At 35.8% G+C, this 72,089-nt stretch overlaps 5 protein-coding genes and 2 pseudogenes across 5 annotated transcripts; all 7 read left to right on the forward strand.

Annotated features, from left to right (window-relative positions):
- LOC140157878 (ATP-dependent translocase ABCB1 pseudogene) overlaps nt 1–1,095 on the forward strand; it is a 2,172-nt pseudogene extending 1,077 nt beyond the window's left edge.
- A 129-nt stretch (nt 1,096–1,224) lies between these two features.
- LOC140156378 (ATP-dependent translocase ABCB1 pseudogene) lies at nt 1,225–2,072 on the forward strand (annotated as a pseudogene).
- Nucleotides 2,073–11,423: 9,351 nt separating this feature from the next.
- LOC140157879 (ATP-dependent translocase ABCB1-like) lies at nt 11,424–16,337 on the forward strand. The gene is made up of 2 exons (XM_072181128.1): nt 11,424–12,328; nt 13,254–16,337. The coding sequence occupies exons 1-2, from the start codon at nt 11,424–11,426 to the stop codon at nt 16,237–16,239; spliced, it is 3,891 nt and encodes a 1,296-aa protein (XP_072037229.1). The 3' UTR covers nt 16,240–16,337.
- Nucleotides 16,338–22,943: 6,606 nt separating this feature from the next.
- On the forward strand, nt 22,944–29,277 carry LOC140157880 (ATP-dependent translocase ABCB1-like). Its single transcript, XM_072181129.1, is given in 3 exon segments — nt 22,944–23,848; nt 26,097–27,358; nt 27,361–29,277. Coding segments are annotated over 3 exon segments (3,888 nt in total). The 3' UTR covers nt 29,082–29,277.
- Nucleotides 29,278–33,996: 4,719 nt separating this feature from the next.
- Nucleotides 33,997–39,692, forward strand: LOC140157882 (ATP-dependent translocase ABCB1-like). The gene is made up of 3 exons (XM_072181130.1): nt 33,997–34,011; nt 34,848–35,536; nt 36,446–39,692. The coding sequence occupies exons 1-3, from the start codon at nt 33,997–33,999 to the stop codon at nt 39,429–39,431; spliced, it is 3,690 nt and encodes a 1,229-aa protein (XP_072037231.1). The 3' UTR covers nt 39,432–39,692.
- Nucleotides 39,693–42,699: 3,007 nt separating this feature from the next.
- Nucleotides 42,700–51,557, forward strand: LOC140157883 (ATP-dependent translocase ABCB1-like). Its single transcript, XM_072181131.1, has 2 exons — nt 42,700–43,680; nt 48,575–51,557. Exons 1-2 carry the CDS (start codon nt 42,752–42,754, stop codon nt 51,555–51,557), a joined length of 3,912 nt encoding a protein of 1,303 aa, XP_072037232.1. The 5' UTR covers nt 42,700–42,751.
- A 6,256-nt stretch (nt 51,558–57,813) lies between these two features.
- Nucleotides 57,814–60,456, forward strand: LOC140157197 (uncharacterized). The gene has a single exon (XM_072180312.1). It carries the CDS (start codon nt 57,927–57,929, stop codon nt 59,196–59,198), a length of 1,272 nt encoding a protein of 423 aa, XP_072036413.1. The 5' UTR covers nt 57,814–57,926; the 3' UTR covers nt 59,199–60,456.
- Nucleotides 60,457–72,089: the final 11,633 nt, after the last annotated feature.

Raw genomic sequence — 72,089 nt, forward strand, 5'->3', positions numbered from 1 at the left:
CTCAATATAAGAAAAACACTGGAAGACATCGGAGATGTGGCGAAATATGTGAATGAATCTGATGTTAAAGTCGTTGATAAAGAAGATGAAAAGGAAAAGGCAGCTAAGCTGAAGAAACAAGATGAACTTGACGTGAAAAAGTATTTCAGCGTCGGCAAAATTATGAAAATGAACTCCCCTGAATCATTGTACATCATAATTGGGATCATTGCATCAGCTATTGCCGGCGCAGTGTCACCAGTATATGCTTATCTATTCAGCAGAATCATTGCAACATTTGCAATTCAAGACATAGATGAGCTAAAGGAACAAATTGCGTTTCTATGCGGTATGTTTATTGTGTTAGCAACAGCTGCGCTTATCTCCAATGTAATTCAAACCGCTGCTTTTGGTAAATCTGGCGAAGAATTGACTCTACGATTGAGGCATTTGAGTTTTAAGGCAATGCTAAGACAAAATATTGCATGGTTTGATGATGACCAAAACAGCGTAGGTATCCTTACCACGAGGCTTTCAACAGAAGCATCAGAAGTTAAAGGTATCACTGGAGTCAGGATTGGCTTTATTTTGCAAGTGTTCTGCGATATGGGAGTAGCCATTATCATCTCTCTATATTTTGGATGGCAGTTGACTCTTTTGCTCTTAGGGTTTATTCCTTTAATAGCACTAGCGGTTAGTATTAATTTTACAATCTTGACAGGAAACAATGTGGCCAGAAAAAAGGAGCAGGAAAAAGCTGGTAAATTAGTCCTGGAATCAATAGAAAACATTCGCACAGTTGTATCACTGACAAGGGAGAAAGATATATATGGTAACTTCAGATCAATACTAATGGGTCCGTACATGAAAAGTCAAAGGAACTCCATCTTTACTGGGGTAACATTTGCCTTCACCCAGCTTACCATCTATTTTGCATTTGCATCTGTATTCCGTTTAGGTGGTTATTTAGTAGCGAACGGACTTTTGGAATTCGAGAATATGTTTTTGGTTCTTGCGGCAATTGTCTTCGGAAGCATAGGCCTTGGGCGTATAATTACTGGCATACCTGATTATGGCAGAGCAAAATTTCCGCATGCCATATACTCAAAATACTAGATAGGGTACCACCAATTGACAGTTATAGTACAGATGGTTCCAAACCGGATTCGTTTAAATCAATAGTTCACTTCAAAGACTTATATTTCAAATACCCAACGCGCCCAAACGTCCAAGTACTTAGAGGACTATCGATGTCTGTAACGCCAGGAGAAACCTTGGCATTGGTGGGAAGTAGCGGGTGTGGAAAGAGCACAATATTCAATCTAACGGAACGATTATATGATCCACATCAAGGAAATGTGTACCTGGATCAGTTTGATATTAAGGATCTGAATATTCAGTGGTTAAGATCTCAAATTGGCTTGGTGTCTCAAGAACCAGTTTTGTTTGACGGGACAATCGCGTATAATATAGCGTACGGTGATAATGCCCGCCATGTACCGCTTACTGAAATCATCGAGTGCGCCAAGAATGCTAACATCCACAGCTTTATCGAGAAACTACCACTTGGGTATGACACAAACGTAGGTGAAAGAGGTACGCAGCTTTCAGGTGGGCAGAAACAAAGAATTGCGATCGCAAGAGCCTTGGTTCGAAACCCAAAACTACTTCTTCTAGATGAAGCTACATCCGCCTTAGATTCGGAAAACGAAAAGGCTGTACAAGATGCCCTTGATGAAGCTAAGAAAGGCCGCACGTGTATTACTATTGCTCATCGGTTGTCTACTATCCATGATGTTGATAAGATTGCTGTCATTCACGGAGGAGAAGCTGAACTTGGTACACACGATGAATTGATGGAACGCAAAGGGCAGTATTATAGTTTGTATACTGCCCAAGAACTAAAAACTTAATTACTGCTCTTTTCATGCACACAAATTGCATTGCCTTTACATTCAATACTGGAACTGCATTTGTATCAATGCGTACGATTTTTGTAGTTTTAAAGTTGATACGGATATTGTATGTTTGGATTTGTGAAATTCAACTATGGAGCATAGTTGGAAGAGTGGACGATTTTAGAACAACCTCATGAAAAGGATTATTTCATTGATGGAATGATAAAGTGAATGAATGAATGAATGAATGAATGAATGAATGAATGAATGAATGAATGAATGAATGAATTAGTTATGGGCTACTACATCACTCAGTAGGCCCACTAAATGTATGTCATCACAAGGCAGAATATCCAGAACTAAATGCGATAAGGTTTTGTCTTCAAAGTTTTTTGTAAATCTGGCTTTGGATGATAATCTTGTTCGTTTTATATTCAAATCACGCCTACAACTTTTAGAGTATAATTCTCTCCTGCACAAATACTATCCCAACACGTACCCAAAAACATGTCGCATTTGTAATAACTATACTGTATCCAACATCATGAATGGTTGTATGCTAGACACGACCGTATTCATACTGCAGTTACTGTCCGTTTTCCTATACACAATACACAGTGCTCTTTCCCATTGACGCGTGGCCTTTACAAATAGCCCTACGTTAACAGTATGGGGATATGACTAGTTAACGTCGCTGTGTGAAAAATAACCGGCCAATATTAAACGTACTCTTCTAAAGTTCTAGAAAATATAGTTTTTTAACATGTCCTACATTTTAAGCTAATTTAGATGTTTGGAAATATTCGTACTTTGGTGTTTTAGTTAATGTTATAGGTAATAGTACATTGCCTAGTTAACGTCGCTGTGTGATAAATAACCGGCCAATATTAAAAGTACTCTTCTAAAATTCTAGACAATATAGTTTTGTAACATGTCCTAAATTTTTAGCTAATTTAGGTGTTTGGAGAGGGTCGTACTTTTGTGTTTTAGGAAGGACATGTAAACGACAGATAACACCAAAAATATGAAGAAATTATTTCCAAACCGTGTTAAGTCAAAAATCATTATGTTGCTCATTTTCAAGAATGCTGGTTTACAAAAAGCACGCCATTGTCTGATTTCGTGAACAAAGCCACACATAACATTGTTTCCTTTCGTTTCCTTTATAATCGGTTACCCAACTGAAGCTATGAATACCAGCTTTATTGCGATATCGCACATGAAAACAGTCACTTGTGCACAACCAGAGAAGATCCGATTTAATCAGTTGAGCTGTTTCAATGAGTGTTATCTTGGTTTAATAGCTTTTAATGGGGTTAAGTCCTGCAAAGGTCGAGATGAATTCTACTGTAGACATGACTGCATCATGTGTGGCTCTTATTAGGGAGGAAACCATGAAACTACACCTCCAGTTTGATATTTTCAGCGACCATAACAAGCGACTTTCGTGGTACTCAATCTGATTTCCAATCACAGAAAAGCCGATCTCCTTATTTGTGATCGTCAGAACATGCAAGCTTTTATTGTTGATATGAATTGTCCAATTGATGCTTAACACATGTTATAACACCATATTAAATATTTACCGACCACTTAAAGGGCATATATATTGCAAAAACAAGTTTAATTCCATTCGAAGAGAAATTATTACTACATTACAAGTTGACACTCGTTGCAATTTTGTTAAAGCTCTTTTGATGATCAATGATGTATGTAATGCGCGACCTTGTACACGAGAAATAGGGAAGACACAACAAATTCTTAGGCCAAAATGGTTTTTTTTATTAATTTTTAAAAAGTAGATCAAAATATCTAGGACCCGTTTTTTAATTTTTTTTGAATTTTGACCAATTTTACCAAAAATATTAAAAATTTGGGCCCAAATCGGTGTTTTTTATGATTTTTTTGAAAATTCAGCATTTTTGACCATTTTTGGTGCAAATTTCTGAATGTTGGTCGAAATTAAACAAAAATGAAAAAACGCGTCGTAGATATTTTGATCTAGTTTTTAAAAATTAATAAAAAAAAATTGGTACGGTGCACGAAAAAGAAGTGGGTCAAAAACCGTTATTTTGGGCCAAAAATGGCATTTTGGCCCAAATTTGACCTCACAGATGAACTTATCAAGTCTTTGCCATTCTAAATATGTATACTTTTATATACTTTAGACCAACAATTTAGAAGTTATGAGGCCCGAAAGTTTCCATAATTCCAGGGTTCAGACCAACCTTAAGTTATTATCATAATTATTAGGATATAGTAGGATTTATTTATATTTATAACATTCGGCCAAAGCCGGGCAAAATCCACTAGTAGTGCTTAGAGACTACTAATTTCAAAGGATGTCAACCGAATATGAGAAGAGGTTCGATTACAGATGTAGGAGGAAAATTGGAGTGCCCGGAGAAAAACCTGCTTGGACGAGCAAGGGTCGGCAACAAAACTCACATGTGAAACGCGGGAATGAAACCCGGGCCACAGTAATAAGAAGCGAGTGAGAAGACTACTACAATAACACTTTCTACACAGACATGTAAGACTATTGTTAAAAATGTCATTTTCCAACAAATACTTTAAAATCGTTTTGTACGCAAAGTCATGTCATAAAACGTACTCACAAAGTCGTCTGAATAGATTGTTGGATTGATGCGAAACTCGGTGGATGTGATTTAAGTATAAATTAAATGTAGACCTATTTGAGACACATTTTTAGCTTATAGTATGTCATTGGTGGTATTCGTGGTAACAACATTTCCAACCCGGTTAGTTGTGCATGTGCTACACACACAAAATTACTAGCATTCCAAGTACTTGTCAATGTAAAATTATGAAACATGAATTCCATCCATGGTGTTGTCTTTTTAAAGACATTTCTTGTTAACTGGTAATGTTTTGATTTAGTTTTTATAAAAACGTTTTAATAACAAAAACATTAAACGTCATGTTTTATAATGGTCATGACAACGTTTTGAAAACGTTTTGTATGAAAACATAATATAACAACATTTTTGAAATGTTGTCAAAATGTTATTGTAAATTATTTTTGTAAATATTTAAACAACATTATGTTAGAATATTTTACAGTAAGTTTAAAAAAAATGTTTTGCATGTTATGAAAACGCTTAATGTCTTTTATATACCCTTATCTAACCCGTATAATATAATATGTACAATGATGGAAGGAGTTGCTGCATGTTCATGTTTAGGTATTTCAATAAATTGAATAAAATTAAAAGCTGATTTTAGCTTAGAGGCTATTTCTTTCTGTTATCATTTCTGCTATACACGCTCGCCGTGATTGATACCAGTTTTTTAAACACAAATGAGTACATGTTGCTTTTCTAAAATAAATATAACTAAATTTTGGATTTATATAGCGCCTTTTTCCAAATCTGAGAGGACTCAAAGCGTTGTAATTTTGCTGCCATGACGAATCATCACAATCAGATCGCATCAACTAGGCCGCGGCAGGGTGCAGCTGAAACCTTAGCACTTAGATTGTAACATTCTCTAATTAACTGTGCAGCTCCCCAAATTAAATTGGGTGAAGGAAGTTTTTAATAACCTAACAACTAATTACCGATTTTTGGAAGCATGAGGAAACCCGAGATCCCGGAGAAAACCTGCGAGAGCGAGCAAAGAATCGGAATAAACCAAGTGCTCATTATAGTCCTTGGGCACAGCTGGGGCTTGAACCCGGGAACTCGCTCTCCCTCTTCCTCTTAGGTGATCGTGCATTTAAAAAGGTTTGATTTGATTACATTTCCCATTATCTTTATTAAAAGATTATGTTTATTTGAGTATATTAATATTTTTTAATGATATCTTTGATTCTGGTAGGTTATTTTTCTGAATCAATGTCTCCTGTGTGTGTCCAGTGTGTCGCAAGCATTAAAAAATCATATGAAACTATCTTGTACACGAATTAAAGTTTTAACTTCAACAATACACTATTTTTCGCTCACCTGGAACGTTTTCACTAGTCCGACTAGCGTCTTCAGCAGATGGTGATGCTGTGTTGATATCTGGGACTAGAAATAGATCCTATTTGGGATAACTTGCTGATGCCCAGGGGGGGGGGGGTTGGTGGGGGGCGCTACATCGTAACATCCTATGACGTCATTCTGTCAATCATATGACGTCATCAGTGAGAGATATCACGATTGTAGACAAGATATCAACACAGCATCACCATCTGCTGAAGAAGCTAGTCGGACTAGTGAAAACGTTCCAGGTGAGCGAAAAATAGTGTAGTGTTGAAGTTAAAACTTTAATTCATTTTATCTACCACTACGTATGAATATCCACTCGTATATCTTGTACACGTTATAGTAACCTAACGGGCAAAGAATTATACAAGTATTTCTGGCATTTTAAGTCATGCAGTAATGACATTACGTTGCCGTTTAATCACAATACTGATGACAATGCATTTTTATTTGAATTTTTTAAGACTTTCGAAGATACTATAAATTTCGAAAAAACGGTGGATAATTTAATAAGGTTTAAAGATGATGAATAATATAATTATTTCAAACTCGTTGGTTTATAGGCTTGTACAATGTGTTTTTTGTGTAAAAGTATTATACTATTATAAAACAATTATAATAACAAATAATGATATCAGTGAAAGTATACAGATAAAATCATGAAAATAACATTCACTTGCCCCACCAAATATTTTTCTTGTCCCCCCTCCATTTTTTTGCGGTCACGGTAATATGCACAAAATTTGTTGATTTTGCCACCCTGAAATTCACTTTGCCCACCCCCTCCCCGAAACAAATTACTGGTGCTGCCACTGATGCCCATACGAAATTCAAAATGTTTGTTAAAAAGTTAATTATTATTTCATTATTATATTATTTAAGGCACATTCTCCGATAAAGTGGTCAAAAAGCCAAATATGTGTCGCCCATAGTTTCAAGTCGTATTCAAACTTGTTTCGTCAGAAAGAAATGACTTTTATTAATATAACTAATACTTAGGAGTTGCTTTCTAAAGTGTGTGGGGCTAGAGGTTGTAACATATGTGACGTGTCATGTCAAAAGGAGACACTTTTGGGCAGGATCGCAAATGGAGAAATAGCCAAAAATCTACCCAGTGGAAATTTTTTCACAATTTGGGTTTGTTGCGAATTTGTGATGTTATTAATGTTAAAAATATTGTCTGATAGTTTCAGACCGGAATATAACAGGCATCTTGTATTTTTTGAAACATTTTTCAAGGTAATTCCTACTGTCAACATTGTCAATAATATTTTTAAAGGCCGATATCTCAATTTCCAATTTTATAATACCATAACTTACGAACTCAATATCTTCGCTTAGGAATGTCCGATTTCATTGGGGTAACCGGCGTTGTGGAGCAAAATATCTCTATATTTAAGATATGTAAAAATCTCAAAATTGATAACCTGCCCAAAAGTGTCTCCTTTAGACATGACACGTCAAACAATAAAGCTGATTATGCATATCGATTGTTTTCCTCCATGACGCCAGCCAATGTGCGTTCCGTATAATGTCTCCCTGTTCGCTATACATGCGCGCATAATAATGGATTATAGGTATATACTTTTCATTAGCTGGTATCATGCCCTAATTATAAAGTATAAAACATCACAACTAACTATTTCCAACATGTCTTTGAGACTATGTCGCCAATATTGTTCACAGATACGTTACCATATTTCTAATGGATAGCAATCTGTCAAAATAACTAGCTATATGAATGTTCTCATATGTGATGGATCAAACAGGCTCCATAGTTATATTTAATATATATGTGGTACATAACACAATGGTTTCAAAGTAAAAAAAAATCAGGTCTATTAATGGCAAAAAATCCTAATGTTTCATGTCGTCACAGATACGTTACCTAAATTCTACTCGCTATGATAAATGAAGCCATAAATACCATACTAGACTTTAGTACATTGGGTGATGACTGATCAAGTATGAGTATTAAGTCGGTAAGTTTTTACACTTGCACGATTAAGACAAAAGTGTGAAAGGGCTTCACAGATACGTTACCACCAATGCGCAAGTAATATTGCTCAAAAATAAAGAATTGTTGAAAAATCACCCATGCATTGTTTTGTGCTCTGAAACTATTTAAATTTTACGATTCTGAATGATTTTTACGAATTCTTTGTGGTTGGAATTTTGCAATTACCGAGCCCAAACTTGAACGCTTTATCGGAGAATGAGAATTAAGCTTTCTTTATACAGGGTACAACATTCAGGGTCTAGCACTGCTTTACAAAATACACTTAAGCAAATATAAAATTACAATTTAATATAAGAACTAGCTAATAGTACATATAATTTTAATACATAATACAGAAAAGAAAGAGCTAATACTCTAAAGGTATTGAAACTAAAATAATTATACATTTACCTTTAAATGGTTAATTTTGGTTAATTAAATGGTTAAAAGATCAAAATTTAGGCGAACATTTTATGGAAGTTTATTCCAAGTAATTGCAGACCTTGTTCTAAATGTAGGCTCAGAAGCATTGGGTTTTGAATGATGAGCAACAAGTGTATTCGAAAGCTGATGCCTGGTTGGATATGAGTGAACTGAGTTTGTAAGAATTAATTGAGAACTTAAATAATTTGGTGCAAATTGCCTTTGAGACATTTAAACACAATAATGAGGTTGATTATGAGTTGATTAGTCCAACGGTCGTGAACTTTACACCAATGCAATGTTTCCATCATATCGTTATAATGTATGTAAATATTATAATATTTTGGAGTACGTTCTTTATTATGTGCATGTTAATGTGGGAAAATTATGATATAAAAGTGTGCAATATTGTAAGTCTTTTACCATTGGGTTTTTTGTTATTATTATTGTTATTATTATTGTATTTTTATGTTTTTATAATGGAAATAAAATAAATTTATATAATTTGTAACAACAAAAACAACTTTTCTTATGATACAAATGTATAGACTGAAATGTATTGAATAAATATATTGAAGGAAGTTCTAAATTTGTGCATAGATATTCAATTATCCACGACACTGAAATAAAGAAACCCTCACACCAATTTTGGACCTCTTGTCAGTCATTCAGAAAGAACGCATAATTTATTCGTGCAATGCTTTGAGAAAATTCATTGGAATCAGCCAGCTAATATTTATTGATTTATGGTCAACTTTTTCGCTCGCGGTAATTACCCGACCGAGCCTCCCAAACAATTACTTCGAAAGCCAGTTGCGCCTATAAACCAAAAGTTCCCTTAACCGGGAATGCACTATCTAACGATAGAGAAAATATAAAGACTCCATCTAACAATGGATAGAATATAAGACTGCATCTAACGATGACAATATAAAAAGCCGCGGACTTACATATATCAAAAGAAATTAAATGGCTGACCCCTTTCTCATTTTCATATTATATTCATATTTAGATTACATGGTGGGCATCAGTAGAAACCAACGCCAAATCTTCTAGTAGGCAAATACCCCCGAAGATTGGAAAGACTAAATGGAATTTATTAATGTAATATATGTATAATTATGTACATTAAATTGATCATTTTAGAAAAATGATCCAAAAAACTGCCCCAGATTCCTTGACACACATTGTCATGCTTTGAAAGCTTATGATATCGTATACATCACTCGGTTATGATGCCTACTCTAAATACAATAGGACAGCCTACCCTAGAATTCAACGCGATAACTAGCCGGCTGCGCAACCTCATAAAAACTTGATTACAATATTTCCTTTTTATATTTTGTTGAACAAGAAAAATCTGAGGGCATAGTAATTGGCCCCTGTCTAGCTACCCCATGCCAACCTGGTGTTGATTCCTTCCTTCCCGCTATACACAACATTCCTCAACCAAAATACCGCCCAAGACAGAAATGGCATAAATTTTAACAATTTTACTAATGCTTCTGAAGAAGAAGCAACTTAACCACTATTTTACAACGATATTTGAACATTTATAACTGCGCCACAGCATAAAAACGTGTTGCTGAATAAGAACTGAACCTGAAATGATCTATTTGCGCACTCTCACACCTTAGTCATATTATTACGCACGGAAAGAACATCAGTATATTCTAACCCGAGGGCTCTCAACCAATTATGTTTTCCTTTCTCCTTCCAGACTCAAAATGGTACAATTTAAAATTAATTTTACTAGTGCTTCTGAGGCAGAAGCAAACTTCACCACACTATTTCACTGAGAATAATATTACAGCTGCGCAACAGAATAGAACATGTTGCTGAGATAGAAACTGAAGCTGAAGTGAACTACTCACACACGTACATCCATATAGTCACACTATTATGCAACACAAAGACCCGTGACATCCAACATATTCTGATTTCATTTCATTCTTAATTACATTTTGACTTAACGATGAAACCTTTGTGATTTTTCTCACTCTTGCGATACTTATTTATGACGCCCAGTCCACTATTTTGATCAATTTTAATCCGATCAACCCTGACATAAAGGGAGTGGTGGGTGGGAAAAATGTTACGCCCGCTCTGAATGCTTGACCGACAAAGAATGAATCCAAATAGCGACAACCCGTGCTGAAGTCCTGCCCGCGAAACTATCACGTGACTTCACTACGGAAGGCGATTCCAGCCACCGGGAAAATAGTGAAACTATCACGACTTCACTACGGAAGGCGATTTCAGCCGCATGGATAACTGTGTTTTCATTCGACAAGCGAATTAAACTGCATTTTTGTGTATCATGTATTCTACACAACAAATAATATCAAGTTTCTACTCCGTTTAGTTTTAAAGAAATACCTACTTAAAATCCATCGATTATCATAATTTTGTGCAATATTTATTTGTATAAATATCAAATAGTGCAATAGTATTGTTATGAACTAGTTTGCAGTGATGTTTTCACGAAAATCGCATCTACTAACGATCATGACTAAAACCAATGTAAGTGTATTAAAAGAAAACCCCAGAAAACACGGACATGCATGGAAAATATCAATTAGTCTTATTTGACAAATTAAACATTTGTCATAATAAATGGCAGGCGTGTCATTGACGAAATATTCTGCAATTCTGGAAATTTATTTGTAATTCTGGACGAACAACTTTTAGTATTTCAAATTTATTTTTCGCATAACAAATGATAAATTAAATGAATTATATAAATATTTCAAAATAATATATAGATGCGTTTCAAGAAACAAAAGTCGCAAACCAATATAAGCCAAAATAGACTCATTTCCAAATGGCTTAGTTCAATAACCTTTATTTAATCAATTTAACAAAATGGTGCATAATTAAGGGTAAGTACAGACTGTGTCCTTGAGATCCTAGTGAAAAGAATTTCAAAGTTCACAGCACAAGTGCCTTGTTGCGTTGCATTGTTGTGTGCCTTGATCTTATATTCATTTGTTATATATATTATTATTTGTGATTGTAGTGATTTAATTTCTGTTGCTTGCTGCTTGCACAGCCTTTTAGTACTGCTATCGAGGACTGAGAAATCCCACGAAAGATATTAAAGGGTGCTCATCAAGACAAACCAAAACCAGCAAAATGGAAATAGAGGCTACAGTTGATGCAGCAGCGGGTCCTCATGTTGATCACTCACAAGCCAATGATGATTCGACAACAGATTGTGGTGATATCAAAATATCAGAAACTGATGGCGACCTTTATGATATACAGTCCGATGCTAACAATGGTCAAACGGATGTTATATCGCAAGATAGTGTCAAAAGTGATCAATTAAAACCGGTTGGATTTTTTCAACTATTTCGCTTCTGTACTGGACTCGATGTTTTGCTGATAATTTTAGCAACTTTAGGATCGATCGCCCACGGTGCAGCTTTACCGATTGTCATACTATACTTAGGGAAAATAACGGATTCATTCATTGCACTTGGGTCAATAAAAAATATGACCACCACCGACATTGACCTCGATTTTTCATCAGAAGAAATTATTGAATTTTCTATCACGTATGTTTACATTGGACTATGTGTAGGAGCTGTTGCTTTCCTACAAGTTGGATTCTGGACTTTAACCGCTGAACGTCAGATTCACAACATCCAACTAAAATTCTTCCATTCGATCCTTCACCAAGATATTGCATGGTTTGACACTCAGAACTCAGGCGATCTTGCCAATCGTTTTTCAGATGACATAGCTCAGATCCAAAAGGGAATTGGAGAAAAACTAGCAACTATATTACAATACACGACATCCTGTATTGGTGGATTGATCTTGGGATTTGTGAAAAGTTGGGAATTGGCCTTAGTGATTCTTTCTTTCGTAGGTCTGATTATTTTTCCCGCTATCACGACCACTACAAGATTTACACGTAGACTTACGCAACGTGAGCTGGGAGGTTACGGAAAGGCGGGAAGCATTGCAGAGGAGGTCTTATCAGCTATACGTACTGTGGTGGCTTTTAGTGGAGAAAAGAAAGAAAGTAAACGGCAAGGATTATGTTTTGTTTTCTTCCTCTCTTCTTCTCCTTCTTCTTCTTCTTAAACATGTATCCGGCTGCTTAAACATTCCGGGATAAATAAAAGCAGTATGACTAATAGTAGATTGAATCCGCTACTTCTTCAACAGCCACGCATGGCGATTTTGTTCCGCCGTGTTTAACATGTTTAATAGACTTAGGCTAAGTATGTAAGCTTACCGTAGTCTTTCAACACACATGTTCTTGTACACGTCAAAGAAAAGGTTTATAATGAGACCAACAATGAAGCGATATTTTCATACTTTAGTTTTCTACCCAGAGTCGAAATGTAGGCATCAAAGGTGTAAATTTTGTACATCAGAGTCAATTTCGATGAGGTCACTGGCAACCAAGTGATTCGCTAGGAGTATTTCTATTGGTTAATTTTCCCGACCGTACTAAAAGAATTATTTACCCGGTGTAGTTGATGTGTACCATAGACAAAATGATCATTATTATAAAAACAGCATGGGCCACATGATGTTCAGCTCGTTTAACTACTTCAAATCACATTAATCTTCAGTAGGTGGAGTGCTACATAGAGCACTTCCTACTACCCCCCAGGGCGATAGGGTCAGCACATTGGCCCGGAAGCAGAATGTCATAAATATATCTAGTATAGTAGAATCTAGTATGATTATAGGGGAAAACTGGTCAATATAAATCTGGGCCGACGTATTAGTTAATATAATATCCCGGGTATATTATGCACTGCAAAGTCTGCAGACTTGTGGTTGGAGTTGGGCCAAGCCACAGCTAATCCTTGGTAGTTTTGTCTACTGTCTTCACTTCATTAGAATCATATCAGAAGCAAAACTGTTTGTTTAATAACGTTGGTGTTTACTGCGAGTTCTTTAGTTGCAATAATCGTTTCATCTTTCTTTTTCTTTTATCAGGTACCACAACCATCTCCATCACGCCAAAAGAGAAGGCATCAAGAAAGACACGATTCAAGGGCTTTTCATTGGCATCTTCTACTTTGCCATCTACGGTGGCTACTCGTTGTCATTTTGGTATGGCACTAGACTTGTCCTACGGGGTAATATAAGTGCAGGTGATATCTTTACAGTTTTCGCCGCCGTTTTACTTGGATTCTTCTCTCTTGGCAACGTCGCACCTAACTTCGCTGAAATTGCCACTGCAAAGGGAGCAGCAGCGGTTGTCTGGAAGATCATCGATAGGAAGTCTGAAATTGATAGCAGTTCCGATGCAGGAATTATACCCGACACGATGAAAGGTCAAATTCATTTTGAGAACGTACACTTTGCGTATCCGAGTAGGAAAGATATTGAAGTACTTGATAAATTAAGCTTACAGGTTAATGTTGGTGAGACAGTGGCACTTGTAGGGGCAAGTGGCAATGGTAAAAGCACAACAATGAGACTGGTTCAAAGATTGTATGATATCGACAATGGAAAGATTGAAATTGACGGGAATGACATCAGAGAATTGAATGTCAGTTGGCTGCGCAGGCATATTGGTATCGTTAATCAAGAGCCGGTGTTATTTGCTACTTCAATTCAAGAAAACATGAGGTATGGACGGGTAGATGCCTCAAACGATGACATTGTCAAAGCTGCAATTGAAGTCAATACCCATGACTTCATCTCAGCTCTACCAGATGGTTATGACACACTTGTAGGAGACCGTGGGGTTAAATTATCAGGTGGACAAAGACAAAGGGTAGCGATTGCCAGAGCATTACTCAGAGATCCTGAAATCCTCCTGTTAGATGAAGCAACATCGGCATTGGATACTGAGAGCGAATCATTGGTGCAAAGCGTCCTTGATAAAGCTAAACTTGGACGTACGTCAATCGTGATTGCACACAGACTATCTACTATCAAAAATGCAGATGTCATATGTGTTATTGATAAAGGAAGAATCGTTGAGAAGGGTAAGCATGAAGATCTAATGGAGATCTCTGACGGTATTTACAGACATTTAGCAACAGAAAAGATGAAAGGAGGAAAGTGTAGATCATCGGTCAATGAAGAACAAATACCGGAAGACATCGGAGATGTGGTGAAATCTGTGAATGAATCTGATGTTAAAGTCGTTGATAAAGAAGATGAAAAGGAAAAGGCAGCTAAGCTGAAGAAACAAGATGAACTTGACGTGAAAAAGTATTTCAGCGTCGGCAAAATTATGAAAATGAACTCCCCTGAATCATTGTACATCATAATTGGGTTCATTGCATCAGCTATTGCCGGCGCAGTGTCACCAGTATATGCTTATCTATTCAGCAGAATCATTGCAACATTTGCAATTCAAGACATAGATGAACTAAAGGAACAAATTGCGTTTCTATGCGGTATGTTTATTGTGTTAGCAACAGCTGCGCTTATCTCCAATGTAATTCAAACCGCTGCTTTTGGTAAATCTGGCGAAGAATTGACTCTACGATTGAGGCATTTGAGTTTTAAGGCAATGCTAAGACAAAATATTGCATGGTTTGATGATGACCAAAACAGCGTAGGTATCCTTACCACGGGGCTTTCAACAGAAGCATCAGAAGTTAAAGGTATCACTGGAGTCAGGATTGGCTTTATTTTGCAAGTGTTCTGCGATATGGGAGTAGCCATTATCATCTCTCTATATTTTGGATGGCAGTTGACTCTTTTGCTCTTAGGATTTATTCCTTTAATAGCACTAGCGGTTAGTATTAATTTTACAATCTTGACAGGAAACAATGTGGCCAGAAAAAAGGAGCAGGAAAAAGCTGGTAAATTAGTCCTGGAATCAATAGAAAACATTCGCACAGTTGTATCACTGACAAGGGAGAAAGATATATATGGTAACTTCAGATCAATACTAATGGGTCCGTACATGAAAAGTCAAAGGAACTCCATCATTACTGGGGTAACATTTGCCTTCACCCAGCTTACCATCTATTTTGCATTTGCATCTGTATTCCGTTTAGGTGGTTATTTAGTAGCGAACGGACTTTTGGAATTCGAGAATATGTTTTTGGTTCTTGCGGCAATTGTCTTCGGAAGCATAGGCCTTGGGCGTATAATTACTGGCATACCTGATTATGGCAGAGCAAAAATTTCCGCATGCCATATACTCAAAATACTAGATAGGGTACCGCCAATTGACAGTTATAGTACAGAAGGTTCCAAACCGGATTCGTTTAAATCAATAGTTCACTTCAAAGACTTATATTTCAAATACCCAACGCGCCCAAACGTCCAAGTACTTAGAGGACTAACGGTTTCTATAACACCAGGAGAAACCTTGGCATTGGTGGGAAGTAGCGGGTGTGGAAAGAGCACATTATTCAATCTAACGGAACGATTATATGATCCACATCAAGGAAATGTGTACCTGGATCAGTTTGATATTAAGGATCTGAATATTCAGTGGTTAAGATCTCAAGTTGGCTTGGTGTCTCAAGAACCAGTTTTGTTTGACGGGACAATCGCGTATAATATAGCGTACGGTGATAATGCCCGCCATGTACCGCTTACTGAAATCATCGAGTGCGCCAAGAATGCTAACATCCACAGCTTTATCGAGAAACTACCACTTGGGTATGACACAAACGTAGGTGAAAGAGGTACGCAGCTTTCAGGTGGGCAGAAACAAAGAATTGCGATCGCAAGAGCCTTGGTTCGAAACCCAAAACTACTTCTTCTAGATGAAGCTACATCCGCCTTAGATTCGGAAAACGAAAAGGCTGTACAAGATGCCCTTGATGAAGCTAAGAAAGGCCGCACGTGTATTACTATTGCTCATCGGTTGTCTACTATCCATGATGTTGATAAGATTGTTGTCATTCAGCAAGGAGTAGTAGCTGAACTTGGTACACACGACGAATTGATGGAACGCAAAGGGCAGTATTATAGTTTGTATACTGCTCAAGACCTAAAAACTTAATTACTGCCCTTTTCATGCACACAAATTGCATTGCCTTTACATTCAATATTGGAACTGCATTTTTATCAATGCGTACGATTTTTGTAGTTTTAAAGTTGATACGGATATTGGATGTTTAGATTTGTGAAATTCAACTATGAAGCATAGTTGGAAGAGTGGAAGATTTTAGAAACAACCTCATGAAAAGGATAAACATTGATGGAATGATAAAGTGAATGAATGAATGAATGAATGAATGAATGAATGAATGAATGAATGAATGAATGAATAAATGAATGAATTAGTTATGGGCTACTGCATCACTCAGTAGGCCCACTAAATGTATGTCATCACAAGGCAGAATATCCAGAACTAAATGCGATAAGGTTTTGTCTTCAAAGTTTTTTGTCAAATCTGGCTTTGGATGATAATCTTGTTCGTTTTATATTCAAATCACGCCTACAACTTTTAGAGTATAATTCTCTCTGCACAAATACTATCCCAACACGTACTCAAAAACATGTCGCATTTGTAATAACTATACTGTATCCAACATCATAAATGGTTGTATGCTAGACACGACCGTATTGTGGCTCTTATTAGGGAGGAAACCATGAAACTACACCTCCAGTTTGATATTTTCAGCGACCATACGGTACTCAATCTGATTTCCAATACATCCATCACAGAAAACCCGATCTCCTTATTTGTGATCGTCAGAACATGCAAGCTTTTATTGTTGATATGACTTGCCCATTTGATGCTTAACACATGTTATAACACCAAATTAAATATTTACCGACCACTTAAAGGGCATATATATTGCAAAAACAAGTTTAATTCCATTCGAATTGAAGAGAATAATTACTACATTACAAGTTGACACTCGTTGCAATTTTGTTGTAGCTCTTTTGATGCTCAATGATGTATGTAATGCGCGACCTTGTACACGAGAAATAGGGAAGACACAAAAAATTCTTAGGCCAAAATGTTTGTTTTTTTATTATTTTTTAAAAACTAGATAAAAATATCTAGGACCCGTTTTTTTTAATTTTGACCAATTTCACCAAAATATTGAAAATTTGGGCCAAAATCGGGCTTTTTTATGATTTTTTTGAAAAATCAGCATTTTTGACCATTGGTGCAAATTTCTCAAAGTTGGTCAAAATTTAAAAAAAAAGTCCTAGATATTTTAGTTTTTAAAAATTAATAAAAAAAAATTGGCCCAAGAATTTTTTTGTTATGGTGCACGAAAAGAAGTGTGCCAAAAACCGTTATTTTTAGGATTTTGGCCCAAAAATGGCATTTAGGCCCAAATTTGACCTCACAGAGGAACTTAGCAAGTCTTTGCCATTCTAAATATGTATATTTTTATAAACTTTAGACCAACAATTTAGCAGTTATGAGGCCCGAAAGTTTCCATAATTCCAGGGTTCAGACCAACCTTAGGTTATTATCATAATTATTAGGATAAATTATAGTAGGATTTATTTATATTTATAACATTCGACCAAAGCAGGGCAAAATCCACTTGTGCTTAGAGCCTACTAATTTCAAAGGATGTCAACCGAATATGAGAAGAGGTTCGATGCAGGAGGAAAATCGGAGTACCCGGAGAAAAACCTGCTTGGACGAGCAAGGGTTGGCAACAAAACTCATATGACCCATTCCATGTCAACTCCAGGGATGTGCACCGCAGCACCTCTTCAATTTTTTTCTTTTTCTGTGTGGTGGTAGATATTGATGAGAAAATAAAATTCTGAAAATTTGAGCTTCATACTCCATTTCGTTTTCCCGTGGCATCAATTTGAAATCTAGGGGGGTCAGCGTAAAAAATGTGTCATAACGCGAAAGACGACGTTTGGAGGTCCATAAATGTATAAAGGGAACCCTTTAAAACTTTGAAAAGTATGTATCCTGGGGTACTTTTTGGTGTACAATTCAAATTCAAAGATATAGGGCCCTCAAAATGCAACTTCGTCCAACCAGGACCAACTTTGGTCAGAACTCAAAAGTAAAATAATTTTATTGTCCATTTTTTTGCCAGTCAGAGCCCTTTGGTAGGACATTCTTATCAATATTGAGCATATTAGAATACATTTAGCTGAGATATTACCCATGCAAAACCACTTTTTTACATTTTGACCCCCTGAAAACCAATGTCAGACAATTTGCCCCACCATCAACTTCAGGTATGTTGAAGATATGTTCATCTTGGACAACATTTCTGAGAGATATTGGCTTGGGGTCTTGATGGCTTCAACACATCAGTTAGGTTTGCCTACTCCATAGAGTTGTACACATTTTTGATTTCGCATGTATAATGATTTAATGTACAACTCTATGGAGAAGGTAAACCTAATTAATGTGTTGAAGCCATCAAGACCCCAAGCCAATATCTCTCAGAAATGTTGTCCAAGGACATATTTTCAATATACCTGAAGTTGATGGTGGGTCAAAATGTCTGACATTGGTTTTCAGGGGGGTCAAAATGTACAAAAAATGTACAATTGGGGTTTTACATGGGTAATATCTCAGCTAAAAGTATTCTAATAGGCTCAATCTTGGATAAGAGTAATGTCCTACCAAAGGGCTCTGACTGGCAAAAAAATGGACAATAAAATTATTTTTACTTTTGAAGTTCTAACCCCCCAAAGTTGGTCCTCGATGGACGAAGTTGCATTTTGAGGGCCCTATATCTTTTAAAATAAAGGAGTTACAAGTTTTCTGATGCCAGATTTGAATTCTACGCAAAAAAGTACCACAGGATACATACTTTTCAAAGTTGTAAAGGGTTCCCTTTATACATTTATGGACCTCCAAACGTCGTCTTTCGCGTTGCGACACATTTTTTACGCTGACCCCCCTAAATTTCAAATTGATGCCACGGGAAAACGAAATAGAGTATGAAGCTCAAATTTTCAGGATTTTACTTTCTCATCAATATCTACCACCAGACAGAAAAAGAAAAAAATTGAAGAGGTGTTGCGGTGCACATCCCTGGAGTTGACATGGAATGGGTCATATGTGAAACACGGGAATGAAACCCGGGCCACAGTAATAAGAAGCGAGTGAGAAGACTACTCTTTCTACACAGACATGTAAGACTATTGTTAAAAATGTCATTTTCCAACAAATACTTTAAAATCGTTTTGTGCGTTTTTCACTGGTAATGTTGTGTTTTGGTTTGTATAAAAACGTTTTAAACGTTAAACATTAAACGTCATGTTTCATGACAACGTTTTGAAAACGTTTTGTATGAAAACATAATATAACAACATTTTTGAAATGTTGTCAAAATGTTATTGTAAATTATTTTTGTAAATATTTAAACAACATTATGTTAGAATATTTTACAGTAAGTTTTTAAAAAATGTTTTGCATGTTATGAAAACGCTTAATGTCCTTTATATAATAAACGTTTTCTGTAAACCTTTTCTAACCTTTTGAATAATGTCGATTTTGCAGTAAGTTTAAAAAAAATGTTTTGAATGTTATGAAAACGCTTTTAAGCGTTTTTCATAACATTCAAAACATTAAAATGTCCTTTATATAATAAACGTTTTCTGTAAACCTTTTCTAACCTTTTGCGAATAATGTCGATTATTATAGTATGTACAATGATAGAAGGAGTTGATGCATGTTCATGTTTAGGTATTTCAATAAATTGACTAAAATTAAATGCTGATTTTAGCTTAGAGGCTATTTCTTTCTGTTATCATTCCTGCTATACACGCTCGCCGTGATTGATACCAGTTTTTCTTAAACACAAATGAGTACATGTTGCTTTTCTAAAATAAACATAATTAAATTTTGGATTTATTTAGCGCCTTTTTCCAAATCTTAGAGGACTCAAAGCGTTGTAATTTTGCTGCCATGGCGAATCATCACAATCAGATCGCATCAACTAGGCTGCGGCAGGGTGCGGCTGAAACCTTAGCACTTAGATTGTAACATTCTTTAATTAACTGTGCAGCTCCCCAAATTAAATTGGGTGAAGGAAGTTTTTAATAACCTAACAACTAATCACCGATTTTTGAAAGCAGGAGGAAACCCGAGATCCAGGAGATAACCTGCGAGAGCGAGCAAGGAATCGGGATAAACCAAGTGCACATATAATCCTTGGGCACAGCTGGGGCTTGAACCCGGGAACTCGCTCTCCCTCTTCCTCTTAGGTGATCGTACATTTAAAAAGGTTTGATTTGATTGCATTTCCCATTATCTTTATTAAAAGATTATGTTTATTTGAGTATATTAATATTTTTTAATGATATCTTTGATTCTGGTAGGTTGTTTTTCTGAATCAATGTCGCATGTGTGTGTCCAGTGTGTCGCAAGCATTAACAAAATCATATGAAACTATCTTGTACACGTTGTAGTAACCTAACGGGCAAAGAATTATAAAAGTATTTCTGGCATTTTAAGTCATGCAGTAATGACATTATGTTGCCGTTTAATCACAATACTGATGACAATGCATTTTTACTTGATTTTTTAAAGAATTTCGAAGATACTATAAATTTCGAAAAAATGGTGGATAATTTAATAAGGTTTAAAGATGATGAATAATATAATTATTTCAAACTCGTTGGTTTATAGGCTTGTACAATGTGTTTTTGTGTAAAAGTATTATACTATTAAAAACAATTATGATTTTAGAAATAACCACTCTACACAATCACTATACTTGATTTTGTGAATGATATCAGTGAAAGTATACAGATAAAATCATGGAAATAACATTCCTTTGCCCCACACATTTTTTCTTGTCCCCCCTCCTTCCATTTTTTGAGGTGAAACCCTCCAAATTACGTAAATTTCCATTTTTTGCGGTAATATGCACAAAATTTGTTGATTTTGCCACCCTGAAATTCACTTTGCCCACCCCCTCCCCGAAATAAATTACTGGTGCTGCAACTGATGCCCATACGAAATTCAACATATTTGTTAAAAAGTTAATTATTATTTCATTATTATATAATTTAAGCTTTCTTTATACATAGTTACAACATTCAGTGTCTAGCACTACTTTCCTAGAAGGCCCTGATTTACATAAATATAGGTACAATTACATATACAAAATACACTTAAGCAAATATAAAATTACAATTTAATATAAGAACTAGCTAATAGTACATATAATTATAATACACAATACAGAAAAGAAAGAGCTAATACTCTAAAGGTATTGAAACTAAAATAATTGTTTGCCTTTAAATGGTCAATTTTGAAGAATGTTTTTGAATTGGTTTATTAAATGGTTAAAAGATCAAAATGTAGGCGAGCATTTTGTGGAAGTTTATTCCAAGTAATTGCAGACCTTGTTCTAAAGGTAGGCTCAGCAGCATTGGTTTTTGAATGATGAGCAACAAGTGTATTCGAAAGCTGATGTCTAGTTGGATATGAGTGAAATGAATTTGTAAAAAATAATTGAGAACTTAAATAATTTGGTGCATTGCCTTTGAGGCATTTAAACACAATAATGAGGTTGATTATGAGTTGATTAGTTCAACGGTCGTGAAGTTTACACCAATGCAATGTTTCTATCATATCGTTATAATGTATGTAAATATTAAAATATTAGTCTTGGAGTACGTTCTTTATTATGTGCATGTTAATGTGGGAAAATGATGATATAAAAGTGTCCAATATTGTAAGTCTTTTTACTTGGGATTGCATCCTATCCATCGGGGTTTTTTGTTATTATTATTGTTATTATTATTGTATTTTTATGTTTTTTTATGATGGAAAAATAAATTTGTATAATTTGTAACAACAAAAACAACTCTTCTTATGATACAAATGTATAGAACGAAATGTATTGAATAAATATATTGAAGGAAGTGATAAATTTGCGCAAAGATATTAAATTTGTGTGTATCATGTATTCTACACAACAAATAATATGAAGTTTCTACTCCGTTTAGTTTTAAAGAAATACCTACTTAAAATCCATCGATTATCATAATTTTGTGCAATATTTATTTGTATAAATATCAAATAGTGCAATAGTATTGTTATGAACTATTTTGCAGTGATGCTTTCACGAAAACCGCATCGCACAACGTACACACTCTACTAACGATCATGACTAAAACCAATGTAAGTGTATTGAAAGAAAACCCCGGAAAACACGAATATGCATGGAAAATATCAATTAGTCTTATTTGACAAATTAAACATTTGTCATAATAAATAGCAGGCGTGTCATTGACGAAATATTCTGCAATTCTGGAAATGTATTTGTAATTCTGGACGAACAACTTTTAGTATTTCAAATTAATTTTTCGCATAACAAATGATACATTAAATGGATTATATAAATATTTCAAAATAATATATAGCTGCGTTTCAAGAAGAAAAGGTCGCAAACCACTATAAGCCAAAATAGACTCATTTCCAAATGGCTTAGTTCAATAACCTTTATTTAACAAATATTTAAATGGTGCATAATAAGGGGTAAGTACGGACTGTGTCCTTGAGATCCCAGTGAAAAGAATTTCAAAGTTCACAGCACAAGTGCCTTGTTGCATTGTTGTGTGCCTTGATCTTATATGCATTTGTTATATTATATTATTATTAATCAGATTTGCGATTGTAGTGATTTAATTTCTGTTGCTTGCAGCATGCGCAGCCTTTTTTAGTTGCTGTAGAGGACTGAGAAATCCCACGAAAGATATTAAAGCGTACGTAGTGCTCATCAAGACAAACCAAAACCAGCAAAAATGGAAATAGAGGCTACAATTGATGCAGCAGCGGGTCCCCATGTTGATCACTCACAAGCCAATGGTGATTCGACAACAGATTGTGGAGATATAAAAATATCAGAAACTGATGGCGACCTTTATGATATACAGTCCGATGCTAACAATGGTCAAAAGGATGTTATATCGCAAGATAGTGTCAAAAGTGATCAATTAAAACCGGTTGGATTTTTTCAGCTATTTCGCTTCTGTACTGAACTCGATGTTTTGCTGATAATTTTAGCAACCTTAGGGTCGATCGCCCACGGTGCAGCTTTACCGATTGTCATACTATACTTAGGGAAAATAACGGATTCATTCATTGCACTTGGGTCAATAAAAAATATGACCACCACCGACACTGACCTCGATTTTTCATCAGAAGAAATTGTTGAATTTTCTATTACGTATGTTTACATTGGACTCTGTGTAGGAGCTGTTGCTTTCCTACAAGTTGGATTCTGGACTTTAACTGCCGAGCGCCAGGTTCACAACATCCAACTAAAATTCTTCCATTCGATCCTTCACCAAGATATTGCATGGTTTGACACTCAGACCTCAGGTGATCTTGCCAACCGTTTTTCAGATGACATAGCTCAGATCCAAAAGGGAATTGGAGAAAAACTAGCAACTATATTACAATACACGACATCCTGTATTGGTGGATTGATCTTGGGATTTGTGAAAAGTTGGGAATTGGCCCTAGTGATTCTTTCTTTCGTAGGTCTGATTATTTTTCCCGCTATCACGATCACTACAAGATTTACACGTAGACTTACGCAACGTAAGCTGGGAGGTTACGGAAAGGCGGGAAGCATTGCAGAGGAGGTCTTATCAGCTATACGTACTGTGGTGGCTTTTAGTGGGGAAAAGAAAGAAAGTAAACGGTAAGGATTATGTTTTGTTTTCTTCCTCTCTTCTTCTCCTTCTTCTTCTTCTTAAACATGTATCCGGCTGCTTAAACATTCCGGGATAAATAAAAGCAGTATGACTAATAGTAGATTGAATCCACTACTTCTTCAACAGCCACGCATGGCGATTTTGTTCCGCCGTGTTTAACATGTTTAATAGACTTAGGGCAAGCGCGGATCCAGGGGGGGTGCTTTGGTGGCTGCAGCACCCCGGGGTATGAATCGCAAAAAAAAAAAAAAAAAAAAGAGAGAGAGAAAAGAAAGAAAGAAAGAAAAGAAAGAAAGAAAGAGAGAGAAAGAAAGAAAGGAAAAAGTATGCACCAAATCGCGCGAATTGAGTTCAGAAATGCAAAATTTCCCTAGGCAAGGGGATGCAGCCCCCTTCCAACACCCTGGGCCCCCGTATTGGTCACTTACTTTACAGCAGGCGCGATTTGGGGGCGGGCCCTCTTCCCACAAAAAAGGAAATGAGAGAAGAGAAGAGAAAGGGGAAAAGCTAAAAAAAGGAGAAAAAGAGAAGAGAAATGGAGAAAAGGAGGAGAGAAAAGGTTAACTTGCACGTAATTGAGTTATAATTGAGGTTCATGCCTAAAAAACCGCAGAGTCGGGTCGATCGGAAGTAGGCCCTATAATATGGGCCAGCAATTTTTAGGCATTGCTTGAAGGCGGGACCTCGTACCAAAAGCATTTGAAAATTACTGCGGGCCCGCAGGGCCTATCACATTTTGTCACCTAAGTCACTACAATAATAGGAAAAACTTCATGGACGGGCCGTCATTCACAAATTTTCGGCTTTTTCAAACTAAAATATTTTACACAATAATAATACCAAAATGGTCCACCAAATCGCTTCAATTAGGTATTCAGTTTGCAAAATTTTCCAACTTCTGAGGGGGAATATCCCCCCTCAGACACCCCCTTACGTACTGGATAAATAAGTGGCCATTTTCATTTCTGCTCAATTATGTTTAAAACAATTTATAGGCCTACAACAATAGGGAAGCGGAAAGGCTTCATGGCCCGTCATATCACACATTTTCGGCTTTTTCAAACTTAAATTGTACACACCAATAATGCCAAAATGGTCCACCAAATCGCTTCAAGGAGGTCTTCATTTTGCAAAATTTCCAACTTCAGAGGGGGGACACATCCCCCCTCAGACACCCCCCTGCGTAGTGCATAAACAATATATAGGCCTATAACAATAGGGAAAACTTGTCCACGAAAGGCTTCATGTCCCATCATTTCACAAATTTTCGGCTTTTTCAACATGCTCAAACAAAATTTACACACTCTATAGTGACAAAATGGTCCACCAAATGGCTTCAATTAGGTCTTCATTTTTCAAAAGTTTCTTACTTCTCAGGGGGGCACATCCCCCCTCAGACACCCCCCTGCGTCGCGCAAGCGCGACGCGATGCCCGCTTCGCGCCCATTTTTTACTTGTTTGTGATTTTTTAAAGCACCCCGGGGGGAAGCAGTCCTGGATCCGCCCTTGACTTAGGGTAATATGTAAGCTTACCGTAGTCTTTCAACACACATGTTCTTGTACACGTCAAAGAAAAGGTTTATAATGAGACCAAAAATGAAGCGATATTTTCATACTTTAGTTTTCTACCCAGAGTCGAAATGTAGGCATCGAAGATCAAAGGTATAAATTGTGTACATCAGAGTCAATTTCGATGAGGTCACTGGCAACCAAGTGATTCGCTAGGAGTGGTTAATTTTCCCGACCGTACTAAAAGAATTATTTACCCGGTGTAGTTGATGTGTACCATAGACAAAATGATCATTATTATAAAAACAGCATGGGCCACATGATGTTCAGCTCCTTTAACTACTTCAAATCACATTAACCTTCAGTAGGTGGAGTGGTACATAGAGCACTTCCTACCAACCCCCCTCAGGGCGATAGGGTCAGTACTTTGGCCCGGAAGCAAAATGTCATAAATACATCTAGTATAGTAGAATCTAGTATAATTATAGGGGAAAACTGGTCAATATAAATCTGGGCCGACTTAGTTAATATAATATCCCGGGTATAATAATTATGCACTACAAAGTCTGCAGGCTTGTGGTTGGAGTTGGGCTAAGCCTTGGTCGTTTTGTCTACTGTCTTCATTTCATTAGCACCAGAAGCAAAACTGTTTGTTTAATAACGTTGGTGTTTACTGCGAGTCCTTTAGTTGCAATAATCGTTTCATCTTTCTTTTTCTTTTATCAGGTACTACAACCATCTCCATCACGCCAAAAGACATGGCATAAAGAAAGACACAATTCAAGGGCTTTTCATAGGCATCTTCTACTTTGCCATCTACGGTTGCTATTCGTTGTCATTTTGGTATGGCACAAGACTTGTCCTACGGGGTGATATAAGTGCAGGTGATATATTTACAGTTTTCGCCGCCGTTTTACTTGGATTCTTCTCTCTTGGCAACGTCGCACCTAACTTCACTGAAATCGCCACTGCAAGAGGAGCTGCAGCAGTTGTCTGGAAGATCATCGATAGGAAGTCTGAAATTGATAGCAGTTCCGATGAAGGAATCATACCCGACACGATGAAAGGTCAAATTCATTTTGAGAACGTACACTTTGCGTATCCGAGTAGGAAAGATATTAAAGTACTTGATGGTTTAAGCTTACAGGTTAATGTTGGTGAGACAGTGGCACTTGTAGGGGCAAGTGGCAATGGTAAAAGCACAACAGCAAGACTAGTTCAAAGATTGTATGATATCAACAATGGAAAGATTGAAATTGATGGGAATGACATCAGAGAATTGAATGTCAGTTGGCTGCGCAGGCATATTGGTGTCGTTAATCAAGAGCCGGTGTTATTTGCCACTACGATTCAAGAAAACATCAGGTATGGACGGATAGATGCCTCAAACGATGACATTGTCAAAGCTGCAATTGAAGCCAATGCCCATGACTTCATCTCAGCTCTACCAGATGGTTATGACACACTTGTAGGAGACCGTGGGGTTAAATTATCAGGTGGACAAAGACAAAGGGTAGCGATTGCCAGAGCATTACTCAGAGATCCTGAAATTCTCTTGTTAGATGAGGCAACATCGGCATTGGATACGGAGAGCGAGTCATTGGTGCAAAACGCACTTGATAAAGCTAAACTTGGACGTACGTCAATCGTGATTGCACACAGACTATCTACTATCAAAAATGCAGATGTCATATGTGTTATTGATAAAGGAACAATCGTTGAGAAGGGTAAACATGAAGATCTAATGGGGATCTCTGACGGTATTTACGGAGAGTTAGCAACAGGAAAGTTGAAAGAAAGAAAGGGTAGATCATCGCTCAATCAAGAACAAATTCTGAAAGACATCGGAGATGTGGTGAAATCTGTGAATGAATCTGATGTTAAAGTCGTTGATAAAGAAGATGAAAAGGAAAAGGCAGCTAAGCTGAAGAAACAAGATGAACTTGACGTGAAAAAGTATTTCAGCGTCGGCAAAATTATGAAAATGAACTCCCTGAATCATTGTACATCATAATTGGGATCATTGCATCAGCTATTGCCGGCGCAGTGTCACCAGTATATGCTTATCTATTCAGCAGAATCATTGCAACATTTGCAATTCAAGACATAGATGAACTAAAGGAACAAATTGCGTTTCTATGCGGTATGTTTATTGTGTTAGCAACAGCTGCGCTTATCTCCAACGTAATTCAAACCGCTGCTTTTGGTAAATCTGGCGAAGAATTGACTCTACGATTGAGGCATTTGAGTTTTAAGGCAATGCTAAGACAAAATATTGCATGGTTTGATGATGACCAAAACAGCGTAGGTATCCTTACCACGAGGCTTTCAACAGAAGCATCAGAAGTTAAAGGTATCACTGGAGTCAGGATTGGCTTTATTTTGCAAGTGTTCTGCGATATGGGAGTAGCCATTATCATCTCTCTATATTTTGGATGGCAGTTGACTCTTTTGCTCTTAGGGTTTATTCCTTTAATCGCACTAGCGGTTAGTATTAATTTTACAATCTTGACAGGAAGCAATGTGGCCAGAAAAAAGGAGCAGGAAAAAGCTGGTAAATTAGTCCTGGAATCAATAGAAAAGATTCGCACAGTTGTATCACTGACAAGGGAGAAAGATATATATGGTAACTTCAGATCAATACTAATGGGTCCGTACATGAAAAGTCAAAGGAACTCCATCATTACTGGGGTAACATTTGCCTCCACCCAGCTTACCATCTATTTAGCATTTGCATCTGTATTCCGTTTAGGTGGTTATTTAGTAGCGAACGGACTTTTGGAATTCGAGAATATGTTTTTGGTTCTTGCGGCAATTGTCTTCGGAAGCATAGGCCTTGGGCGTATAATTACTGGCATACCTGATTATGGCAGAGCAAAAATTTCCGCATGCCATATACTCAAAATACTAGATAGGGTACCACCAATTGACAGTTATAGTACAGAAGGTTCCAAACCGGATTCGTTTAAATCAATAGTTCACTTCAAAGACTTATATTTCAAATACCCAACGCGCCCAAACGTCCAAGTACTTAGAGGACTAACGGTTTCTATAACACCAGGAGAAACCTTGGCATTGGTGGGAAGTAGCGGGTGTGGAAAGAGCACAATATTCAATCTAACGGAACGATTATATGATCCACATCAAGGAAATGTGTACTTGGATCAGTTTGATATTAAGGATCTGAATATTCAGTGGTTAAGATCTCAAATTGGCTTGGTGTCTCAAGAACCAGTTTTGTTTGACGGGACAATCGCGTATAATATAGCGTACGGTGATAATGCCCGCCATGTACCGCTTACTGAAATCATCGAGTGCGCCAAGAATGCTAACATCCACAGCTTTATCGAGAAACTACCACTTGGGTATGACACAAACATAGGTGAAAGAGGTACGCAGCTTTCAGGTGGGCAGAAACAAAGAATTGCGATCGCAAGAGCCTTGGTTCGAAACCCAAAACTACTTCTTCTAGATGAAGCTACATCCGCGTTAGATTCGGAAAACGAAAAAGCTGTACAAGATGCCCTTGATGATGCTAAGAAAGGCCGCACATGTATTACTATTGCTCATCGGTTGTCTACTATCCATGATGTTGATAAGATTGCTGTCATTCACGGAGGAGAAGTAGCTGAACTTGGTACACACGATGAATTGATGAAACGCAAAGGGCAGTATTATAGTTTGTATACTGCTCAAGACCTAAAAACTTAATTACTGCCCTTTTCATGCACACAAATTGCATTGCCTTTACATTCAATATTGGAACTGCATTTTCATCAATGCGTACGATTTTTGTAGTTATAAAGTTGATACGGATACTGCATGTTTGGATTTGTAAAATTCAACTATGGAGCATAGTTGGAAGAGTGGAAGATTTTAGAAACAACCTCATGAAAAGGATAAACATTGATGGAATGATAAAGTGAATGAATGAATGAATGAATGAATGAATGAATGAATGAATGAATGAATGAATGAATGAATGAATGAATGAATGAATGAATGAATGAATGAATGAATGAATAAATGAATGAATTAGTTATGGGCTACTGCATCACTCAGTAGGCCCACTAAATGTATGTCATCACAAGGCAGAATATCCAGAACTAAATGCGATAAGGTTTTGCCTTCAAAGTTTTTTGTCAAATCTGGCTTTGGATGATAATCTTGTTCGTTTTATATTCAAATCACGCCTACAACTTTTAGAGTATAATTCTCTCCTGCACAAATACTATCCCAACACGTACTCAAAAACATGTCGCATTTGTAATAACTATACTGTATCCAACATCATAAATGGTTGTATGCTAGACACGACCGTATTGTGGCTCTTATTAGGGAGGAAACCATGAAACTACACCTCCAGTTTGATATTTTCAGCGACCATAACAAGCGACTTTCGTGGTACTCAATCTGATTTCCAATACATCCATCACAGAAAACCCGATCTCCTTATTTGTGATCGTCAGAATATGCAAGCTTTTATTGTTGATATGACTTGCCCATTTGATGCTTAACACATGTTATAACACCAAATTAAATATTTACCGACCACTTAAAGGGCATATATATTGCAAAAACAAGTTTAATTCCATTCGAATCGAAGAGAATAATTACTACATTACAAGTTGACACTCGTTGCAATTTTGTTGTAGCTCTTTTGATGCTCAATGATGTATGTAATGCGCGACCTTGTACACGAGAAATAGGGAAGACACAACAAATTCTTAGGCCAAAATGTTTGTTTTTTTTATTATTTTTTAAAAACTAGATAAAAATATCTAGGACCCGTTTTTTCATTTTTTTTAATTTTGACCAATTTCACCAAAATATTGAAAATTTGGGCCAAAATCGGGCTTTTTTATGATTTTTTTGAAAAATCAGCATTTTTGGTGCAAAATTCTCAAAGTTGGTCGAAATTTTAAAAAAAAATGAAAAAAAAAAAGTCCTAGATATTTTAGTTTTTAAAAATTAATAAAAAAAAATTGGCCCAAGAATTTTTTTGTTATGGTGCACGAAAAAGAAGTGTGCCAAAAACCGTTATTTTTGGGATTTTGGCCCAAAAATGGCATTTAGGCCCAAATTTGACCTCACAGATGAACTTATCAAGTCTTTGCCATTCTAAATATGTATATTTTTATAAACTTTAGACCAACAATTTAGCAGTTATGAGGCCCGAAAGTTTCCATAATTCCAGGGTTCAGACCAACCTTAAGTTATTATCATAATTATTAGGATAAATTATAGTAGGATTTATTTATATTTATAACATTCGACCAAAGCAGGGCAAAATCCACTAGTGCTTAGAGCCTACTAATTTCAAAGGATGTCAACCGAATATGAGAAGAGGTTCGATGCAGGAGGAAAATCGGAGTACCCGGAGAAAAACCTGCTTGGACGAGCAAGGGTTGGCAACAAAACTCATATGTGAAACACGAGAATGAAACCCGGGCCACAGTAATAAGAAGCGAGTGAGAAGACTACTCTTTCTACACAGACATGTAAGACTATTGTTAAAAATGTCATTTTCCAACAAATACTTTAAAATCGTTTTGTGCGTTTTTAACTGGTAATGTTGTGTTTTGGTTTTTATAAAAACGTTTTAATAACATTAAACATTAAACGTCATGTTTCATGACAACGTTTTGAAAACGTTTTGTATGAAAACATAATATAACAACATTTTTGAAATGTTGTCAAAATGTTATTGTAAATTATTTTTGTAAATATTTAAACAACATTATGTTAGAACATTTTACAGTAAGTTTTTAAAAAATGTTTTGCATGTTATGAAAACGCTTAATGTCCTTTATATAATAAACGTTTTCTGTAAACCTTTTCTAACCTTTTGAATAATGTCGATTTTGCAGTAAGTTTTAAAATAATGTTTTGAATGTTATGAAAACGCTTTTAAGCGTTTTCATAACATTCAAAACATTAAAATGTCCTTTATATAATAAACGTTTTCTGTAAACCTTTTCTAACCTTTTGCGAATAATGTCGATTTTGCATTAAGTTTTTAAACAATGTTTTGAATGTTATGAAAACGCTTAATGTCCTTTATATACCCTTATCTAACCCGACTATAAACGTTTTCTGTAAACCTTTTCTAACCTTTTGCTAATAATGTCGATTATTATAGTATGTACAATGATAGAAGGAGTTGCTGCATGTTCATGTTTAGGTATTTCAATAAATTGAATAAAATTAAATGCTGATTTTAGCTTAGAGGCTATTTCTTTCTGTTATCATTCCTGCTATACACGCTCGCCGTGATTGATAACAGTTTTTTTTAAACACAAATGAGTACATGTTGCTTTTCTAAAATAAACATAATTAAATTTTGGATTTATATAGCGCCTTTTTCCAAATCTTAGAGGACTCAAAGCGTTGTAATTTTGCTGCCATGGCGAATCATCACAATCAGATCGCATCAACTAGGCTGCGGCAGGGTGCGGCTGAAACCTTAGCACTTAGATTGTAACATTCTTTAATTAACTGTGCAGCTCCCCAAATTAAATTGGGTGAAGGAAGTTTTTAATAACCTAACAACTAATCACCGATTTTTGAAAGCAGGAGGAAACCCGAGATCCAGGAGAAAACCTGCGAGAGCGAGCAAGGAATCGGGATAAACCAAGTGCACATATAATCCTTGGGCACAGCTGGGGCTTGAACCCGGGAACTCGCTCTCCCTCTTCCTCTTAGGTGATCGTGCATTTAAAAAGGTTTGATTTGATTGCATTTCCCATTATCTTTATTAAAAGATTATGTTTATTTGAGTATATTAATATTTTTTAATGATATCTTTGATTCTGGTACAAATGTAGGTTGTTTTTCTGAAACAATGTGGGGTGTGTGTGTCCAGTGTGTCGCAAGCATTAACAAAATCATATGAAACTATCTTGTACACGTTGTAGTAACCTAACGGGCAAAGAATTATAAAAGTATTTCTGGCATTTTAAGTCATGCAGTAATGACATTATGTTGCCGTTTAATCACAATACTGATGACAATGCATTTTTACTTGATTTTTTTAAAGAATTTCGAAGATACTATAAATTTCGAAAAAATGGTGGATAATTTAATAAGGTTTAAAGATGATGAATAATATAATTATTTCAAACTCGTTGGTTTATAGGCTTGTACAATGTGTTTTTTGTGTAAAAGAATTATACTTTTATAAAACAATTATGATTTTAGAAATAACCACTCTACACAATCACTGTACTTGATTTTGTGAATGATATCAGTGAAAGTATACAGATAAAATCATGGAAATAACATTCCTTTGCCCCACCAATTTTTTTCTTGTCCCCCCTCCTTCCATTTTTTGAGGTGAAACCCTCCAAATTACGTAAATTTCCATTTTTTCCGGTAATAAGCACAAAATTGGTTGATTTTGCCACCCTGAAATTCACTTTGCCCACGCCCTCCCCGAAATAAATTACTGGTGCTGCAACTGATGCCCATACGAAATTCAACATATTTGTTAAAAAGTTAATTATTATTTCATTATTATATAATTTAAGCTTTCTTTATACATAGTTACAACATTCAGTGTCTAGCACTACTTTCCTAGAAGGCCCTGATTTACAGAAATATAGGTACAATTACATATACAAAATACACTTAAGCAAATATAAAATTACAATTTAATATAAGAACTAGCTAATAGTGCATATAATTATAATACACAATACAGAAAAGAAAGAGCTAATACTCTAAAGGTATTGAAACTAAAATAATTGTTTGCCTTTAAATGGTCAATTTGAAGAATGTTTTTGAATTGGTTTATTAAATGGTTAAAAGATCAAAATGTAGGCGAGCATTTTGTGGAAGTTTATTCCAAGTAATTGCAGACCTTGTTCTAAAGGTAGGCTCAGCAGCATTGGTTTTTGAATGATGAGCAACAAGTGTATTCGAAAGCTGATGTCTAGTTGGATATGAGTGAAATGAATTTGTAAAAAATAATTGAGAACTTAAATAATTTGGTGCATTGCCTTTGAGGCATTTAAACACAATAATGAGGTTGATTATGAGTTGATTAGTTCAACGGTCGTGAAGTTTACACCAATGCAATGTTTCTATCATATCGTTATAATGTATGTAAATATTAAAATATTAGTCTTGGAGTACGTTCTTTATTATGTGCATGTTAATGTGGGAAAATGATGATATAAAAGTGTCCAATATTGTAAGTCTTTTTACTTGGGATTGCATCCTATCCATCGGGTTTTTTTGTTATTATTATTGTTATTATTATTGTATTTTTATGTTTTTTATGATGGAAAATAAATTTGTATAATTTGTAACAACAAAAACAACTCTTCTTATGATACAAATGTATAGAACGAAATGTATTGAATAAATATATTGAAGGAAGTGATAAATTTGCGCAAAGATATTAAATTTGTGTGTATCATGTATTCTACACAACAAATAATATGAAGTTTCTACTCCGTTTAGTTTTAAAGAAATACCTACTTAAAATCCATCGATTATCATAATTTTGTGAAATATTTATTTGTATAAATATCAAATAGTGCAATAGTATTGTTATGAACTATTTTGCAGTGATGCTTTCACGAAAACCGCATCGCACAACGTACACACTCTACTAACGATCATGACTAAAACCAATGTAAGTGTATTGAAAGAAAACCCCGGAAAACACGAATATGCATGGAAAATATCAATTAGTCTTATTTGACAAATTAAACATTTGTCATAATAAATAGCAGGCGTGTCATTGACGAAATATTCTGCAATTCTGGAAATGTATTTGTAATTCTGGACGAACAACTTTTAGTATTTCAAATTAATTTTTCGCATAACAAATGATACATTAAATGGATTATATAAATATTTCAAAATAATATATAGCTGCGTTTCAAGAAGAAAAGGTCGCAAACCACTATAAGCCAAAATAGACTCATTTCCAAATGGCTTAGTTCAATAACCTTTATTTAACAAATATTTAAATGGTGCATAATAAGGGGTAAGTACGGACTGTGTCCTTGAGATCCCAGTGAAAAGAATTTCAAAGTTCACAGCACAAGTGCCTTGTTGCATTGTTGTGTGCCTTGATCTTATATGCATTTGTTATATTATATTATTATTAATCAGATTTGCGATTGTAGTGATTTAATTTCTGTTGCTTGCAGCATGCGCAGCCTTTTAGTTGCTGTAGAGGACTGAGAAATCCCACGAAAGATATTAAAGCGTACGTAGTGCTCATCAAGACAAACCAAAACCAGCAAAAATGGAAATAGAGGCTACAATTGATGCAGCAGCGGGTCCCCATGTTGATCACTCACAAGCCAATGATGATTCGACAACAGATTGTGGAGATATAAAAATATCAGAAACTGATGGCGACCTTTATGATATACAGTCCGATGCTAACAATGGTCAAAAGGATGTTATATCGCAAGATAGTGTCAAAAGTGATCAATTAAAACCGGTTGGATTTTTCAGCTATTTCGCTTCTGTACTGAACTCGATGTTTTGCTGATAATTTTAGCAACCTTAGGGTCGATCGCCCACGGTGCAGCTTTACCGATTGTCATACTATACTTAGGGAAAATAACGGATTCATTCATTGCACTTGGGTCAATAAAAAATATGACCACCACCGACACTGACCTCGATTTTTCATCAGAAGAAATTGTTGAATTTTCTATTACGTATGTTTACATTGGACTCTGTGTAGGAGCTGTTGCTTTCCTACAAGTTGGATTCTGGACTTTAACTGCCGAGCGCCAGGTTCACAACATCCAACTAAAATTCTTCCATTCGATCCTTCACCAAGATATTGCATGGTTTGACACTCAGACCTCAGGTGATCTTGCCAACCGTTTTTCAGATGACATAGCTCAGATCCAAAAGGGAATTGGAGAAAAACTAGCAACTATATTACAATACACGACATCCTGTATTGGTGGATTGATCTTGGGATTTGTGAAAAGTTGGGAATTGGCCCTAGTGATTCTTTCTTTCGTAGGTCTGATTATTTTTCCCGCTATCACGATCACTACAAGATTTACACGTAGACTTACGCAACGTGAGCTGGGAGGTTACGGAAAGGCGGGAAGCATTGCAGAGGAGGTCTTATCAGCTATACGTACTGTGGTGGCTTTTAGTGGGGAAAAGAAAGAAAGTAAACGGTAAGGATTATGTTTTGTTTTCTTCCCCTCTTCTTCTCCTTCTTCTTCTTCTTAAACATGTATCCGGCTGCTTAAACATTCCGGGATAAATAAAAGCAGTATGACTAATAGTAGATTGAATCCACTACTTCTTCAACAGCCACGCATGGCGATTTTGTTCCGCCGTGTTTAACATGTTTAATAGACTTAGGGTAATATGTAAGCTTACCGTAGTCTTTCAACACACATGTTCTTGTACACGTCAAAGAAAAGGTTTATAATGAGACCAAAAATGAAGCGATATTTTCATACTTTAGTTTTCTACCCAGAGTCGAAATGTAGGCATCGAAGATCAAAGGTATAAATTGTGTACATCAGAGTCAATTTCGATGAGGTCACTGGCAACCAAGTGATTCGCTAGGAGTGGTTAATTTTCCCGACCGTACTAAAAGAATTATTTACCCGGTGTAGTTGATGTGTACCATAGACAAAATGATCATTATTATAAAAACAGCATGGGCCACATGATGTTCAGCTCCTTTAACTACTTCAAATCACATTAACCTTCAGTAGGTGGAGTGGTACATAGAGCACTTCCTACCAACCCCCCTCAGGGCGATAGGGTCAGTACTTTGGCCCGGAAGCAAAATGTCATAAATACATCTAGTATAGTAGAATCTAGTATAATTATAGGGGTAAACTGGTCAATATAAATCTGGGCCGACTTAGTTAATATAATATCCCGGTATAATAATTATGCACTACAAAGTCTGCAGGCTTGTGGTTGGAGTTAGGCTAAGCCTTGGTCGTTTTGTCTACTGTCTTCATTTCATTAGCACCAGAAGCAAAACTGTTTGTTTAATAACGTTGGTGTTTACTGCGAGTCCTTTAGTTGCAATAATCGTTTCATCTTTCTTTTTCTTTTATCAGGTACTACAACCATCTCCATCACGCCAAAAGACATGGCATAAAGAAAGACACAATTCAAGGGCTTTTCATAGGCATCTTCTACTTTGCCATCTACGGTTGCTATTCGTTGTCATTTTGGTATGGCACAAGACTTGTCCTACGGGGTGATATAAGTGCAGGTGATATATTTACAGTTTTCGCCGCCGTTTTACTTGGATTCTTCTCTCTTGGCAACGTCGCACCTAACTTCACTGAAATCGCCACTGCAAGAGGAGCTGCAGCAGTTGTCTGGAAGATCATCGATAGGAAGTCTGAAATTGATAGCAGTTCCGATGAAGGAATCATACCCGACACGATGAAAGGTCAAATTCATTTTGAGAACGTACACTTTGCGTATCCGAGTAGGAAAGATATTAAAGTACTTGATGGTTTAAGCTTACAGGTTAATGTTGGTGAGACAGTGGCACTTGTAGGGGCAAGTGGCAATGGTAAAAGCACAACAGCAAGACTAGTTCAAAGATTGTATGATATCAACAATGGAAAGATTGAAATTGATGGGAATGACATCAGAGAATTGAATGTCAGTTGGCTGCGCAGGCATATTGGTGTCGTTAATCAAGAGCCGGTGTTATTTGCCACTACGATTCAAGAAAACATCAGGTATGGACGGATAGATGCCTCAAACGATGACATTGTCAAAGCTGCAATTGAAGCCAATGCCCATGACTTCATCTCAGCTCTACCAGATGGTTATGACACACTTGTAGGAGACCGTGGGGTTAAATTATCAGGTGGACAAAGACAAAGGGTAGCGATTGCCAGAGCATTACTCAGAGATCCTGAAATTCTCTTGTTAGATGAGGCAACATCGGCATTGGATACGGAGAGCGAGTCATTGGTGCAAAACGCACTTGATAAAGCTAAACTTGGACGTACGTCAATCGTTATTGCACACAGACTATCTACTATCAAAAATGCAGATGTCATATGTGTTATTGATAAAGGAACAATCGTTGAGAAGGGTAAACATGAAGATCTAATGGGGATCTCTGACGGTATTTACGGAGAGTTAGCAACAGGAAAGTTGAAAGAAAGAAAGGGTAGATCATCGCTCAATCAAGAACAAATTCTGAAAGACATCGGAGATGTGGTGAAATCTGTGAATGAATCTGATGTTAAAGTCGTTGATAAAGAAGATGAAAAGGAAAAGGCAGCTAAGCTGAAGAAACAAGATGAAATTGACGTGAAAAAGTATTTCAGCATCGGCAAAATTATGAAGCTGAACTCCCCTGAATCATTGTACATCGTAATTGGGACCATTGCATCAGCCGTTGCCGGTGCAGTGTCACCTGTATATGCTTATCTTTTCAGCAGAATCATTGCAACATTTGCAATTCAAGACAGAGATGAACTAAACGAACAAATCGCGTTTCTATGCGGTATGTTTATTGTGTTAGCAACAGCTGCGCTTATCTCCAATGTAATTCATACCGCAGCCTTTGGTAAATCTGGCGAAGAATTGACTCTACGATTGAGGCATTTGAGTTTCAAGGCAATGCTAAGACAAAATATTGCATGGTTTGATGATGACCGAAACAGCATAGGGATCCTTACTACCAAATTGTCAACAGAAACATCAGAAGTTAAAGGTATCACTGGAGTCAGGATTGGCTTCATTTTTCAAGTGTTCTGCAATATGGGAGTAGCCATTATCATTTCTCTATATTTTGGATGGCAGTTGACTCTCGCAATTTTGGGTTTTTTTCCTTTAATAGCACTGACGGGTGGTATTGATTGGAAACTCTTTTCAGGAAGCAATGTTGCCAGAAAAGATGAGCAGGAAAAAGCTGGTAAATTGGTTCTGGAATCAATAGAAAACATTCGCACTGTTGTATCACTGACCAGGGAGAAAGATATATATAGTAACTTCAGATCGATACTAAAGGATCCATACATGAGAAGTCAAAGGAACTCCATCATTGCTGGGGTGACATTTGCCTTCGCTCAGGTTGTCATCTATTTCGCATATGCATCTGTATTTCGTTTAGGTGGTTATTTAGTAGCGAACAGACTTATGGAATTCGAGAATATTTTTTTGGTTTTTGCGGCAATTGTGTTCGGCGGCCGTGGGCTTGGGCGTATAATTACTGTTATACCTGATTATGGCAAGGCGAAAATTTCCGCAAGCCATATATTCAAACTTCTAGATAGGGTACCACCAATTGACAGTTATTGCACAGAAGGTTCCAAACCGGATTCATTTACACCAATAGTTGACTTCAAAGACGTGTATTTCAATTATCCAATGCGTCCAAACGTCCAAGTACTTCGAGGATTATCGGTTACTGTAACACCAGGCGAAACCTTGGCATTGGTGGGAAGTATCGGGTGTGGAAAGAGCACAATGGTCAATCTAACGGAACGATTATATGATCCACACCAAGGGAATGTGTACCTGGATCGGTTTGATGTTAAGGATTTGAATATTCAGTGGTTAAGATCTCACATTGGCTTGGTGTCTCAAGAACCAGTTTTGTTTGACAGGACAATCGCGTATAATATAGCGTACGGTGATAATTCCCGCGATGTACCTCTTACTGAAATAATCGAGTGCGCCAAGAAGGCTAACATCCACAGCTTTATCGAGAAATTACCACTTGGGTATGACACAAACGTAGGTGAAAGAGGTACGCAGCTTTCAGCTGGGCAGAAACAAAGAATTGCGATCGCGAGAGCATTAGTTCGAAACCCAAAGCTACTGCTACTAGATGAAGCTACATCCGCCTTAGATTCGGAAAACGAAAAGGCTGTACAAGATGCCCTTGATGAAGCAAAGAAAGGCCGCACGTGTATTGCTATTGCCCATCGGTTGTCTACTATCCATGATGCTGAGACGATTGCTGTCATTCAGGGAGGAGTAGTAGCGGAACTTGGTACACACGATGAATTGATGGAAATCAAAGGGCAGTATCACAGTTTGTATACTGCTCAAGAACTGAAAACCTAAATGCTGTCCTTTCTATAGAGAAATTACACTGCCTTTATATTCAACATAGGAACTACATTTAAAATACCAATACGTGCTATTTTTGTAGTTATGTTATTCGAAAAAATGTTATTCGAATTATTATAGTAATTATTAAGTTCATTCGGATATTGCCTGTTTAAATCATTGTGAAATTCAACATTGTGCAACATGCATAGTTAGAAGGGTGGAAGATTTAAGACCAACAGAGTAGTGTACCTTATAATTATTTAAATGTTTCAATGATCAAGTGAATGAATGAATGAATAAACGAATGAATGAATAAATTAATAAATGAATGAATGAATGAGTGAATGAATGCATTTAATGAATGAAAGAATATAAAATGAATGAAAGAATGAATGCATAGTATTCAATATGGATTGTATTTTGTGAAAGTATATAGCCAGTTGGCCTATTATATTTTGGGCGCCTATATGCGTCTTTGTTACAAATAATGCTTATTCCCATACTATTTTGTAATGGTATCTCATTACAATATGAACTTTACTATTAATGGTAATTAATTTCATACAAAAAATGAAAACAAATTGAGAAGAAATAGTTTACTGTTCAAAAAATGATCAAAAAGTGTGGTCAAAATAATGTGTTTGTATAAAAAAAAATGTTATTCGAATTATTAATAGTAATTATTATGATCTACAATATATGTATCACATTTTTAAGTAAATATCTAGAGGTATGCAGCTTTCAGGTACGAAGAAATAAAGAATTGCGATCGCAAGAACCTTGGTTCGAAACCCGAAACTACTTACCCGGCAAACACAAAACGTTTTAGACATCATTCGCAAAAGGTTAAGAAGGTTGTCAGAAAACGTTTAAATGTCGGCTTATATAAAGGATTATATAAAGGCTATAAAACGTTTTCATAATATTCAAAAACATTTGTTGATAACCAACTACAATATTCTCGCATAATGTTATTTAAGTCTTGGCACAACATTCGGCAAAAAATGTTTGCAAAAAATATTTTACAATAACATTTTGAAATCATTTGAAAAATATTGTTGTAGTGTGTTTTCATACAAAACGTTTTAAAACGTTTCCATGACCGTTATATAACTCGACATTTATGTTATGTAAACGTTTCTATCTAAACCAACACCCAAAATATAACATGTTTAAAACGTTTTAAAACATATTTGTGTTTGTTGGGTATTTTTGATGAAGCCACATAATAAGACTATCTTAAATGTATAATTTACTTTAGTATGTACTGTTTTGGCGCTATTTTCTTTCAATTTATTAATTATTCAAATATCACTACGCAATGTCTTCCCATGTCTTGCACGGCTGACTAGGTCTCTGGGTAGTTCCAATCAAACAATTTTTAGGCCTTATGATGTGACACTTTATCTAGTATGAGTTGCAGAATTATACATAATTTTAGTTTAGATCCAGTGTTCGACCTATTTATTTTCGTGTGTTTAGCGAGTCATTCCCCGGGATAATTTCAAGATCCGTAGGCTACTGCGGTGCGATTTCATTCACCAAATAACTGGCCAACTGTAAATCAATTGGTAGACAGTAAAAACAAAACTAAATTATCTTAAACATAAAATTAAGAAAAGAAAAATAAAGAAGGGCAAGACATTTTAGGCTCATGTAACACGGACGGAAGGAGTCGTCAATTACTTAAACAAACAAACAAACAAACAAACAAACAAACAAACAAGCAAATAAACAAACAGATAAACAGGCACTATGAGTAATAGAATCTTGACTGTGAACATACTAAACGCTTAAATTGTAAAAAGATAATACTCTCTATATATTTATGGATGAACATTGTGGAAAATACTATCAATGAAATAGTTAATATATTTATTAAACATATTTTCTTTTGTCAACGACGATATCCATTTAGAAATACAATAATATTTAGGGCCTATAATGTTTTAGCGATGTTTGGCATTAAACTCTACTTAAAGGCCTAACAATCAGTCCTGGAAAATTAGTACGTTCCGAACAAAATACTATTTGAAAGAAGATTGATCGGATTGAGTAGCCTGGTCACTTTTTTTTTTTTTTTTTTGAATTGTCGATATAATACACATTTTATGGGAGATTCATGATTGATATTTTTGCTATTCAACAGTCCTCGAAATAAACTTTATAAATCTAATGATATGTGCTTAGTGAATGTAGGAAAAACTTCAATCATTTGAAAATGTTGACCTTTTGTATTGAGGGAAAAAATGTATAATTATCTTCAATACGAATGGGTCAAGATTTTCAAATGATGGACGGCTTTTCCTCATATAGCTATGCACATTTTAAAGTACAAATCATTCAGTTAGATTGATAAAGTTTACTTCTTGGACTGTTAAATGTCTAAATTACCAATTTTAACTAATTTGCCATAATATTTGTATTATATGGCGAATTGAAAAAAAAGAAGAAATTATTTGATATCAGAAGGACATTCCTCGTATTCAGAATGCAATTTGATGCGTCTCATGTGCTCTCATGTCCCACAAAAAATACCGCGCAAACGTTGCTATCTCAAAGAGAGTGGGATGGCATAAGCATTTTTATCTATTTAACTAAAAAATGCATTTTTATAGTAATACTAAACATTGGTAATAGACAAAAAAAAAGGCAAAAAATGTTTAAGGTCATGCCAGGGTAAGCTGAGATCAAATGAGAATAGGTTGTTGGATTTTCAAAATGTTCAAAGTCGTGTCAAAGTTAAACTGAGTATTGATTGGGGGACTGTCATAAAATTTGGTGCATGTATTCAAAATTAAGCGCAAAAATCAATGTCATATCAAGGTCATCTGAGTATAGATCGTTGGATTGTCGTAAAACTTGGTGGATGTGATTTCCATTGAGCTTTTCGTTATAATTATGAATTAAATGTATTGCAGCACACAATTTCAATTCATCTTTCAACAAGAAAATTCTCGACTATTACACGGTAAATCCCAGTATGCAATTTGTGGTTTTAACCAATAAATACCGGTATTTCCCATCCGGTTAAGTATTCCACACACAAAACAATTTACCAGCATTCCAGGTACTTATCGATGCAAATTATGAAAAAAGATCTTCATCCATGGCGTTGTCTTTTTTTAAAGACAGTTCTTGTATTATATCAGCTGGATAGTATTGATTTAACAATCAGTATGCTGTTGCTGGCTTAGACCCTCCTCAATACTGTATTGTACATCGTGGTGGTTTGAAAGGGATACTGCCGAGATTACTGTGAATACGAAGACTGCAGTATGGATTCACAGGAAGATCAGGATAGTGATCAAGATATAACAATATCAGCCAAAATGGAAATTGACACTACAAATGGTCAACTAACAGGCTATCCAGTGGATCACTCACAAGCCAATGGTGGATCGACAAAAGATCGTGTTGATATCAATACATTAGAACATGGTGGTAATCTCCATGATTTACAGCCTGGTGCTAAAAATGGTCAAAAGGATGATATATCGCAAGATCATAATAATAATAATAATGATAAAATTGACAGCGATGAAATAGACCCGGTTGGATTTTTTCAACTATTTCGCTTCTGTACTAGGCTCGATGTTTTGCTGATAATTTTAGCAACACTAGGATCGATCGGCCATGGTGCAGCATTCCCGACAGTTGTATTATTAATAGGAAATATAGTTGATTCATTTATTGAACTTGGATCAGTAACAAATAATATGACCACAAATACAACGGAATTTTCTATACCAGAGGAAGACATCGTTGAATTGTCAATAACTTACGTTTATGTAGGACTCTGTGTAGTAGTCGTTGCTTTCTTACAGGGTGCATTCTGGACTCTAACAGCCGAACGTCAGGTTCACAACATCCGATTACATTTTTTCAATTCGATCCTACACCAGGACATTACATGGTTTGACGCTCAGAAGTCGGGGGATCTTGCCAGTCGTTTCTCTGATGACATCGCTCAGATTCAAACGGGAATTGGAGAGAAATTAGGAACTATTTTACAATACACGACAACATGTATTGGTGGGTTGATCTTGGGGTTTGTAAAAAGTTGGGAATTGGCTTTAGTGATCCTTTCATTTGTAGGTGTGATTATTCTTCCAGCTACCACCATCACTGCAAGATTTACTCGTAGACTTACGCAACGTGAGCTGGGAGGTTATGGAAAGGCGGGGAGCATTGCAGAGGAGGTCTTATCAGCTATACGTACAGTGGTGGCTTTTGGTGGGGAAGAGAAGGAAAGTAAACGGTAAGGGGTATACATGCGTACATATGTATTTATTTTTTTGCTTCGTTTTATTGTGCAAAGCTTGCTTGACACATTTTAAATTTGTATATTGGTTATTTTTACGTTGTCATTTTTGTTTATTATTTAAATTAAATAAGTGCTTTACAATGGCAACCAATGATAAAATTATACCAGACCTTCATGTATGTTTCCTTGGTTGCCAATAATATAAATAGTGCTTTGTCATTTCTTCCAATTAAGCTGAAAAGGCGACATAGCAATCGTATTTGCAATGTTATGTTATGTGCAAATATTCTGAACGCTAACTGACTGACCAGTCTCTATTGTTATAATTGTAGGTTGATCAATACATGGTGGAAAAAAAGAAATCAATTTTTATTTGACATTCATGGATAACCATATCGAGTAAGCTAACTCGCCATTTGAAATAGCACAGTCATATCAATCAATCAAGTTTTATTGACACAACACTTACATTGTAGTAGCAGAAATCAGACATCTGCATCCAACATACATGAAAAAGTTATATTAAGAACGGAAATACAAGAATTATACGATTACTTAATGCCAATTTGAAGGTTGACAATATAATACTTCTACTTGCTTTCAAGAGAACATAATTAAAATAATATAGACGGTTGCATGAAGACGAAGTTTATTTGTAATAATTTATGATTTCATTTTATTATATTCTATTATATTATTAGCTCATACCTAATCGAGAATATGAGAAAATATTGTAAAGGCCGTTGATATGCGCACCTATATATGCATGATAAAGTTTAACATGTTCTATTCATCTCGAACATTAACCTTTGAAATATTTCTCATTTATGCTATTTTTCTCAATGCCTTCACGGACTGTATTCAATTGGATCATGGTAATTTAAATCGTGAGACCTGTAGGTCAGTGTAGATATTGAATAAAGTTGAATCCCATCACATCAATTCAAAGCTACACCCTTTTCTGAAATACCGGTTACCCGCGAATTAAAATATATTTAACAGCATGACAAAATGGACTGTCTTGACATCATTCAACGCCCTTCCCAGCAAACACAAAACGTTTTCGACATCATTCGCAAAAGGTTATAAAAGGTTGTCAAAAAACGTTTAAATGTCGGGTAATATAAAGGGTATAAAACGTTTTCATAACCTTAAAAAACATTTTTTGATAATCTACTGCTCAGCAAACAAAAATGTTTTACAGAAAACGTTTAAATGGTGGGTTATATAAAGGGTATAAAAACGTTTTAATAACATTCCAAAAACATTCTTGAACACACAAGTTGATACAAAACATTCTAAACAGAATTTTATTTTGGGGTTGAAAAAATATTTTGCGAAAAATATTTGCCCAAAATATTTGCAATAACGTTTTAAAACGTTTTCATGACCTTTATATCACCCGACATTTAAATGTTATTAAAAGGTTTTGAAAAAAACATTGTAAGAACATTTCTGTGTTTGCTGGGTTCAAATATTGTAACATAATGTTATTTAAATATTGACAAAATATTTGGGCAAAAATGTTTGCAAAAATAGTTTACAATAACATTGTTTGAAAACATTACAAAAAATATTGTTGTAGTGTGTTTTCATACAAAACGTTTTAAAACGTTATCATGACCTTTATATAACCCGACATTTTAATGTTATTAATGCGTTTTACCTAAACCAAAAGCCAAAATATAACTTATTTAAAACGTTTTAAAACGTTTTTGTGTTTGCTGGGTTACGATATATTTAAGAGGCTCTTGCGTTCTTCTCATAAGTTATTTTAGAAGCCATTTACAGCTGCCATCGTAAATTTTACCAAGAAATTAATCATATTATCTAAATACGTCTCCCAGCATCATGAAAAGTTTCACATCGATAAATTATACGTCATATTTATATATATATATATATATTTATATGGCGTATATCGGCTAATCAGACCATTACGCTATTGATCTTGCCTTATGAGTTATACCATAATTGTTTATGAGGCAGCGTTAACAAGGAATGTTAAGTCAAGTCATTTAACTTTAAAAGAGGATTTTAATAATAACTTCAAAGAGTTCTTACTTGTACCATGCTAACCCATGCTAAATATAGTAGTTTAAACATCTTTGCAGTGCACGGTAAGGATTTATTTACTTTTATGTATAGCACAAAAATGGTTTACTTTCACAATCATTACTGAGTTAGAAAATGTTCACAAATACATGTATGAAACAAGAAACAAAAGAAATTACCGGTTTGAAATCCACAAAATTAATTAATCCGATATGTATGTATGTGTATGTATAGCTAACTGGGAGGAAAAGCCGTCCATCATTTGAAAATTTTGTAAGAGTTTTAGGAACAAAATTGTATATCTTCAATACGATAGATCAAAATATTCATATGATTGATGGGGTTTCCTCCCAGCTACATGCACTTTAAAGGAGGATTTCGTGATCCTAGCATCCTCTTTTTATGACATTTTTCAGTAGATATCCACGAAAAAAGCTTATTCCCAAAATTTCAGTTGATTCCGATATTGCGTTTGCGAGATATGAATGATTATGTGTATTACACTGCTCCATAGACAATGTGTTGTAATTTCGTTCTGGTGCACCAGAACGAAATTCAAATATCACGATATCTTTGCAAAACGAATTAATCTGCAAGAAATATTTTGTACATAAACATTATGTAGCCAGAGGTTTCCAGTGATATAAAAATCTCAACTTTTTTTGAGAAAAAGTGGGGATGATGCTGTGGATCACGAAATGCCCTTTAAGTACATATTATTAGATTTATAAATTTACTTCGAGGACTGTTAAATATTAAAAAGTGTGAAAAACAAAAATGTTGAAAGGAGAGAAGCTTTATATGACGTTATGTAAATACAAAACCTCGTAACATTTAAGTAAAATTTACCACAGAACTATGTAGTATTTATAATTAATTTGATTAAAATTTTACATAATTTGGGAAATATAACATAGGTCTCATTCATTCAGCAAATTTAAACCAACAAATACATTCATGAAACCGTAATGAGGATGTATGACGAAAATCCAAATTATACTCTACCTCCCCCCCCCCTAAAAAAGGGTAAAATATTATTTTGTCGTCTGCCAAGCAGTATTTTGAGACTATGGCCTTCGAGACTATGGCCTTCAAAAAGACCCGATCGTACAGGGGACAACAAATCAGTTCTATTCTAAAAATACTTTCAAAAATGTAAAAATTCGTTGATCCCAGAAATGTTAAGTCAAAATTACTTCAACTTTCATACAAAAAAATAAAAAAAAATAAGGAAAAATATCCATCTAGCGATTTCAGATAGAGAATAGTACGTTACACACCAAAGTCTTAAAAGGTCAGAAAGCTTCAATATGATTCAATGATCTTTGTTTTTATTTTTCACCTTTTACATCGCAGATAGTGCACACTATTCATTTCTTAAATCCATTGAACTTAAGGAGCAATAATTTGCCTCCATTTTTACGAAAAACAGAGCCACTTTATTTTAACCCCTGTTGGCATACAACATACTTGCAGACGATTAAGTTGATATGTTTGTGAGTGAACTTTATGCGTGTTTAATTTTTCTTTTTTTTCCTTTGAAGATACAATACTAAACAATGTCTAAAATTTCCCACTTAAGAGTTACCATGCCATTATCATAATTTACACAATGGTTACTGAAACCGATTATACCATACTACATTTTGTGTAGGAAAAACGCGTGTTAAAGTATACTAATGTGTGATTGGTGAATACAGTTGAATATATGTGACCATCCACGTCGAAACGCTCGTAAAGTCGGCCCCTGGTCAATTTTGTTTTCTTCCATGTTTAGAAAATATATATCATAAGCTTTACAATGATATATCATTTGACTTCAAACGATATCCAGAAGTGGAGTTATGGCTTGTTAAACTTTGCTCCTTCTGTAAAAAGGTACATTATTTTGGTGCTACAATATATCTCTTTTTCTACATTGCTGGTATTAAATATCAAATGGTCATAATTGGCGGTCACTTCAAATCATCCCCAAGTCAACGAGGTTCAGGAATGTCCTCTCATTGTTAATTGCTGGTTAACCCACCACTTGAACAGGATTTAGCCAAAGCAAACAAAGACTAAAGCTATTTACTATAAGTATAAGCTTATTATCCTCTTGAACAATAGGATTAAAGATTGGTATATGACTGGACTGAAATGAGAAACTTGCAGGACAATTATTAGGTACCTTATGAATACAAGCTTTATGCACATTTTGGACTGTAACTCGAAATTCAATTTGCCGACTTTACGAGGGGTTTGAGATGGATGGTCACATATTAGTATAATACTTATCATGCACAGCCCAGGAATTAATGATACCTGAAAAACACAGAGTTGTTTCTTTGTTTAATCGGTTGAGTTAAAAAGACAATAACCGAATAAGCAGTGTGGAGGCTGTTTGGTCCGGCAAGTATCAGATTATCCGGTATGTCTTTTTATACATTGTCTCCAACCCAAACCGTATAAAATCTTACAACGAAAATCACCACACATGCATGAATCCCACGTGATACAATGACGCGGCGCGGATAACAAAACCACCGCGCATGCATGATTCCCATGTGATGCAATGATGCAATCAGCCAAAGCCATATACGCACGCTTTTGTTGGCCGTGCCGAGCCCGAGAAAGACCCGTGGTTCGAATCCCGGTGGTGCCAAGTAAATTATTTGTTCATCTTTTTCGTTCCTTTCCGATAACCAAAAGGCACATTTTAGAAAGTTGAATTCATCCTCCTTCAGCTTAAAAAAGTTATATTATTGTTTAATGCTTCAGTTCATGTTAAATATCTACTTCATCTTCACGACATGAAAATAAGCATATGTTTAATTCTTCTCTATCTTTCCAGGTACTACAAAAACCTCCATCATGCCAAAAGACAAGGCATCAAAAAAGATACTCTTCAAGGACTTTACATTGGCATATTCCAGTTTGGCGTTTACGGCTGCTATTCCTTGGCATTTTGGTATGGCACCAGGCTCGTCCTAAGGGGTGATATCAGTGCAGGTGATATATTTGTCGTCTTCATCTCCGTATTGTTTGGCTTCTTCAGTCTTGGCAACGCCGCTCCAAACTTCGCTGATGTGTCCACTGCAAGAGGAGCTGCAGCACTTGTCTGGAAGATTATCGACAGGAAGTCTGAAATTGACAGCAGTTGTGACGAAGGACTTCAACCCAAAACAATGACAGGTCAAATTAGTTTTACGAACGTACACTTTGCGTATCCGAGTAGGAAAGATATTAAAATACTTGATTGTTTAAGTTTACAAGTAAACGTAGGCGAGACAGTAGCACTGGTAGGAGCAAGCGGCAATGGTAAGAGTACAGTAGTAAGACTGGTTCAAAGATTGTATGATATAGACGATGGAAATCTTGAAATTGACGGGAATGACATCAAGGAATTGAATGTCAATTGGTTGCGCAGGCATATTGGTATCGTAGACCAAGAACCGGTATTATTTGCTACTTCGATTCAAGAAAACATCAGGTATGGACGGATAGATGCTTCAAACGATGATATTGTCCAGGCTGCTAAGGAAGCCAATGCGCATGACTTCATCTCAGCTCTACCAGATGGTTATAACACACTTGTAGGAGATCGTGGAGTTAAATTATCAGGTGGACAGAAACAAAGGATAGCGATTGCCAGAGCATTACTCAGAGATCCTGAAATCCTCCTGTTAGATGAGGCAACTTCGGCTTTGGATACTGAGAGCGAATCATTGGTGCAAGGCGCACTTGATAAAGCAAAGATTGGACGTACTACAATCGTTATTGCGCACAGATTATCTACTATCAAAAATGCAGATGTGATATGTGTTTTTGATAAAGGAAGAATCGTTGAGAAGGGTAAGCACGAAGATCTACTGGAGATCCCTGACGGTATTTACAAACAGTTAGCGACAGGAAAGTTGAAAGAGGGAAATGATAACGCCTCACGCAGAGAAGACAAAGTAATGGACATCAGGGATGTGACGAAATCCGTGGATAAACCTGATGTTACAGGTGTTAATGAAGAAGAACAAACAGAAGAGTCAGCAGAACTGAAGAAACAACATTTAAATGATTTGATGAAGAATTTCAGTGTTCGCAGAATAATGAAGATGAACTCTCCTGAATCATTGTACATCATAATTGGGATCATTGCATCAGCTTTTGCCGGTGGAGTATCACCAGCATACTCCTATCTGTTCAGCAGAATCATTGCAACATTTGCAATTCAAGACACAGATGAACTTAACGAACGCATCAGGTTTTTATGTGGTATGTTTCTTGTGTTAGCAACAACTGCCCTGATCTCCAATATACTTCAGAACGCGGCTTTTGGTAAATCAGGTGAAGAATTAACATTACGACTAAGACATTTGAGTTTCAAGGCAATGCTAAGACAAAATATTGCATGGTTTGATGATGACCAAAACAGCATAGGGATTCTCACTACCAGACTTTCAACAGAAACATCAGAAGTTAAAGGTATCACTGGAGTCAGGATTGGCTTGATTTTCCAAGCGCTCTGCAACATGGGAGTGGCCATCATCATCGCTCTATATTTTGGATGGCAGCTAACTCTTGCAGTTTTAGGGTTTCTTCCTTTATTAGCAGCGGCAAGTGCTGTTAATTGGAAACTCATGAAAGACGGCAGTGTGAACAGAAAAGAGGAGCTGGAACAAGCTGGCAAACTAGTGCTGGAATCAGTAGTAAACATTCGGACCGTTGTATCATTGACAAGGGAGAACGTTATATATGGTAACTTCAAATCAATACTTAAAGATCCGTACATGAAAAGTCAAAAGAATTCCATCATTACTGGGGTGACATTTGCCTTCGCACAGATCGTCATCTATTTCGCCTATGCGGCTGTATTTCGTTTTGGTGGTTATTTGGTAGGAAAAGGGTTAATGGAATTTCAGAATATGTTTTTGGTTTTTGGAGCTATCGTGTTCGGCGGTTTTGGGCTTGGGCGAGTTATTGGCGCCGTACCTGATTATGGCAAAGCGAAAATTTCCGCATGCCATATATTCAAACTACTGGATAGATCACCACCAATTGACAGTTATAGTAACGACGGTTCCAAACCGGAATCATTTACACCAATAGTCCAATTCAAAGACGTATATTTCAAATACCCAACGCGTCCAAAAGTCCAGGTACTTCGAGGATTATCGGTTTCTGTAACACCAGGAGAAACCTTGGCATTGGTTGGAAGTAGCGGGTGTGGAAAGAGCACTACGGTCAATCTAACTGAACGATTATATGACCCGCTCCAAGGGAGCGTTTATCTGGATCAGTTTGATGTCAAAGATCTGAATATCCAATGGTTAAGATCCCAAATGGGTTTAGTGTCTCAAGAGCCAGTTTTGTTTGACGGGACAATCGCGTATAATATCGCGTACGGGGATAATACCCGCGATGTACCGCTTACTGAAATCATCGAGTGCGCCAAGAAGGCTAACATCCACAACTTTATCGAGAAATTACCACTTGGGTATGACACAAACGTAGGCGAAAGAGGTACGCAGCTTTCAGGTGGGCAGAAACAAAGAATTGCGATCGCACGAGCCTTGGTGCGAAACCCAAAACTACTTCTTCTAGATGAAGCTACATCCGCCTTGGATTCGGAAAGCGAGAAGGTTGTACAAGATGCCCTTAATGAAGCTAAGAAGGGTCGGACGTGTATTACTATTGCCCATCGGCTGTCTACCATACATGATGCTGATAAGATTGCTGTCATTCAGCGAGGAGTAGTAGCGGAACTTGGTACACACGAGGAATTGATGGAACGCAAAGGGCAGTATTATAGTCTGTATACTGCTCAAGAACTGAAAACGTAAATGATTTAGCATTATAACAAAGTAAGAAATTAACATACAATATTTTGCTATCTTTGCATTTTGTTTCAAAATCCAACTGCTTAAAAAGCAAAATGATTTTTTTTTTTTGTTTTTGATATTTGGATTATATAAATGAACAACGCCGGGCGCCACAACTCCTAGCTATGCCACTGGGACTGGCTTAGCATTATTTTGATCAATGTGTATCCACTCACTGCAGTATAGACATGTATTGAAATGTGTATACATTGTAGATATGTATTAGACAGTTGGAATAAGAAACAGAAAATAACCAATCTCAATCAATAAACAAAAACTCTTTTTTTTTAAATTTTATTAACAACTTCTTTACAATTGTGCAATTTTGATATATACGTCTATGATTTAAAAATATTTAATTTAAAGTGTCATTTAAGTCATTGATTTCAATCAATTGAATGCAATCCAACCCTGAATTGTAATTATTTGAATTATAATTGTCTGATTGCCCCGATTTCCCAACGTGCCACCTGGTGGATATTTGGAGCAAGAAAAGTGGAAGTGAATCAGTCCATAGGATTCATTCTATCAGGTCACTTCAGGGACCAATATTCAAATACATGATGGTGGCTTGTACTGGGGTGTGTGTTTATGCAGAGAAGATCATCTTCTCTGGTTTGTGTAAGGGGCGGGGGCACTCAAATTTAGAAGTGACGGGTATATGCCTACCGAGGTAAAGAAGTAAGGGCCTATCGGTATAAAATGTTGTTGAAGCATGTGGTAATGTAAGAACATTTTGAACAAATGGGTCATCGGGCAAAAATTGTTTTCAAAAATGGCAATATACATTCAAGAAAAAAGGGGTCATTGGGTACCCGAACGTAAAAAAGGAGGGGTCATCAGGTATGATTTTAAAATAAGGCCATCGCGGGATATATTCGATTTCAATTAAAAGAGGTCTAATTACAGGCACATACCGTCACTTCTAAAGTTGAGTGCCACCCCGGCATGTACAACTAATTACAGTCTTATATAGTTTTACGTATCTGCGACTTATCGTTGTGGAGATATGAGCAAAATGGTTGAAGGTTAAACAAGGAACTACACAGGTGTTAAAATTAAAATAGAAACAATTCTTCAATTTTGATGAAAATTGTCTCAAAATTATGTTCTTTCTGTGATAACAACACTTACACAAATAGGTCATATCCAATTGAGTCCTATTGATGATAACGGTATTTCCATGGACGTTTACCGAGGTAACGAGTTGTCACATATACGGTAGTTATATCTATTCTTTATGAGAATTGAGACAACAGTACTAATAATTTGAGACAATTTTCATGCAAATTTGAGCTTTTTATCTATTTCATCCCTTGTGGATCTTCCAATTTAACCTTTGACCTTTTGGCTCATAACTCTGTATTGATAAGGCCAAAAAAAATAATGGTTTGTCTCAAAGCTCACGAGTGGTTTGAAAACAAATGCCAAATGCGATTTATTTTTTTATTTTTTTTTATTCCCGACTTTTTTCATGGTATTTGGAGAAAAAACTGATTTTCCCGAATTTTTCCGGGAAAACTATAAAAAAAAAAAATTTGAAATAAAAAAAAAATCCGCATTTCTTTTTTCCAAATCTCACGAATTTACAAATGCGCGCGCGAGCTTTGAGACAAACCTTTTTTTTTTGCCTAAGTCGTAGGTAGGTCAAACTATACATTTTCTGAATCCTCATGACCTGCGACATATTTTGGTATGAGATTTAAAGCAGGAGTGGCAATTCTACTTCACCTGTAATCTCATTTTGTAACATCCATAGAATAGTAATCAGTAAAGACTCAGCAAACACAAACCGTTTTCGACATCATTCACAAAAGGTTATAAAAGGTTGTCAGAAAACGTTTAAATGTCGGCTTATATAAAGGGTACATCAATGGTATAAAACGTTTTCATAACATTAAATAACATTTGTTGTTAATTTACTGCACAGCAAACACAAATGTTTTACAGAAAACATTTAAATGTCGGGTTATATAAAGGGTATAAAAACGTTTTAATAACATTCCAAAAACATTTTTGAAAACTTGATACAAATCATTCTAAACAGAATTTTGGGGTTGAAAAAAGTATTTTGCAAGAAATGTTTGCCAAAAATATTTATATATTTACAATAACGTTTTTAAAATGTTTTCACGACCTTTATATAACCCGACATTTAAATGTTATTAAAACGTTTTGTAAAAAACATTTTCTGTGTTTGCTGGGTGCAAATATTTTAACATAATGTTATTTAAGTGTTGACAAAATATTTGGCCAAAAATGTTTACAAAAATAGTTTACAATGACATTTCAAATTTCATGTGTTCGATTTAATATTATGCATGTCGCGTTCAGCTGTTAACGTTTTTGATAAATCACTCAAAGTAATAAATATATAATAAAATGACATTGCTTGTGATGAGTTTGAGTGTGTCAAACAAAAGCAGAAAACATTTTAAAAATATTATTGTAGTGTGTTTTCATACAAAACGTTTTAAAACGATTTCATGACCTTTATATAACCCGACATTTTAATGTTATTAAAACGTTTTTACCTAAATCAAAACCCAAAATATAACTTATTTAAAACGTTTTTTTTTTTACTGGGGAAGAACACTTTAACTGGCAAAACCATCTAACCTGAAAAAAAATTGTTTGCAGCCGGACTATTAATGGTATGGACTCTGAATGTACCTTTAACTTATTAAACATTTCTCGTTATCTACTGAAGATAGCACAATTTGTAACATATGTAACCAAGTAAAATATAATAGTACACTCAACAAGTCAAGTTATTTTGTTTTACAGTGTTTATGTGTGTAATTATTCATTGATGCATTTATTTATTTATTTATTTATTTATTTATTTATTTATTTATTTATTTATTTATTTATTTATTTATTTATTTGTTTATTTATTTATTTATTTATTTATTTATTTATTTATTTATTTAACCATTATTGAATTCAATTAAAGTTTAACTTCAACATTACACTATTTTGTTATCTGGGACGTTTTCACTAGTCCGACTAGCGTCTTCAGCAGATGGTGATGCTGTGTTGATGTCCATCTGCTGATAACCATCTGCTGAAGACGCTAGTCGGACTAGTGAAAACGTCCCAGGTGAGCGAAAAATAGTGTAGTGTTGAAGTTAAAACTTTAATTCATTTTATTTACCACTACGTATGAATATCCACTCGTACACATTGAATTCATTACAAAATAACAGACTTGTAAATATAAAGTAATAGTCATATCAATGCGTATTTAGCTGTTCAAATCACCAAAAACGGAAAGAGGACAATCATTTTGAAACAGCCTGGAGCCTCTTAGTGAGCGATGATTGTATTTCTAAAGACTTTTATCTCGTTTCTCACATGTATATCTCACAATTCCTATAGTCGAAATTGAATTGATAAAAGCAATATTTTTATTGATTTTTATTACATGTACATAAATGATATAACAAATATAATAACAAATTCAATTTTACCATTATTATGATCATGTTATTATAATGATGTAAAAGCTTTATAGTTTAAGAATTAAAACAATTTCTTAGAGTTTCAGATGTTTATTATAGCAGTTAAAACGAATGGTAAAAGTAACTATAAAAATTATAGTATATTACAAAAATGTTTTGATAGTTGAGTTGAGTTCATTCAAATTTCATGTGTTCGATTTAATATTATGCATGTCGCGTTCAGCTGTTAACGTTTTTGATAAATCACTCAAAGTAATAAATATATAATAAAATGACATTGCTTGTGATGAGTTTGAGTGTGTCAAACAAAAGCAGTAGTAGCATTAACAACTGTCACACTAGACCCAAATTAGGTTAATTTGTGTCTTAAAGGAGTATTTGTGATTCTATCATCCTCTTTTATGACAGTTTTCAAGAGATATCCACGAACACCAACAACGGTTAGAACATCAACAACATCAAAATAATAATTACAAGACCATCAAACCATTCTGTGAATTTGCGGGTTTAAAAGTATCTAGCTGCATTGCTGACAATCACCTATTCACAAATAACAAGAATTCGTATAACTCTCACGACCGAGACAGTTTTAATTTTCCATTTGAAATTTAGCCAGTTATTTAGCAAATGATGTCACTGGAACTAAAGTAACTCGCACATTTATTGTCAATTCAGTGCCCCTCTTCCCCAAAAAAAATACCCCCCGAAAAAAAGGAAAAAAAAAAACCAAACATTTTGTACAGGGATGTGCCACGCGGGGATGTGACTTTCGGATGCTGACTTTCTCTATATCTGTTCGATATTCCAGTATGGTAAAAGCAACATTTATTCAGCTGAATTTAACACTTGCTCCCGATTCCAGAAAAAATAGAGAACTAACTGGCAATAAAATTCAAATGTTAATATTTAGCAAAAACATACAATTTCGGGTGTCTTTGTATGTTTTGATGTACTCCACTTTTAAGCAAACATATTTTATTCTACGCGTATTGTATAACCCAATCACAATTACAAGGTAAAATAAATTTAGTAACAGTATAGGAGTACCACCTGAGTATACACATAAGATGATGAATTTTGAGACAGCAGTTTTAAGAAACATGCAATCCCCGGACATAACCCATAACAAAAATTCTCAAAATATGAAAATTGACTTTCATTGCCAATATGGTCCAACTAAACCTGTGAGGGCACCTGTAGCTGTGAGGGCACCTGTCGCTACAAAATGTCAACATTTGCACAGACGGATTTTCATTACTTTCACAGGGATTTTCATTATGATGTCTAGGTGGCGGGATTTTATGCAATATATCGAGGGTCGGGTCGGATGCGATATCGTCATTTTTACATTATGTTGAAAATCTGAAGCAAAATAATGAAAAAACGGGTTCATTCGGTGAGAGATTATCAGATATTTGTCAAAATCTCTTGAAACAAATGGGGGGTCTTTTGGCGACAGGGAAACAAAAAAAGGGGATCAATGAGTTAGGGGGAGTTCAGTAAAACATAAAGCTGGTCATTGGTGGGTTGAGAGGGAGTTGAAAAATGGTGGTCAATGTGGCCGCACGTCCTCGTCACCCACTTGTGGTGAGTGCACCCCCGGAGATTTTAGGCCGTCTCTGACCATTTTGACCACTACTAGTTTCGCCCAAGTCCCCGCCCCAAGTCTTCATGCCATGGAGACTAATCTTACTGGTGCATGTGATTAGCATTTCTTTGACATCTATGGTTCAATGCATCGCATGAACGCTGTAGTGCGGGGCGATATAATCAAAATTCTATTCATCTATTGCTATGGTAGTTAATCCGATTAACAACTTCACTTCGCCAGCGTATAATAATTATCTACTGACACTTCATCTACGATTCGTTGATATACTAAAAATTAATGCTATTTTACACATCGTGTAGTCGTGGCCGAGTGGTTAAAGGGCATATATATTGCTCGGACAACATCATATCATTGGCAAGCTAATATTATGAGGACAATGAAAATGACTCCTTTTTGAGAAAATAAGACGTTTAAAATTGATATTTCGCAAAAACCAACTGTAACGATTCGGAGTGTTTTTGAGGGCCACGGGGTTCCAATATAGCTTGGCAGAATGTTTGAATTCAGCATATCCGAATTAACCAAAGCAATTTGGTTGCCAGCTTTTACGCGAACTTGCCGCTTGATGCTTTTAAGCGGAACCAGTCAATTTAACCACTTTTGTCTGATTGTTCACTAGAGGTCGGGGTGAGGGGGTTGTGTGGGGAGGGTGCGTTTGGATTTAGAGGATTTAGAGTGTGATGTGTTCATACACTAGGAAGGGTGTGCGTTTGCATACAGCGTGTGTGTGTGTGCAGTATGTGGGGAATTTTAGCATATTGCGTTAAGAAATCTCCCCAGACATTTCCAGCTCGTACGCTTAGTTTTTCTATGATATTGCTTCTTGATTGTTATAATTTATTACGGGATAATAAGAGACAAGCAACCAAGATTCATTTTCACAAACAAATAACAACACGAACGTAAAATAAATCCAGGAGTAAATCATTGAGGCTGAAATAAACGTGTGTAAAACGTGTGTATGAGATGTTAGCATTTTTGGTCAGGACAAAATTCCCTTTCAGGCACTTTTTGATGTTTTAAACCTATGTTTAGTTAAATGATATACATTTACGTCATTTCATATCCTTATACCGGGTCAGGAATACATCTTGATTGTCATTATTCATTTACGTGTATCGAGTACACAAAAGAAAATCAACCAATCTTGAAATTCCCAAGCAGGTAATTTGCACACGGAAGTCAAGTTAAAATAAATCAGCGATTCCAAATTCTAGTATTTAATGCTGATTTCATGGGTATTGACGAAGAGATATGAACATGGCGACTTTCCTGACAATTATCGTGATAGCAACGGCAGTATGCTTCATAACCTACACCAATGGCTCAACAATCAGCTGTAGTTTTTCTGTGCAGGAGCCTGTGTATGAAGGTACTAGCGTTACCCTGTCTTGTTTCCTGCAAAGTATTAACACTGATTACGCAGTGACGGTGAAACGAAATGGAAACGAAGTGACTCCACGAATAACTTTGAATGGGACATACGAGGTTCAGAATTCTAGGTATACAGTTCGGACAACCGATTTAATGGATAGGGGTGACTCGCCAACTATCTGGTATTATCTGGACATAACTGATGTTACTCGTGATGATGATGGCTGGTATGTTGTCGAAGTACTTTCACACGCATCTTCGAACCCTAATGTGATCGTAACTGAAATGCAAATGCTAGATGTATATTATCTTCCCATTGGCCCACCTACTTGCGGCCCAGGAGATGTGCATGCTGTGCTAGCCAATGAAATTCCCTTAATATGTACAACACAGGTGGGAAAACCTTCTGACTCGATAAGCTTGCAATGGATATACCAAAATTCCATTTTATCTAGCACGACCACTATAAGCAATGGCGCTGCAACAAACATTCTTGAGTTTGTATCGGCAAGTACTGACACGTTATATGTAACATGCTCTTTGTCGATTGACCAGACAATATTTCCAAATGAAGCGCCTCGAGAGTGTCAAGCCGGACCGATTCAAATTCTATCGGACCCTATCATTTCAGTCACACCGAATAGATTGACAGCATTATCTGGTGCAGATGCTTCATTCACATGCAATATAGAAAATGACCCCATTGCCACCAGAACATGGCTTTCTGACAGTTTGTCAAGCGATAGGTTCTCTCAAACTGAAGAAAATAATGAAGTCGTGCTGATTACGAATGTACAGCCCACGGATAGTGGTACTATCACATGTCGCGTTGGAACAGGTGATGAATCTTATGTAGAAGACTCTGCTGAGCTGATTGTCACCATACCATCAACAACCTTACCTAGCATAACTACGAAACAACTAGTATCAAAAGAAGCAGAGCCGACTGAGAAGAGACCAATTACGAAACCTGAACCTAGCTCAATCGGGAAAACTTTGAGTACAGTCACAGGCAAACCGGGAGAGCAATCTCCAGCTTTATCTCCATCGGCAATAATTGGTATTATCGTGTGTATAGTGGTACTGGTACTGGTTGTCATTGTAGTAATTGGACTCCTAATATGGAAATCCAGACGTCACAATGACCCATGATCTCCCGACCCGGAATGACTCCATTCTTCATTAGCACAGTATGGATAGCTATTCGCCCTTTGCACGGATCCGCCATCTTGCTTCTAAAACCAGGTTTTCCCTGCAAACGCATGCACAAAATGTGCATTTGTATTTCTCGCACTTTTCTAGTAACGTGCCAGAAGGAGTTTGCAAAGCGTACGTGGTAATTAAAGCATGCGTTTGACAGGCGTATGCACACACGTTACGCATTTTGCGGGTAGAACCTTGTTTTGAGATGACCGTGCTATCGGCGAATAATTGGAATCAGAGATAAAAAATACTAATTTGCGTCTGACGTCACCTTTCAATCAAGCTCAGAAACGGTTAGTTTACGAGTTATCGTGATGATTGAAGTTTTGCACCTTTAAATATACTTACCACTCAAAAGTTAGGTATTAGTAATAGGTATAACTGTCTTTCCTGAAGGCACCATGTCAACAATGACTAAGGAAAGTTGCTTTTTGCCTTGTTTGGGGGCGCACCATTTGATTTCCAGGGGAGCCATGAGAGTTATTTGAAGGAAAAAAACTTACGCCACAAAAAAAAATTCCGCCCGACCCAAGCTCCCACCTCAGAATCAAATGATGCGTCAAGTACCGTAATTTTTTAGCAATTTTTTGCGATTCCTTGGCCTTCTCTCCGATGAAGGCACGAGATGAATCAACCACTCTTTTACCCGGTACTAGCCAATCGTGGGTCGTAGGAAGTTTGATTGAGAGTGACATCATTCGCAAACTAGTCTTTAATCCAGTCTCAGATGGTACCGTGATATACGCTGCGATATAGACAAAGGAGGAGAGAGAGCGAGAGAGGAAGATATGGAGGGGAAGAGAGACAGACAAGCATACAGACAGAAGGACAGACTCAAACAAACAGACAACGTAACATAATAACCACATAAACTATCAAATTGTTATTACTTTAATATTGGTCTATCATGCATACCCAGCAAACACAAAACGTTTTCGACATCATTCGCAAAATGTTGTAAAAGGTTGTCAGAAAACATTTAAATATCGGGTTATATAAATGGTATATTAAGGGTATAAAACGTTTTCATAACATTAAAAAACATGTTTTGATAATCTACTGCCCAGCAAACACAAAATGTTTTACAGAAAACCTTTAAATGTCGGGTTATATAAAGGGTATAAAAACGTTTTAATATAATTCCAAAAACATTTTTGAAAACTTGATACAAAACTGGGGTTGAAAAATATTTTGCGAAAAATGTTTGCCCACAATATTTGCAATAACGTTTTTAAACGTTTTCATGCCTTTATTACCCCCCCGACATTTAAATGTTATTAAAATGTTTTTAAAAAAAGATTTTAAGAACATTTCGGGGTTTGCTGGGTGCAAACATTTTAACATAATGTTTTTTAAGTGTTGACAAAATATTTGGCAGAAAATGTTTGCAAAAATAGTTTACAATACTATTTTGAAAACATTTTAAAAATATTGTTGTAGTGTGTTTTCATACAAAACGTTTTAAAACGTTTTCATGACCTTTATATAACCCAACATTTTAATGTTATTAAAACGGTTTTACCTAAACCAAAAGCCAAAATATAACTTATATAAAACGTTTTAAAATACTGTTTGCTGGGTAGTAACAATGTGCACATAATTTAGTTCTATTGTTAGTTATACTAAGGATATAAACGATCTTTAGAACTCTCTAAATAAATTCATCAGATTTGTTGATAAACATTATAAATGATTGCCTTGGAACAAAACCAAAAATTGAACTCACTATTGACGGTTTCGCCTATTATTGTCGGCAGGCACCATCAGAATGATATTTGTAGATTTTTACTTCCGGGTAGACGTGTCCCGACTGATCAGGGTGTTTCATCAACGTCATGATCAGAGACGAGGGGGTCCACTTCCTTAATCACGTGTCTGATTCTCTCATGGCTGATAAAACTCCATCTTCAGTCGGGATACGTCCAACCGGAAGGAAGGATCTACAGCCATCATCTGATGATGCCTATCGACCATGATAGGCGAAACCGTCAATAGTGAGTTAAATTTTTGTTTTGTTCCAATGAAATCATTTACAATAAGATCTATAAGACTTATTAAAGCCATAATATTCAATTTCTGTAAAGTTCTAATTTTGTATTTTTTTATTCAAAATGTTGAAATAATATTAGTAATAACTGCAAAAAAAATCAGGTTTGAAAAAAAAAATCAATTTCATATTATAAGATCGAATATTGTAATCAATTCATATGATAAGATTGTAGAAGTAGAACATTGTAGAAGTATCCAACAAAAGTTGGTTATTTTGGCAAAATTGGGTCTTTAGGGCAACAATAATTTGTATTACAGTTTTGAACTAACGTTTTTTGTATTTGAGTAAAATCGAACACACCGCCTTTATCTTATGTTAACATTGATAATGCATTTTATTGACGTAAAAATTGAAGTTGATTTTGTTATTTTTGTGTAGTATGTTAGAGATTTTGTTCATGCTATCATAATTGTAATTTGTTTTTTTCTTTGATGTATTTTTATATTGTTGGTGGGTTAAAATAAAACTGTATATTCCTGCAAGCTTTAAACAAAATGTTAAAAACGTATGTAAATAAACAAAAGCTAAAATAATTGTGACATGCAGTGTAATAAAATAACAACATTTGAAAAAAAAAATCGTGATTCAGTGTTTTGCGTTCTTGAAAGAGTCATGTGGGATCCTAAAGTAATTCTTCACAAATTCTTTAAACTTCTTATGACGTTTTCACTAGTCCGACTAGCGTCTTCAGCAGATGGTGATGCTGTGTTGATGTCCATCTGCTGATAACCATCTGCTGAAGACGCTAGTCGGACTAGTGAAAACGTCCCAGGTGAGCGAAAAATAGTGTAGTGTTGAAGTTAAAACTTTAATTCATTTTATTTACCACTACGTATGAATATCCACTCGTACACATTGAATTCATTACAAAATAACAGACTTGTAAATATAAAGTAATAGTCATATCAATGCGTATTTAGCTGTTCAAATCACCAAAAACGGAAAGAGGACAATCATTTTGAAACAGCCTGGAGCCTCTTAGTGAGCGATGATTGTATTTCTAAAGACTTTTATCTCGTTTCTCACATGTATATCTCACAATTCCTATAGTCGAAATTGAATTGATAAAAGCAATATTTTTATTGATTTTTATTACATGTACATAAATGATATAACAAATATAATAACAAATTCAATTTTACCATTATTATGATCATGTTATTATAATGATGTAAAAGCTTTATAGTTTAAGAATTAAAACAATTTCTTAGAGTTTCAGATGTTTATTATAGCAGTTAAAACGAATGGTAAAAGTAACTATAAAATTATAGTATATTACAAAAATGTTTTGATAGTTGAGTTGAGTTCATTCAAATTTCATGTGTTCGATTTAATATTATGCATGTCGCGTTCAGCTGTTAACGTTTTTGATAAATCACTCAAAGTAATAAATATATAATAAAATGACATTGCTTGTGATGAGTTTGAGTGTGTCAAACAAAAGCAGTAGTAGCATTAACAACTGTCACACTAGACCCAAATTAGGTTAATTTGTGTCTTAAAGGAGTATTTGTGATTCTATCATCCTCTTTTATGACAGTTTTCAAGAGATATCCACGAACACCAACAACGGTTAGAACATCAACAACATCAAAAATAATAATTACAAGACCATCAAACCATTCTGTGAATTTGCGGGTTTAAAAAGTATCTAGCTGCATTGCTGACAATCACCTATTCACAAATAACAAGAATTCGTATAACTCTCACGACCGAGACAGTTTTAATTTTCCATTTGAAATTTAGCCAGTTATTTAGCAAATGATGTCACTGGAACTAAAGTAACTCGCACATTTATTGTCAATTCAGTGCCCCCTCTCTTCCCCAGAAAAAATACCCCCGAAAAAAGGAAAAAAAAAACCAAACATTTTGTACAGGGATGTGCCACGCGGGATGTGACTTTCGGATGCTGACTTTCTCTATATCTTTTCGATATTCCAGTATGGTAAAAGCAACATTTATTCAGCTGAATTTAACACTTGCTCCCGATTCCAGAAAAAATAGAGAACTAACTGGCAATAAAATTCAAATGTTAATATTTAGCAAAAACATACAATTTCGGGTGTCTTTGTATGTTTTGATGTACTCCACTTTTAAGCAAACATATTTTATTCTACGCGTATTGTATAACCCAATCACAATTACAAGGTAAAATAAATTTAGTAACAGTATAGGAGTACCACCTGAGTATACACATAAGATGATGAATTTTGAGACAGCAGTTTTAAGAAACATGCAATCCCCGGACATAACCCATAACAAAAATTCTCAAAATATGAAAATTGACTTTCATTGCCAATATGGTCCAACTAAACCTGTGAGGGCACCTGTAGCTGTGAGGGCACCTGTCGCTACAAAATGTCAACATTTGCACAGACGGATTTTCATTACTTTCACAGGGATTTTCATTATGATGTCTAGGTGGCGGGATTTTATGCAATATATCGAGGGTCGGGTCGGATGCGATATCGTCATTTTTACATTATGTTGAAAATCTGAAGCAAAATAATGAAAAAACGGGTTCATTCGGTGAGAGATTATCAGATATTTGTCAAAATCTCTTGAAACAAATGGGGGGTCTTTTGGCGACAGGGAAACAAAAAAGGGGATCAATGAGTTAGGGGGAGTTCAGTAAAACATAAAGCTGGTCATTGGTGGGTTGAGAGGGAGTTGAAAAATGGTGGTCAATGTGGCCGCACGTCCTCGTCACCCACTTGTGGTGAGTGCACCCCCGGAGATTTTTAGGCCGTCTCTGACCATTTTGACCACTACTAGTTTCGCCCAAGTCCCCGCCCCAAGTCTTCATGCCATGGAGACTAATCTTACTGGTGCATGTGATTAGCATTTCTTTGACATCTATGGTTCAATGCATCGCATGAACGCTGTAGTGCGGGGCGATATAATCAAAATTCTATTCATCTATTGCTATGGTAGTTAATCCGATTAACAACTTCACTTCGCCAGCGTATAATAATTATCTACTGACACTTCATCTACGATTCGTTGATATACTAAAATTAATGCTATTTTACACATCGTGTAGTCGTGGCCGAGTGGTTAAAGGGCATATATATTGCTCGGACAACATCATATCATTGGCAAGCTAATATTATGAGGACAATGAAAATGACTCCTTTTTGAGAAAATAAGACGTTTAAAATTGATATTTCGCAAAAACCAACTGTAACGATTCGGAGTGTTTTTGAGGGCCACGGGGTTCCAATATAGCTTGGCAGAATGTTTGAATTCAGCATATCCGAATTAACCAAAGCAATTTGGTTGCCAGCTTTTACGCGAACTTGCCGCTTGATGCTTTTAAGCGGAACCAGTCAATTTAACCACTTTTGTCTGATTGTTCACTAGAGGTCGGGGTGAGGGGGTTGTGTGGGGAGGGTGCGTTTGGATTTAGAGGATTTAGAGTGTGATGTGTTCATACACTAGGAAGGGTGTGCGTTTGCATACAGCGTGTGTGTGTGTGCAGTATGTGGGGAATTTTAGCATATTGCGTTAAGAAATCTCCCCAGACATTTCCAGCTCGTACGCTTAGTTTTTCTATGATATTGCTTCTTGATTGTTATAATTTATTACGGGATAATAAGAGACAAGCAACCAAGATTCATTTTCACAAACAAATAACAACACGAACGTAAAATAAATCCAGGAGTAAATCATTGGAGGCTGAAATAAACGTGTGTAAAACGTGTGTATGAGATGTTAGCATTTTTGGTCAGGACAAAATTCCCTTTCAGGCACTTTTTGATGTTTTAAACCTATGTTTAGTTAAATGATATACATTTACGTCATTTCATATCCTTATACCGGGTCAGGAATACATCTTGATTGTCATTATTCATTTACGTGTATCGAGTACACAAAAGAAAATCAACCAATCTTGAAATTCCCAAGCAGGTAATTTGCACACGGAAGTCAAGTTAAAATAAATCAGCGATTCCAAATTCTAGTATTTAATGCTGATTTCATGGGTATTGACGAAGAGATATGAACATGGCGACTTTCCTGACAATTATCGTGATAGCAACGGCAGTATGCTTCATAACCTACACCAATGGCTCAACAATCAGCTGTAGTTTTTCTGTGCAGGAGCCTGTGTATGAAGGTACTAGCGTTACCCTGTCTTGTTTCCTGCAAAGTATTAACACTGATTACGCAGTGACGGTGAAACGAAATGGAAACGAAGTGACTCCACGAATAACTTTGAATGGGACATACGAGGTTCAGAATTCTAGGTATACAGTTCGGACAACCGATTTAATGGATAGGGGTGACTCGCCAACTATCTGGTATTATCTGGACATAACTGATGTTACTCGTGATGATGATGGCTGGTATGTTGTCGAAGTACTTTCACACGCATCTTCGAACCCTAATGTGATCGTAACTGAAATGCAAATGCTAGATGTATATTATCTTCCCATTGGCCCACCTACTTGCGGCCCAGGAGATGTGCATGCTGTGCTAGCCAATGAAATTCCCTTAATATGTACAACACAGGTGGGAAAACCTTCTGACTCGATAAGCTTGCAATGGATATACCAAAATTCCATTTTATCTAGCACGACCACTATAAGCAATGGCGCTGCAACAAACATTCTTGAGTTTGTATCGGCAAGTACTGACACGTTATATGTAACATGCTCTTTGTCGATTGACCAGACAATATTTCCAAATGAAGCGCCTCGAGAGTGTCAAGCCGGACCGATTCAAATTCTATCGGACCCTATCATTTCAGTCACACCGAATAGATTGACAGCATTATCTGGTGCAGATGCTTCATTCACATGCAATATAGAAAATGACCCCATTGCCACCAGAACATGGCTTTCTGACAGTTTGTCAAGCGATAGGTTCTCTCAAACTGAAGAAAATAATGAAGTCGTGCTGATTACGAATGTACAGCCCACGGATAGTGGTACTATCACATGTCGCGTTGGAACAGGTGATGAATCTTATGTAGAAGACTCTGCTGAGCTGATTGTCACCATACCATCAACAACCTTACCTAGCATAACTACGAAACAACTAGTATCAAAAGAAGCAGAGCCGACTGAGAAGAGACCAATTACGAAACCTGAACCTAGCTCAATCGGGAAAACTTTGAGTACAGTCACAGGCAAACCGGGAGAGCAATCTCCAGCTTTATCTCCATCGGCAATAATTGGTATTATCGTGTGTATAGTGGTACTGGTACTGGTTGTCATTGTAGTAATTGGACTCCTAATATGGAAATCCAGACGTCACAATGACCCATGATCTCCCGACCCGGAATGACTCCATTCTTCATTAGCACAGTATGGATAGCTATTCGCCCTTTGCACGGATCCGCCATCTTGCTTCTAAAACCAGGTTTTCCCTGCAAACGCATGCACAAAATGTGCATTTGTATTTCTCGCACTTTTCTAGTAACGTGCCAGAAGGAGTTTGCAAAGCGTACGTGGTAATTAAAGCATGCGTTTGACAGGCGTATGCACACACGTTACGCATTTTGCGGGTAGAACCTTGTTTTGAGATGACCGTGCTATCGGCGAATAATTGGAATCAGAGATAAAAATACTAATTTGCGTCTGACGTCACCTTTCAATCAAGCTCAGAAACGGTTAGTTTACGAGTTATCGTGATGATTGAAGTTTTGCACCTTTAAATATACTTACCACTCAAAAGTTAGGTATTAGTAATAGGTATAACTGTCTTTCCTGAAGGCACCATGTCAACAATGACTAAGGAAAGTTGCTTTTTGCCTTGTTTGGGGGCGCACCATTTGATTTCCAGGGGAGCCATGAGAGTTATTTGAAGGAAAAAAACTTACGCCACAAAAAAAAATTCCGCCCGACCCAAGCTCCCACCTCAGAATCAAATGATGCGTCAAGTACCGTAATTTTTTAGCAATTTTTTGCGATTCCTTGGCCTTCTCTCCGATGAAGGCACGAGATGAATCAACCACTCTTTTACCCGGTACTAGCCAATCGTGGGTCGTAGGAAGTTTGATTGAGAGTGACATCATTCGCAAACTAGTCTTTAATCCAGTCTCAGATGGTACCGTGATATACGCTGCGATATAGACAAAGGAGGAGAGAGAGCGAGAGAGGAAGATATGGAGGGGAAGAGAGACAGACAAGCATACAGACAGAAGGACAGACTCAAACAAACAGACAACGTAACATAATAACCACATAAACTATCAAATTGTTATTACTTTAATATTGGTCTATCATGCATACCCAGCAAACACAAAACGTTTTCGACATCATTCGCAAAATGTTATAAAAGGTTGTCAGAAAACATTTAAATATCGGGTTATATAAATGGTATATTAAGGGTATAAAACGTTTTCATAACATTAAAAAACATGTTTTGATAATCTACTGCCCAGCAAACACAAAATGTTTTACAGAAAACCTTTAAATGTCGGGTTATATAAAGGGTATAAAAACGTTTTAATATAATTCCAAAAACATTTTTGAAAACTTGATACAAAACTGGGGTTGAAAAATATTTTGCGAAAAATGTTTGCCCACAATATTTGCAATAACGTTTTTAAAACGTTTTCATGCCTTTATTAACCCGACATTTAAATGTTATTAAAATGTTTTTAAAAAAAGATTTTAAGAACATTTCGGGTTTGCTGGGTGCAAACATTTTAACATAATGTTTTTTAAGTGTTGACAAAATATTTGGCAGAAAATGTTTGCAAAAATAGTTTACAATACTATTTTGAAAACATTTTAAAAATATTGTTGTAGTGTGTTTTCATACAAAACGTTTTAAAACGTTTTCATGACCTTTATATAACCCAACATTTTAATGTTATTAAAACGGTTTTACCTAAACCAAAAGCCAAAATATAACTTATATAAAACGTTTTAAAATACTGTTTGCTGGGTAGTAACAATGTGCACATAATTTAGTTCTATTGTTAGTTATACTAAGGATATAAACGATCTTTAGAACTCTCTAAATAAATTCATCAGATTTGTTGATAAACATTATAAATGATTGCCTTGGAACAAAACCAAAAATTGAACTCACTATTGACGGTTTCGCCTATTATTGTCGGCAGGCACCATCAGAATGATATTTGTAGATTTTTACTTCCGGGTAGACGTGTCCCGACTGATCAGGGTGTTTCATCAACGTCATGATCAGAGACGAGGGGGTCCACTTCCTTAATCACGTGTCTGATTCTCTCATGGCTGATAAAACTCCATCTTCAGTCGGGATACGTCCAACCGGAAGGAAGGATCTACAGCCATCATCTGATGATGCCTATCGACCATGATAGGCGAAACCGTCAATAGTGAGTTAAATTTTTTTTGTTCCAATGAAATCATTTACAATAAGATCTATAAGACTTATTAAAGCCATAATATTCAATTTCTGTAAAGTTCTAATTTTGTATTTTTTTATTTAAAATGTTGAAATAATATTAGTAATAACTGCAAAAAAAATCAGGTTTGAAAAAAAAAATCAATTTCATATTATAAGATCGAATATTGTAATCAATTCATATTATAAGATTGTAGAAGTAGAACATTGTAGAAGTATCCAACAAAAGTTGGTTATTTTGGCAAAATTGGGTCTTTAGGGCAACAATAATTTGTATTACAGTTTTGAACTATCGTTTTTTGTATTTGAGTAAAATCGAACACACCGCCTTTATCTTATGTTAACATTGATAATGCATTTTATTGACGTAAAAATTGAAGTTGATTTTGTTATTTTTGTGTAGTATGTTAGAGATTTTGTTCATGCTATCATAATTGTAATTTGTTTTTTTCTTTGATGTATTTTTATATTGTTGGTGGGTTAAAATAAAACTGTATATTCCTGCAAGCTTTAAACAAAATGTTAAAAACGTATGTAAATAAACAAAAGCTAAAATAATTGTGACATGCAGTGTAATAAAATAACAACATTTGAAAAAAAAATCGTGATTCAGTGTTTTGCGTTCTTGAAAGAGTCATGTGGGATCCTAAAGTAATTCTTCACAAATTCTTTAAACTTCTTATGACGCGAATTTAAGTTCACCATGATTTTTTACTCGAGCAAAATAAATCTGTCAAAATAACTTCTGCTGTCGTTTTCATTACGAATCGTTGATCCTTTGCGAACAGACTCGTTTGTCAAAATGTGCCCTAACATTTTAAGGTTTACCATATTATGGGCTGCCATTTTATTTGCAAGGGGTGTCATGAATATACTAATTATTATAGCTTATTATTGTATTAACTGCGTTCAAATAATATCTTGAGTTCTTATATGGGAGAGAAGTTACTGGTTTGTGGCAACAGGGTGGGATGTAACTGTCGGTAGTGGAGTTGGTAGTTGTGGTTTCTAGCTATTGATAGGGGAGAAGGTATCTCGTTTTGGAAACGACAGGTTGGAAACGATATCACAAATTTTGGACCAATATTTCTGTCGTTTGAGCATTGGAGGGGAACTTGTCACCCTGCTCCAAAACGACATTAAATTGGTGCTGATGAAGTGTGCGGTGCGGAGGGGTGATGGGACTCACAAATATTTGTTCAATCTTGAAAATTCATAGTTCTTTGTCTATTTCGTACAATACAGTACGATTTCGTACAACAGATGCACCTATCATGGACCACATCACCTAAACGAGTTCATTGTAGGCCCAATAGAAGATATATTATGTACAACTAATGATGAGAGAAACAATATCATACTCTCATCCCTCTTTCACTTCTCCCTCTCCCCTCTCCCTCCCTCCTTTTCTCTCCCCTCGCTCTATCTCTCTCTCCTTCTCTCTTTTTCCCTTTTTAGGGATCGCCAGGGGTGTCACACCCCTACACCCCAGGGCGACGGCCCTGTATTACACATGGATGGATGTTTCTGCATACCACAATAGAAATATCGATTATTTCTGCTGGTTGTATTCAAAATAAAGTACTGAGCTCGAAATTTTGGCAGTCGCAATTGAACGATGGTGAAATCAAAACGGATATTCTGACAGAACTATAATAATATTTTATAGACCTATAGGACGTGCCTTAAATTGGGTAAAATCTTCCTTTAGCGAATTATATTAGTTTGAAATGCTAAAAAGTTAAATCCAAAAAGCTTATGGGCGAACTTCAGGCCTATACAAATTAAAAGGTATATCAAAGCACTATGGTTTCATCTGACATTACTGAAAAAAATTCAATTATTGTTTTTTATTTGACCGAGAAAAATATGTATCTCAGAATTGCGTTGATTTCGACACGAATCGATCGACTTCCAGCACAACAATGCAAAACAATGGACAGTAGCATTCTGAGAGTATGTCGACATTCATGACATTGCCTCATTTCAAATGTTTAGTTTTAGTTTTGGTTTTGGTCACGTGGTTTCCTATTATCCTGCCTAACCACTTGAATCATAAGATATCGAACTCTTTCTTTCTACCTTTTGTTAAAAACTGAACATTTGTGTCAGTCAGTTTCGGTTTTGGTTTCAGTTTCTTATAAGTGGTGTGAAGAAAAAAACCATTTGTTTTGAAGTTACCCAGCAAACACAAAAACGTTTTAAAAACGTTTTAAATAAGTTATATTTGGCTTTTGGTTTAGGTAAAAACGTTTTAATAACATTAAAATGTCGAGTTATATAAAGGTCATGATAACGTTTTAAAACGTTTTGTATGAAAACACACTACAACAATATTTTTTAAATGTTTTCAAAAAATGTTATTTTGAACTATTATTGCAAACATTTTTGCCAAATATTTTGTCAATACTTAAATAACATTATGTTAAAATATTTGAACCCAGCAAACACAGAAATGTTCTTAAAATGTATTTTTCAAAACCTTTTAATAACATAACAGGTCATGAAAACGTTTTTAAAACGTTATTGCAAATATTTTGGGCAAATATTTTTGCAAAATATTTTTCAACCCCAAAATAACATTCTGTTTAGAATGTTTTGTATCAAGTTTTCAAGAATGTTTTTGGAATGTTATAAAACGTTTTTATGCCCTTTATATAACCCGACATTTAAACGTTTTCTGTAAAACATTTTTGTTTGCTGAGCAGTAGATTATCAAAAATGTTTTTTAAGGTTATGAAAACGTTTTATACTATTAATATACCCTTTATATAACCCGACATTTAAACGTTTTCTGACAACCTTTTATAACCTTTCGCGAATGATGTCGAAAACGTTTTGTGTTTGCTGGGTACCTACTCTAAGTATACAAAAGAAATTTCGCAGTGCAATATTCACGAGGAGAGAAATCGAGCATGGTAATCTACATTGAAAGACGTGGTTTACAAAATCGAATAAGCGTAGGCTATTTCACCTGTGAAAAAATATAGACCATCGAAATATTTGCATTCGACATTACAAAAGGGGCCACTATTGTAATTGTATAGGTGCTATAAACAAAATCGATTCATGTCCTTAATCCCATGTACCAGAATCGATGGAAGGCCATTATATGACCTCTAATAACCTAATGACTTTTACTGAAGCAATTTTTACTGCAAAAAGTAGAAGATAGAGGGGAGAAGAGATTGTGTGTGGTGTGCGTGTGGGGGGGGCAAGGGGTATGGGCCGGGAGAAAGAGAAACAGATGGGAGAGAGCATTGGAAGTGAAAGAGAGAATGGGGAGGAGAGCTCAAGATGAAGATATCGAATGTAGGGGAGGAGGAGGCGGGAGAAGGAGTCACTTAGGGAAGAGGTGGTTATATAGGAGGGGAGCCCCTCTTAAAGAGGTATGGGTTGTGCTTCCTGGGATAATAAACTAATTCATAATCATGCATCGTTTATGTTTC

This window comes from Amphiura filiformis, chromosome 7 (assembly GCF_039555335.1).
Source record: "Amphiura filiformis chromosome 7, Afil_fr2py, whole genome shotgun sequence".
NCBI classification, from domain to species: domain Eukaryota; kingdom Metazoa; phylum Echinodermata; class Ophiuroidea; order Amphilepidida; family Amphiuridae; genus Amphiura; species Amphiura filiformis.

Coding starts and splice junctions, on each gene's coding strand:
- LOC140157879 (XM_072181128.1), top strand. CDS start 11,424: ATGGAAATAGAGGCTACAGTTGATGCAGCAGCGGGTCCTCATGTTGAT. Junction 12,329..13,253: donor GAAAAGAAAGAAAGTAAACG/GCAAGGATTATG, acceptor TTCTTTTATCAG/GTACCACAACCATCTCCATC.
- LOC140157882 (XM_072181130.1), top strand. Junction 35,537..36,445: donor GAAAAGAAAGAAAGTAAACG/GTAAGGATTATG, acceptor TTCTTTTATCAG/GTACTACAACCATCTCCATC.
- LOC140157883 (XM_072181131.1), top strand. CDS start 42,752: ATGGAAATTGACACTACAAATGGTCAACTAACAGGCTATCCAGTGGAT. Junction 43,681..48,574: donor GAAGAGAAGGAAAGTAAACG/GTAAGGGGTATA, acceptor CTATCTTTCCAG/GTACTACAAAAACCTCCATC.
- LOC140157197 (XM_072180312.1), top strand. CDS start 57,927: ATGAACATGGCGACTTTCCTGACAATTATCGTGATAGCAACGGCAGTA.